Here is a 72,089-nt window from a genome sequence, read left to right as displayed (position 1 = left end):
TGCCTAATGACTTTTTTGCTTTCTAGCTTTTGGCCGTCTCCTATAACTTATAGTAGACTGAACTTTCCATACCTCATCGCAACGCACTACCACCCCCCAAAGAAAACAACGAAACTAGAGGTTTTAGTTTGTGTGTTAGTATAATATGTGTTTAGTGTATAATCAACTAATAATGATATATTTTCTTTTTCAGATAGATTTTCTTTTTAAGAATTGATATACATTTTAGTCGTCTGTGTGGAATTTTTTTATTAAAATATATAACTAAAGATACAAAAACTATAAGAACCCAATATTGTATATATGCTCAAGTTATGTGAACTATTTTTTTTAAAATTACGATAATTCTATTGATGAGTATTTTTAAGAACCCATCTTAGTTGGCGGGACGGACTGGTGCACTCCGTTTATAAGAAGACGTGGCGCATCGTTAAACACTGACCGTCTGGAACTAAATCGCTGAACATGAACCGTATATGGTGAACCCTAAACCGGAAGGAACTAAACCTAAACCACGGAGCCGTAAAACCATAATCCTATACTGTAAATCATTAACTATACGGATTGGACCATTAAGTACTAGACAGTACTGACTAAACCGTAAACCCTTAACCAGTATACGACAGAAAGTAAACTGGGAACCGTGAACCATAGAAGGTAAACCGTAAACAAAAAATCGTGAACTCTACACATTGAACAGGAAACAGCAAACCTTAAACTGCTGAACATGAACCGTAGATGGTGAACCCTAAACCGGAAGGAACTAGCCCTAAACCACGCAACCATAAAACCACAACCCTAAACCGTAAAGCGTAAACTATACGCACTGGACCGTTAAGTGCTATTCCGTACATACAAAACCGTAAACCCTAAACCAGTATACCATAGAAAGTAAACTGGATAACCGTGAATCGTAGAAGGTAAATCGTAAACAGAAAACCGTGAACCCTACTCATTGAACAGGAAACCGCATACCTTAAACCGCTGAACATGAATCGTAGATAGTGAATCCTAAACCGGAAGGAACTAGCCCTAAACCACGCAACCATAAAACCTCAACCATAAACTGTAAAGCGTAAACTATACGCACTGGACCGTTAAGTGCTATTTCGTATAGACTAAACCATAAAGCCTAAACCAATATACCATAGAAAGTAAACTGGATAACCGTGAATCGTAGAAGGTAAATCATGAACAGAAAACCGTGAACTCTACTCATTGAACAGGAAACTGCATACCTTAAATCGCTGAACATGAACCGTAGATGGTGAACCCTAAACCGGAAGGAACTAGCCCTAAACCACGTAACCATAAAACCTCAACCCTAAACCGTAAAGCGTAAACTATACGCACTGGATAGTTAAGTGCTATTTTGTACAGACTAAACCGTAAACCCTAAACCACTATACCATAGAAAGTAAACTGGGTAACTGTGAATCGTAGAAGGTAAATCGTAAACAGAAAATCGTGAACTCTACTCATTGAACAGGAAACCGCAAACCTTAAACCGCTAAACATGAACCGTAGATGGTGAACCCTAAACCGGAAGGAACTAGCCCTAAACCACGCAACCATAAAACCTCAACCCTAAACCGTAAAGCGTAAACTATACGCACTGGACTGTTAAGTGCTATTTCGTACAGACTAAACCGTAAACCCTAAACCAGTATACCATAGAAAGTAAACTGGATAACCATGAACCGTAGAAGGTAAACTGTAAACAAAAAATCGTGAACTCTACTCATTGAACAAGAAACCGCATACCTTAAACCGCTGAACATGAACCGTAGATGGTGAACCCTAAACCGGAAGGAACTAACCCTAAACCATGCAGCCCTAAAACCAAAACCCTAAACTGTAAATTGTAAACTTTACGCATTGGACCATTAAGTACTAGACAGTACTGACTAAACTGTAAGCCCTAAACCAGTATACCACAGAAAGTAAATTGGGAACCGTAAACCATATAAGGTAAACCGTAAATAGAAAATCGTGAACTCTACGCATTGAATCGAAAATTGCATACGTTAAACCGCTGAACATGGACCGTATATGGTGAACCCTAAACCGGAAGGAACTCACCCTAAACCACGCAGCCATAAAACCATAACCCTAAACCGTAAATCGTAAACTATACGCACTGAACCATTAAGTAATAGATCGTACATACAAAACCGTAAGCCCTAAACCAGTATACCACAAAAAGTAAACTGGGAACCGTGAACCGTATAAGGTAAACCGTAAATAAAAAACTGTGAACTCTACTCATTGAACAGGAAACCGCATACCTTAAACCGCTGAACATGAACAGTAGATCGTGAACCCTAAACCGGAACGAACTAACCCTAAACCATGCAGCCCTAAAACTAGAACCATAAACTTTAAATCGTAAACTATACGCACTGGACCATTAAGTACTAGACAATACTGACTAAACCGTAAGTCCTAAACCAATATACCACAGAAAGTAAACTGGGAACCGTGAAACATAGAAGGTAAACTGTAAACAGAAAACTGTGAACTCTACTCATTGAACAGGAAACCGCATACCTTAAACCGCTGAACATGAACCGTAGATCGTCAAATTTAAACCGGAACGAACTAACCCTAAACCACGCAGCCCTAAAACTAGAACCCTAAATCGTAAATCCTAAACTATACGCACTGGAACATTAAGTACTAGACAGTACTAACTAAACCGTAACCCCATAAACCAGTATACCACAGAAAGTGAACCGGGAACCATAAACCGTAGAAGGTAAACCGTAAACAGAAAACTGTGAACTCTACTCATTGAACCGAAAACTGTATACCTTAAACCGCTGAACATGAACCGTAGATGGTGAACCCTAAACCGGAAGGAACTAACCCTAAACCACGTAGCCCTAAAACTAGAACCCTAAACCGTAAATTGTAAACTATACGCACTGGACCATTAAGTACCAGACCGTACAGACTTAACCGTAAGAACTAGTCACTAAACCGTACAGATTGAACCATACGTATTGAACCGGTAACCACCAAAACATAAACCATAGGCACGAAACTATTCAATCTGAAACCTAGTCACAAGTCCGTTAACCCTAAACCGTACACATTGAATCATACACATTGAACATGAAACCGCCAAACCGTAAACCATAAGCACGAAACTATTCAAGAAGAAACTCTAAACCGCACCTAGTGGTATCCATAATACCATATACCACGTAATTAAGGCCATTAATTAATATTCCAAGGTAGGTGATGGTTAGTCTAGGACTACGAGCAACAACATGGTGCAATAAAGTGGAGACCATGCTACATGCGTACAAGAAGGAGGCTACGATTGGGTCGACTATGCACAAAAACTACAAACTATATGCCTACAAATTCTTCCCCATACAACATGGATAACAGAAGGAAGCCCTCAAGCATGGCAGTCGATTGTTTGGAAATGTTCTATAGAATTGATCGAACTACATTCAGGATGCTGACACAAGTTCTTTGCCGTGAAGTTACACAGTCCTTGATGGTCATCGCATTTCTACTGTCAATGGAGACCATGGGACTGAGCGGGATTCTGCAAACTGCAATTAAAAAGGAGTGCTGGTTTATAAATAGTCTTGCCGAGGATTGTCTCGTCTGTTTGCAATGCCTACTATCTCCCGAGTTCTCAGGGGTTGTGGACAAATCCAGAAAACTCGAAACCCTTGGACATGCGTTGAAAACTGAGCTCACCTTATACCAAGTTCATAGGATGAGATCCATGTAGCAACCCTCAATTAAAAAAAAAAAATATAAATATAAATAAGCTATAATTTATTTTATAAAATTAGAATTTCTTATTTTAAAAAAAAAATTATTTTTATTATTAGTAATTGAACTAATTTTATAATAATTTGAATTTAATCAAATCTATATTATTATTATTATTATTATTATTGTTATTATTATTATTATTATAAACATTGAATATAATTTTCATGAATATTATATGTATTATAAGTTTATATAATTTTACTCCCTAGTATTATAAATTTACTGTTTTATTATATTTATTACGTTACTATTATTATTACTATTATTACGTTTATTATTATTATTATTACATGATTATCATTATTATTACTAGTATTATTATTACTATTATTAATTATAAAACATGAAAGTGAAAGGCGGTTTATAATTTACATTAAGTTACATATATATTATTATCATCATTATATATGGGATTGTGTGTATATATATATATCATAAGGCTTGTATAATAATAAAGAAAGCCAATGCGGTGGCTTATAGGCTTCCTTAAGCCATATATATATATATATATATATATATATATATATATATATATATATATATATATATATATATATGGAAGAGCGTAAGAGAACGAGGAAAGAAAAAAAAAAGGAAGAGCGTAGCCGAGAGAGGAAAAAAGGAAACTTAAACCCCACCAAACTTCTGGCTTTGATTTCTTGAAATCCGTAACTCCAATCAAAAATCTAATCTGGTAAGAGTATTCGTAACCTTCTCCTCTACACGTTGGTACCATTTTTTTTATTAGTGGAAGTTGACAGTGACGTAACTCCTCTTTCTTTTGAATTTGGCCAACGGGAGTTTTAGGAGGCATAAACGATTCTGGACATTTTCTTCTGCAATAGCTCAGTCAAAAAGCTTCTCCGGAGCTTTGAATATTTTGATTCCGTACGAAGGTATGGTTTTGGTTTCTCGTAGTTAATATTTAATGTCACGTGAAAACTTAGGCTAGAAGACCTTAAGATAGGAATGAACTGAGTGAATAATTGATGGTTTGTGTATATGGTATAAAATGTGAGGTTTAGCTGTTGTCAATAATTTCCTGTTGAAGTTGGTCGGTTTGGAAAAAGATTTAATATTGGTATTTGTTTGATTATGAAATAATTTGTTACTGGAAATGATTTGAGTGACTGAGAGGTGTTTGGTTTGATAGTTGGGACCCTTTAAGGGTGGCAGAAATTTGAGTCTTAGAGGAGATAATGCCAAAATTTCTTTAAGAATTGGAGTTTGATTTGAGGTGGTATTTTAAAAAGAAAGAGATTATTATGTGGCTTGTGTATTTGAGACTATTTATTGACCCTCTGTCGCAAGATGTGACCGGACACTTTAACTCCCCGGATTCCCCCATGGGCATGCATATAAATATGAATATTGAATATTATTGAGCTTGGAGTTTAACTCCATGGAATACTATATTATTGAGCTTGGAGTTTAACTCCATGGAATACTATACTATTGAGCTTGGAGTGTGACTCCATGGAATATTATATTTGAGCTTGGAGTTTGACTCCATGGAATATTATTGAGCTTGGGGATGCGCGCACAGAGGGACTGTCCAATGGTTAACTACCAGGACTTGTCGGGTTGGCTGTATAACCGACAGATGAGACTCATCAGCCATAGGACAGGCATACATCATATGCATTTGTTTGTTTGCTTGAGTGTGCATTGTTTTGGTTTGCTTAACTGTTTAATTCTGCTTATCCGCTACTTGTTCTACTTGCTGTAAATGCTTCTCTACCTGTGTTTTTCTTGCTTGAACTATATGTGTATGTTTTCAGAGAAATCCTTCTTAGCGAAGGTGTGAGGAGAGAGGATTGTTCCGCCAATGATTCGGAGGATTAGAGGAAACAGAACGTGAATTATTAGGTTAAAGTTAGATTCAGAATTAGAATACCTTAGACAACTTACCCAATTTCTGGTTCAGTTGAATTCTTAAGCTGAAATCTGAGTGTCGAAGTTCTAGGAATACCTCTGGCTTTTCCGAGACCTTTTATATTAACTATGCGGGCACCTTTACCATACTGAGAACCTCCGGTTCTCATCCCATACTATGTTGTTGTTTTTCAGATGCAGGTCGAGAGACACCTCGTTGAGCGTTTGGGTATCCTCTTTACTAGCGAAGAACGGTCTTTTGGACTGTCATATTTTGTTTTAGGCTATGTATATATATTTATAGAATCTCCGCATGTATATTTTGTGTTTTGTCCCTCCTAGAGGTCGACTTGGAGATATAGGGGTTTATTTTGTGGTTTGAGTTTTATTTTGGGTTGTATATATACATAATTATATACTCTGGTCAGCCTTAGCTTCGCAGGTCGAGTCTGGAGCTTGCTATCTGAGTTTTGGAACTCTGATATGTATATATGTGTTCAGTTATCTTTCGATTTTACCTGTCCGTTTTACAATATCCATGCGAGTGTGTCACGATTTTCTGTTTATCGATTTTTTTTAGCTTGTTCTTCAAGGCTCCTAGATATGATTTCACCCAACTATATCTATGCAGATATCATTTTCTTTTAGAGGTCGTAATACCTTGCCACCTCTGCTTTACGACTTAAGCGTAAGGCCCTGTGTGGTAGGATGTTACATTATGGTATCAGAGCAGTTCGTTCCTGTAGAGCCTGAGGGATGGACTGATTATGCTTCTGGGCATACTCTAGATGTGTGTATGTGCTATTAGGATATCTGATTGATATATGTGGCATAAATATTCATGAGCATGCATTTGGAACTTGAAGCATTAAACTTGCGATATTGAGACTGATCAACTTAATATCCCTTGTTTGGTGTGAACAGGGACCAAATGTCGTCTCGTGGATCCGAACGAGGTATTCAGAGAGGAAATCCCGTGGTTGAACCAATGCAAGGACGTCGAGGTGGAAACCCTAGTGCTAGTACAAGTAACGTAAGTCGATACTATAGGTCTATGACCCTTACTGACTTCCTCAAGAGTGGTCCACCTCGGTTTAACGGGAACGCCAATGCCCTGGAGGCTGATCAGTAGTTCCGAGAAGTGGAGAGATTTTTGTACACTCAGCATGTTCCTGAAGTACAGTCAGTGGAGATAGTGACTCATATGTTGGAGGGAGATGCTCAGAATTGGTGGCAAGAGTTGTGTCATACCTTGCAGGTGGAGTTAACGGATGTCCCTTGGAATAGATTCAAGACAGAGTTTTATGGGAGATATTTCTTGCATGCGTTTCGCATTGCAAAGGAATTGGAGTTAATGCAGCTGAAGCAAAAGGATATGTCCGTTGCCGACTATACCCGTGAATTCGACAATCTGTGCCGTTTCTCAAAAAATTGTCAAGGAAATCCAGCCGATTATGAGGAGTGGAAGTGTGCTCAGTTTGAGAAAGGACTAAGGAGAGATATCTTTAATTACGTGTATCCACAAAAGCTAACAAATTTCACTGAGTTGGTTAAGAAGAGCCAGCTCGCTGAGGATTGCTCCATGAAGTGGACACTGCTACAGGAAGGCTTTGGTGAGACCACCCCAGAAGAGCCGCGCAAGTACGGACTGGGAATGTGTTTTCGATGTGGAGCACCGGGACATATGTCTAGGGATTGTTCACGTGGGAGAGCCGCAGATGCGGGTTGGCCACGACAAGATCGAGGTAAGTATGATACCGAATGCGTAGAATGGATTTGTTCTGTGTAGAGCTAGGACCCCGCTTTTATTTAGGTTACATAATCAAATTGAGAAGTTTAGGACTGAAAAGACTGGACGTAGTTTTGGACTTGGACACGGACTAGGAATTTAGGCCGATGGAAATATCTCTTTGATAACCAGTTAGGTGTCGAGAGAAAAAGTAAGTTGTGATAGATTTAGTGTCAGAGGCTGAACCAGTTTCGATAGTATTACGTATGATGGCACCATTAGAATCAGCAGAACTTATGAGCTAGATGAAGCGAGTATTAGAAGCGATAAACCTGTCGTTCTAATACCAACCTGCCTTATAACCTTTCTGCATCGAGTTTATCTTGTATATTCCGCTTTGCGTAGACTTTTAAGCCATAAGAATATCCTGAATTTGCAAACTAAACATGTCAAATCTTTCTGTTTTCTTTGACATGTTTAAGAAGGGAAGTTACGTTAGTATGAGTCTCTTCCATTTTATATCAATTTTCGAGGGCGAAAATTTTTATAAGGTGGATAGGATGTAGCAACCCTCAATTAAAAAAAAAATATAAATATAAATAAGCTATAATTTATTTTATAAAATTAGAATTTCTTATTTTAAAAAAAAAATTATTTTTATTATTAGTAATTGAACTAATTTTATAATAATTTGAATTTAATCAAATCTATATTATTATTATTATTATTATTGTTATTATTATTATTATTAAACATTGAATATAATTTTCATGAATATTATATGTATTATAAGTTTATATAATTTTACTCCCTAGTATTATAAATTTACTGTTTTATTATATTTATTACGTTACTATTATTATTACTATTATTACGTTTATTATTATTATTATTACATGATTATCATTATTATTACTAGTATTATTACTATTATTAATTATAAAACATGAAAGTGAAAGGCGGTTTATAATTTACATTAAGTTACATATATATTATTATCATCATTATATATGGGATTGTGTGTATATATATATCATAAGGCTTGTATAATAATAAAGAAAGCCAATGCGGTGGCTTATAGGCTTCCTTAAGCCATATATATATATATATATATATATATATATATATATATATATATATATATATATATGGAAGAGCGTAAGAGAACGAGGAAAGAAAAAAAAAAAGGAAGAGCGTAGCCGAGAGAGGAAAAAAGGAAACTTAAACCCCACCAAACTTCTGGCTTTGATTTCTTGAAATCCGTAACTCCAATCAAAAATCTAATCTGGTAAGAGTATTCGTAACCTTCTCCTCTACACGTTGGTACCATTTTTTTTATTAGTGGAAGTTGACAGTGACGTAACTCCTCTTTCTTTTGAATTTGGCCAACGGGAGTTTTAGGAGGCATAAACGATTCTGGACATTTTCTTCTGCAATAGCTCAGTCAAAAAGCTTCTCCGGAGCTTTGAATATTTTGATTCCGTACGAAGGTATGGTTTTGGTTTCTCGTAGTTAATATTTAATGTCACGTGAAAACTTAGGCTAGAAGACCTTAAGATAGGAATGAACTGAGTGAATAATTGATGGTTTGTGTATATGGTATAAAATGTGAGGTTTAGCTGTTGTCAATAATTTCCTGTTGAAGTTGGTCGGTTTGGAAAAAGATTTAATATTGGTATTTGTTTGATTATGAAATAATTTGTTACTGGAAATGATTTGAGTGACTGAGAGGTGTTTGGTTTGATAGTTGGGACCCTTTAAGGGTGGCAGAAATTTGAGTCTTAGAGGAGATAATGCCAAATTTCTTTAAGAATTGGAGTTTGATTTGAGGTGGTATTTTAAAAAGAAAGAGATTATTATGTGGCTTGTGTATTTGAGACTATTTATTGACCCTCTGTCGCAAGATGTGACCGGACACTTTAACTCCCCGGATTCCCCCATGGGCATGCATATAAATATGAATATTGAATATTATTGAGCTTGGAGTTTAACTCCATGGAATACTATATTATTGAGCTTGGAGTTTAACTCCATGGAATACTATACTATTGAGCTTGGAGTGTGACTCCATGGAATATTATATTTGAGCTTGGAGTTTGACTCCATGGAATATTATTGAGCTTGGGGATGCGCGCACAGAGGGACTGTCCAATGGTTAACTACCAGGACTTGTCGGTTGGCTGTATAACCGACAGATGAGACTCATCAGCCATAGGACAGGCATACATCATATGCATTTGTTTGTTTGCTTGAGTGTGCATTGTTTTGGTTTGCTTAACTGTTTAATTCTGCTTATCCGCTACTTGTTCTACTTGCTGTAAATGCTTCTCTACCTGTGTTTTTCTTGCTTGAACTATATGTGTATGTTTTCAGAGAAATCCTTCTTAGCGAAGGTGTGAGGAGAGAGGATTGTTCCGCCAATGATTCGGAGGATTAGAGGAAACAGAACGTGAATTATTAGGTTAAAGTTAGATTCAGAATTAGAATACCTTAGACAACTTACCCAATTTCTGGTTCAGTTGAATTCTTAAGCTGAAATCTGAGTGTCGAAGTTCTAGGAATACCTCTGGCTTTTCCGAGACCTTTTATATTAACTATGCGGGCACCTTTACCATACTGAGAACCTCCGGTTCTCATCCCATACTATGTTGTTGTTTTTCAGATGCAGGTCGAGAGACACCTCGTTGAGCGTTTGGGTATCCTCTTTACTAGCGAAGAACGGTCTTTTGGACTGTCATATTTTGTTTTAGGCTATGTATATATATTTATAGAATCTCCGCATGTATATTTTGTGTTTTGTCCCTCCTAGAGGTCGACTTGGAGATATAGGGGTTTATTTTGTGGTTTGAGTTTTATTTTGGGTTGTATATATACATAATTATATACTCTGGTCAGCCTTAGCTTCGCAGGTCGAGTCTGGAGCTTGCTATCTGAGTTTTGGAACTCTGATATGTATATATATGTGTTCAGTTATCTTTCGATTTTACCTGTCCGTTTTACAAATATCCATGCGAGTGTGTCACGATTTTCTGTTTATCGATTTTTTTTAGCTTGTTCTTCAAGGCTCCTAGATATGATTTCACCCAACTATATCTATGCAGATATCATTTTCTTTTAGAGGTCGTAATACCTTGCCACCTCTGCTTTACGACTTAAGCGTAAGGCCCTGTGTGGTAGGATGTTACACGTTCTACTAACGATAATTCCCGATACCCTCTCAAATATTTACTCTAGAATTCTAGGCGATGTAACAATGGAAGCCGTGTGGTTGGAGTATCAGAGGAATCCCGCAAGATTATTCGGCTTCAACACACAGGAAAAGGGAATATCAGCTGCACCAGAGGAGTTGCATAGACATAACAATGGCCGACGAATGCATATGCAACAAGGAGGAAGGCAAACTGAGCAAGATAAGGGAAAGGAGAAGTACGTCTGCAAGGAGCTGGACGAAGCGGAACGTCCGAAGACACTAACCGTATGCTTCGGTCGAGAGTCTTTGCCCACTGCGGATGGCATTGCTGAGTTTTTCTGCAACTTGTTTGGTCATGTGGTTCAAAAGGTGACAGTTATGCTGCGGAGGGAAAAAGACTCCGGTGATTTAGCTTTTGTTCTTTTCAACGACGCCTCAGTCCCGCGTATTATCATGGGGGACAAAAATGTTGTTCATCATACCATACAAGGAATGAAGAGTTGGATTAGATGGTGGACAGGAACACATTATCGCTGTGTGGATTAGTCAACAATACACGATGAAGGTTAGTGTCATTTTTTCAAATTAATTTAGTTACACTAGAATGTTTACTTGTTAAGGGAGCTGATTTATACGTTATATGGATTTTAAAACACCATGCGATATACCACAAAAGCAAAAATGTTCATTTTTTATATACAATTATCGTTCCATTATATGTTACCGAATTTTATTGATAAAATCTTTATCAATCTGGTTCCTTGTTCGACTGTGATCATCAAGTTTAAATTGGAAATTAGAAACCCTATGACCAGTAATTAAGTTCATGTCGTTTGGAGTCCTTCACCATCCACCTCCCAAAGATAAGATATTATGATGTAGTTGAACTTGTTGGGACTAACGTAGGGGACATACCAGGAATGTTTTTTGGAACTATAGTTGGACATTTTGTCATCGGACTGGTCTATGTTGCAGACACATTGTGTATAAACTTTAAAATTTTTTTTGTGGACCCTAAAGCTGCTGTGAGTAAAAAAAAAAGAATCTTTCTAAAACATAAAAGATTATACAGTATGTCCAAAAATTCCAATTGAAATTTAAATGGGCCAGTGACAATATACTTGTTTGGAATTCCAATACGTTTCGTTTTTTTTAAACCCAAAACCAGGAGAGTACCCCAATTAACAATTAACAAAGTGAAGAAATCATATAAACCCAACATTCATGACGGTAACAATATTATGACAATGATGTTGTTATGGCCAGAAACAATTCTTGCATAAAAAGAATAGCTAAACCTCTAAAATTCTTGTCATCGCCAAACTTATTGTTTAACAATTAACATGACTTTTGTTTTTCACTTAAATGCTTAACCTAATCGAATCTGTTCCCGATAGATTATTGTTATCATTTATGATATGTGCATCCAGTATCATTTGCATTCATTAGCATTGCATTTGAATTTAGTAGCAGTCACTATTAGGTGGATACACTACTTATAACATAACCAAATGTAGTCGCAATAAAATAGAATGTAGGATATATGCAACATACATACAAATCAAAAAATATCACAAATGTTCACCAAATGTCAATCACAGCACATCACATACAAAATAACTCATTCAGAATAACATTTTGATTAATTACAGTTCAGATGAACTTTTAGAGGTCTACATAAATCTGCTAAGTTGACCCCTAGTTGACGGACGAGTCAGGGGAGGTCGTCGGACGCTGTCGCTTACTAGGACCTGCCTCAGCCTCCCCACCATGTTGCCTCTTGTTGACACTGTAGTTGAGTTAAAAAAATTTAGGCATAAAAATTGAAAATGTTAGAAATTAGAGCAGATAACAGTGCTCAGATGTTGCTCACCCTGACTGCTGAATTTCCACATGATGCTATTGTTGGCTCCGACGGTGATTCCTAAGGAACATCTCAGTCTGATAGACTCTAAGTTGGGCTTCTTTGTTGAAGTAAGCACCACACACCGATGATAAGCGTTGTATAATTTGTTCAGGTAAAACCTTCGACGCATATAGTTCGTCAACGACACACGGAGGTTCTTCTTTCCGGTTAATGTCCCTGACGATCATGTAGAATACTCCCCAGCCAACGTACCTAAGCTCCACACTCAGCAAAGAAGATCGTCTATACATGTGTCGTATCCTCCCTAAATCAGCTCCCTTAATCCAGAACCTGTCACCGTTTCTCTTGGGCGTGATGTGGAGGCAATTGTCTTGAGTGTCTATTAAATAAAGATCCGTGGTACTGTACCATTTGAATAGATTCACGATATTACGTGGGAATTCAATATCATCCTGTGGTGGAACAAGACAAAACCATGGCAACTTAGTGTTCCAAATGTTTTTTAACAGTAGCAAAACAACGAAACAAGGAAAAGTTGTGGATTAACGTACATCTGTTGCGAATAGCCCGAAGACATAAAACTGGTTGTGGCTCTGTTGTATGTTCCTTAATGCATTAACATACCTAACCAACATGAAAAAATAATAATAAATAAAAAACAGAGGAGCGCAACCTAAAATAAGGGATGATTTATAGCCAAACATTTCTTGACTCTTTATTTACTTGTTCTCTGCATGCAGTTATTTAAAAATGCTCGATTTAATAATTTACAGATACGGCTGCTAGCAAGGAAGGTAGTAAAAGATTGAAGAAGATGCTTACCGGAATCCAGATTCCATTCTTGTTCAATTACTGCAAAGATGGCTGTGGTTGAAGGAAGGGAGATGCGAAGGAAGTGTTCCGACGAAGAATAGTTGATTAATGAGCGTTACTTTTTTCTTTAGAGTTTTTTTGCTATGTTACTATGTTAGTTGAGAATTTATTAAACCTTTTAATGTGAAATTAATCCAAACGTCGAATCAGTGGTAGAGGTTACTTATTATTAGCTAACTTTTTGTGTTATCCTAATGTTTGGAAAACGTAAAATACCCCTTAATTGATTTATTATCAAAATGTTTTGGAAATGTGTCGTTTATAAATGTGCAGAGATCCCCTTTAATTGAATCACAAATGTTTTCAAAATTGTTATCCCTTGCTAATACATGTTGTTGATAAAGAAAATGTTGTAACTAATTTATTTTTAAATATGAATTGAATTGCAAACTAGTTTATTTGTTAAATACTATTCGGTATCAAGAAAGTAAGTAATCAAATGATTTCAAAATTTTAATTTACCCAATAAATTTTGCCTGAAACATGAAAGATTTTTTTAGTTTTAATTAGGTTAATAATTAATATAGAAGAATTTAAATTTAAACACTAATAGTTATCAAAATAGGTAGTCATAGGCATTAAAAAAAATAAACGATACCCACTAATCAAATGATTTAAAAAATTTTATTTAAATTTTAAAAAATAAAAAAGTTTGTTTCGACATTCAACCGGTTATATTTTAATTTAGCATTAATTTTGCTAGTAACAAATGTTGAAGAATTTAATTTTAAAAGGAAATAGTAGTAGTTACATAGAAACCGATTAATTAAACTAATTCTTTTATTTAAGTCATAAAATGTGCTTCAACAACTTTGCTAACATTAATTGGGTTAATAGCATACAATTAATAATTTCATTTTCCTAGGATTTTTTTTGGAAGTCAAATTAAATATTATTTATTTTTTCGTTAACAACGGGCATTGATGGAGAGGGATTTACGGAGAGTTATTGGGATAAAACGGAATATTTGTTGGAGATTATCAAAAAACGCAAGGTTTTAATAGCAAAATTAAAATTTCAATTTTTTTTGTTAAATGCCGCGGTTTAATACCTCATTTTTACTTTATTTTTTTCCCTTCAAAAGCGTGTAACATAAGTATCCTTCACTATTCACTTTCCATCTTCCTTCACAAAACACTCCCCCTAGTAACCCCAACCTAACACAAAAATTGCTGCTGAAGGTATCGACTCCAACATCTTCTTCTCCGAGAAAATGTCAACCAAGGTAAAACTCTATCCTAACTCTTCTCTTGATAGTGATCGGTTGTTATTCATCATCTGCATGTAGTGTCAATGTAATAAAAATTTAATTATCGTAAAATCAAAATAAGCCAGTTAACGTTTTTTAAATGAATGGGTGACTGATTTGGGTTTCTCATTTGTTCATCTAAAAAAGATTTTATGCTTTTTAGTTTGATTAAGATTGTTCTGTTAAAGATTCAATAGTTGACGACAGTAACCTATTTCAACAAAATAAAGTTGCATTGCATGTGGAAAAGTTGTACCACTTTCTTTCCAATTCCAAAAACATGCATGTCTGTAGATTTTGAATCAAAAGATTCAACTGTATGAGTTTTTTTAAATGAACTCTGATTTCGTTCGTTTTTCAATATGATCTCTGTGTGACACTTGCCATAGATGACGTCTTCGAAGAACAAGGGTAAGAGAGTGCAAGCGATGGATCACGGTACCACACAGAACTACAAGTTGAGGTTTCTAAAGCCAGTAATAAGGCCATCAATGTTCAAACTGGTAATTAACATCCCTTGACTACACACCTTTTAAATTTCAAGTTTTTGCAATGCTATCGATGTTTTGGCCGAACTTGACCTATGTGTAACAGTCATTACCTATAACTCCTGATGAGCTACCAAACCGTACCCCCTACCTGGACCTGGTTGTGCCTGACAGAAGGAATAACCCCTGTCGGTGCTTTTGGTCACAATCCAAAGTGGCAAAATTGCATTGACTCGTGGCTGGCAAGAGTTCTACCAGATGTACAAAATCAATCTGGACTCCATGCTATATTTCACACACAAAGAAAACTCCAATTTCCAAGTCCGGATTTTTTATTTTGGTGGCATTGAGAATTCATAGCAACTCCGTGATCCTGAAGAACCACCATATGTAAGGATTGGTCATTATAAAATTGCAAAGTGTATCAACATCTCTCCTTCAGCCAGTGCTAAAGCCGTTGCCGCTAAGGTCAAAAGCAAGTGGCCTTTTTTTGTGATGGACCTAACTGCTCGCATGATGTCGTTACGATTGTTGGTAAGCGTTAACTTGTTGCAACCTGTTGGTTGAAATATTTTTTTACTGAAGAAAGCATTAAATTAGCTTATACTAACTGAAATATCTTGTGTTATAATCAGCCGAACGTCCCTCATCTCAATCACTTCACTGGTCAGAGGCACCCTATCATCCTTACACACGGCCACATACAGGTGGAAGCTACATATACAAGGTACAGTGGAAAAAGGCATGGTAGCTTCGGCGTTATTTCTGGAGGATGGGAGAACTTTGCTTCATTGTGCAACTTCAAGCCAGGTGGTGTGGGGGTCTTCGAGGTGATATCAACTGAGCCAGTGACGATCATCCAGGTTCGATGCACATAGGATGCATAAGGATGAGGAACTGAACGCGTAATGCGCATGTGTTTGACATCTTTGTCCATATATCATGATAAAAATTTTCCCGTAGTTTTAGGAAGTATGAAACTAGATTATCTATTTTTTGGTTGTTGAACAATTATATTGCCTTTTTTTGTGTGTTATTAAGTTGAAAACAAATTTGGGTATTAACTAAACCAGAATCGCATTCGCAAATAATATAGGTTTTTGCACGTTTTTTATTGACTTTACCATTTTAACTTGATTGGACAAAAATTAGTTTTCCAAGTACAAATGGCAGAGTTGCCTTTTTTTTCTGAAGTCATGCCAGAATGAATTTATTACTTTGTTGGCCTTTGCAAAAACTTTCAAAAAAAAAAATCTGGCCCAATCGGTGAGGAAGACAACAAAACCTTATGTTTTTGTAAATTAAACTATTTTAATATGTTGGGAATTAAATTGGCCATTTTAAGGGGGGGGGTTTAAATTGGTTTTCTTGGAACTTGAAATGTTAAAGAAAAAATGGTGACTCGAGAAAGATTCACACACCAGTAATGTTTGAAGGAAGCCATATGTCACCAGTAATTTTTTTTTTGTTGAACTTGGTTTAATGAAAAATGTTTTTCTTTTTGGTACTTGAACAAAATATTAAAAAATTAATCCGGCCCAATCAATGAGTAAAATAGCCCAACTGCAGTTTCTTTTAATGACTCAAGGCTGGGTAATTTATTGTAGTTGGGCTTAGATCTCAGCTGGGTTCCAGGTCCAGCGTGGAGTGTGTATCTTTTTTTTATTTCTTAAGGTCCTTAAGCACATGTAATTAGAGGGTGATCCATAATCATAAACAAAGTAGGTAACCGCATACTTTGATATCATCATCCTATCACCTCAGTTCTATCATGTTTGTGGTGGCTTCTACCTTTAAGGCATTCAAGACTATATCTTCATCGTAAGAACTCATTCGTTTCCCCTTCGATTAACATGTTTGACTTTGTACATTATAAGTTATAAGGATTTGTGTGTTTCTCATTTGCTTGATTTTTTAATCACTTTGAAATCAGATGGACAGCGGTTGAAACATTGGAAACAACACGGAGTAGGTTGTGTCCAGTGCAAAAGAAAATTGATGAAGAACCTAATACCCAAAGACAACAGGATTAGTAGCAGTTTGGTGGATCTCTTTATTTTCGGGTATGTGAATATATGATTTCTTTGCTTCAATGAATGTAAATTTCTATATATGTTATTTTTGGCATCGTTGTTTGTGCAACCAGGTTGGTACTTAGGTCAAAGTTCAGGCCACCTAATATCCAGAAACACTAACGGATGAGGTACATGCGAACAATAGTGAAGATGATGGTCAATAACCTTTGCTGCTGCATGAAGGATGTATGAAGTCTCGATATACCCATACTGGAACACATGTAAGCTTAAGATCCAGCTATTATACAGTGCCCGAACCCATTTTTCTTTCGCCCACTACTAATGAATCGGTACGTAATATTGTATTTAGCTTTGTCTATGCCGTTAGAAAATAAGCTGTTAAAATTTTGTCTGACGCAAACCTAATAAAAGGGGTTCTGTTTTATACTATGAAATTTGAATTCGTTGGAATTACCAAGCGAAAATGAAATAAACGCAAAGGAGAGTAAGAATGAAGAGGTTAGCGTTTGGTTGAATTAATGTTTGGTATAGAGTTCTCAAGTTACAGGGACTAAAGTCTGAGTATTTTTGTGGTATGTACGTGTTAAGGTCAATCCTAAGTTAAAATTCGTGTGTGATCCATTAATGTGACTCAGAGGTCGATTATTCTAGTTTGTCAGATTTTCGTCACGATCACTGCCGTGTGGGAAATGATTTTCCGATTTGCACGGTTGCGATCGTTACAAAAGATTTCTCAAACTAAAATAATCGATCTCTGAGATACTCGATTGAATCACAATGGATTTGTATTTGGATTAACTTGTACTCTTAAAAACCACAAAATATCCATGCTTTAATCCTAGTAACTCATTAATTTTGTGCCAACCTTCATTTAACTAAACATTGATATCTTCTTTCATGCTCCATTTTCCTTTTATTTTATTTCCGGTTGGTGGTTCCAACGATATCAGATTTTACGGTTGTCTATGACCTGCGTTACAAAGCACGAACTAGCAACTGATTTTGTTTTACTAGTAGTTGCTTAATATTAATTAATGCAGAATGTCATATTGGAAATTATTCTAACACATTCTCAACTACATGCATGAGGAGGAGCCGTAGATGGAGGTATGCGTTATGTATGTCACATTGATGCGACGACGCCGTGTCACAAATCGGTTAGTATCGGAATAGATAAATTTTATGTGTTTAGTTCAAATCCAAATGAATACTTGTTAGGTTTTCAAAATCGATAAAAAAATTGTTGGACAACTAAATTTTCAATCGTCTTCTATGGGATAAACGTAACATGGGGAAGGAGGGAGATGGTAGTATTTGGTTGTGTGAATGTTGGTCTAGAGTTGTTTAGTTATTGGAATTAAAGCTTGGGTATTTCGTGGTTGTTGGATATGAAGGAGAATCTATGTTTAGGATCTTAGTGAGTCGTTCGAGTGAATCGGAGATTGAATATTCGAGTTTGACCAATTTCCATGATGACGATCATGACCATGTGGGAAATAATTTTCCGATTCATATGGTAGTGAGCATTATGGAAACTTGTCAAACTTGAGTAATCTATCTCCGAGGCACTCAAACAGATCACCACGAAATTAAATCTAGCTTCTCCTTTGTATTCAAGAATCACGAGATACACATGCTTTTATTCGAATAACTCAACAAGTCCGTTTCAGAGTGCATTCAACCACACACTATCATCTTCTTTCTTGCTATATTTTACATTGATTCCATTCCCGTTGGAACTTCCAAGACCATCGGTTTTCATAGCCCTTCACAATTTCTGTTTAAGACAATACAATAATAAAGAATGAATTAGGCACAACCGACCCGAAACATTTAATAACACAAGCTTGTTGTTATAGTGTGCCCGTGAATTAACTATATTCCTTAATGACCTTCATATGCTTAATATAAATTTAAAAACTAGGTTGTTGTTGTTGTACTGTCCTTGTAAATGCACTATATCTGATGCTTCTATAACTGCTTAATGAGATTCCTATGCGTTACCAAAATTGATCACATCTTTATTTTTTTTTGGCAATAGGCGACTGAGGGTTTTGGTTGACTACATCGTTGAGTTGCTAGTTCAAATGGCTGCATGAATCAAGTAATTATAATGTTGCAGTCTTTGCTTTCTTGAACTGTCTTCACATATAGTTTTCTTACAGTCATTGTTAATTAATTTTTAATATCAGGTCATAATAGTCTACAATGTTACGGATGCCAGAAGAAAACATTATGGAAATATTAAGGCAGAAATCACAGGAAGCAAAATCCTGCCTATCAAAGTCATGCTGTAGTCAAATAGCTGATAACATAGAAAGATTCGCTATTGTTCAACTTAAAGGAAATGTCCGCAATGATTCAAACATTTATTGTTCCTAATGTTAAATTCTGTCAGTATCTAAGACCAACAACTTCAAAATGTTATCGTTCCTAATAATCAAAACTATGATATGCGCAAATATAAATGTGTTTGTGTTTACGTTTTTCTGCTTCATATATAATAGATTCATGACACATATATATTTGAAACTGCTTTCAAACACAGGGTGCCATTTCCCCTTAAAAAAATTTCCAATGAATATAGAAAATCCATAATAACAAAATAGATTCACAACCTCAGAGTAATAAAAGAGATTTACATCCATAGATGAACAATTCAAGCCTGGAGACTACAACCTATTCAATCTAATAATTTGGTTGGTAAATGCACTAAGAATGGAAAAAAATCCATTAACACAGCTCTAATTTTTCAACTCTATTGCATAACCACGATGGTAGGAAGTCCTTACCCCAAATGCAACCACAATTAACTGCAACTAAAATACAGCAATGTAAGCAAAAGACATACATATTGTTGAACATGATAATCATCGTAATGGACTAAGTTGGGAAAAAAATCAATTAACACAAATCAAATTGATCAACTGAATTGCATAATCACAATGGTAGAAATTTCTTACCCGAAAGTCAACCACAATTAACTGCAACTAGAATACAGCAATGTAAGCAAATCACATACATATTATCGAACATATTTATCATCCTATGCATATTATTGCACTAAATTCAAAAGACTAATTCCTTCAAATGGTCAAAGTGTCCTATGCATCGACTCGAACAATGCCATGTACGATCCTTGTTTGTTGCCACAAGGCAGTGACGATGGTAACGGATCTCGGACATCAATCTGCACATGTGGTGTGTCACATTTCTCATCAATGACATCATTAACGCATTCATAGTTTGTGAATGAATGTCTCTTGTCCTGCTGTGACTCCTTCACCTGGTTATGACATCATAATCCCCAATCAGAAACCATAATCATGCATAAAAGCATAATGGTCATTCATCGCAAAGTGGTTAAGAGGAGTTTTATGCATCGCACCTGTGTTACCGAGTAGAGATTTTTATTGAAAAAACCATTCATGGACGCGATGTCAATGGATTCACTGCTTTCATGGAGGCTCCGCTGTTTTATAAATTTTTTTTAAACAAGAAGAACGAGATTTTCATTAATTTACCCAGTTCATGACACGGAAATTAGAGGTTTACATTCAAAAAAATTACCTCATCAAAAGTGTTGTCTTTACCCTTCCGGTTCCTCATACCCGTCGCCGTAAACTTCCTTGTTCCACCCTTTTTAAAAGGCTGGGCAAACAGAGGAACATTCACATAGTTTAATGGTTCTTAAAGGGACATACACCGAAAAAGATTTTCACAGCAGGAGCCTAGTTAGAATAAACAAATTGTACCTTGGTCTTAGGTCCTGAGTGGTGTTCGGACTTAACTGAGAACGACCTGGAAGAATTAGCAAACCTTTCTAGACTAAAACCTGAGTCCTTGGCTGATGCATGGCCGTCTGATCGATCGCGAGGGTTGCCTTCCACACTATGATGCATCAGATCTGGACAGCGCTTGTAGTAATGACCGTACTTATGGCATTAGAGCATGCTCTCTTCTTCCTCCAAGAAGACCTCTTGGAAGGGGCTCCTTTGCTTTTCACAACAAAGGGATCATTGATGCCTTCCACGTTAACATTAGGAGTTGACTTGCCTTGTTTGCGTGACTGCAGGCGGATAACTAAATTGACAAGTTCAGACTGGACTTCATCAAAGTCTGCAAGATCCTTGCAAGCAATATCACACAGCTTGTTGCAATTCGATGCCAATGCACCAACTCAAAACTTTAAGACCCTTTCGACGTCATCATTAACAGACATTTATGTGTTAATAAATTCGTTCTTTGCATTCTTTGTCCACCTTTTGTAGATCAACGAATCAGGAAACTCAAGTATGTTTTCGAACTTCATGGCACAGAAGACATGACTACAAGGAATACCACGTGATTCAAACAGCTTGCACGAGCACGAGAAAAGATTTATACTTCTATCGACTTCCACCCTTCGATCTTTGGCCGGATCTCCGAGAGCAGTCACACTGAACTCGACCTTGTCCAAGGTTGTGCTTAGTACCTTGATATTCAAAGCCCCTGCCCTCTGAATCTCATTACGAATTTCCTTGAAAATGTTTCGAGTGAAATAACATGATGCAGATCTTTCATATACCTCCAACGAGGTAATCATCACTGGCTCTGAGCACTGAGACTTAAAGTCAGCGATTAATTCATTGTTTCTATACTCCTTTAAGGCCCTGTCCAGGTTATGCATGAAGTCAATGAGGGTGTTCTTGCGATTAACATAAAATCTAATGAGAGAATTTATACCTTCGCAATGTGATGTCGTCCTTATGTAACCAAAAAACTTATCCCGGAGGAAACAATGAGACCACATCAAACGAGTTTCGTACGTCTTTTCCATCCATGTACTCCCAACAAGGTTGTGCTTATCGAAAATGGCTGCCCATATCCGATCAAAGTTTCTTTGGTCGTTGTTGTCGTATATAAGACTCTTAAAATCGCGCAGGAAATTAGGATTCTTTATATTTTCACATGCATTTCTCTGCAGATGCCATTCGCATAACCGATGGGTCGCATCAGAAAGAACATTCTTGATTGCATCTCGCATGGCAAGGTCTCTGTCAGTTATTACTGCTTTAGGACGTTTCCCACCCATCGCTTCAACAAAGGTTTCCAACAACCACTTATACGTCTCTGTTGTTTCGTCGGATAGTAGGCCGGAGCCTAAGATAACAGTCTGCCCGTGATGATTGCATCCGAAGAAAATAACCAAAGGGTATTTATTCTTCTTGTAGGTTGAATAAAAGGCAACAATATCTCCAAAGCAGTGATAGTCGACAATTGATTGCCCATCTGCCCAAAAAATATGCTCGAGCCTTTCGTCACTAGTAAACGTATACTTTCCAAAGAACAGCGGATCATTGTTTGACTTGCCAATCAAATAGTTTATTGCCGCATTGGCATCCCCGTTTTTAACTTTCGACCGACGATAACGATCAATGTGGTTGTACAAATCTTTGCGTGTGAAGCCAGCATGACGATATCCACCCTTCTGGAACGCAATATACCCCATAATATGGCATGTCTTGACACCAAAATTATGGAGATTTTTCACTTGGACTTTATCAGTGACAGTGAGATGACGATTGGCCGGAACCAGATGCGCAAATTGGGGTGGCGTCAGATTGCGGTTGTGAGATTCCACAAAAGATGATACCTTCCATCTACTGCATCCATAGTCAAGCTTTACCCTAAGCTGAGCTGGACACTTGGTTCGCATTAGTGACCTTGCCTCCCTTGATCTATCATCCTGATCAAGATACCTCACATTCCTCCACCTGTCTTTGTTGCAAACAAGTTGCCTGCTAATGATTCTACCTTGATTATCCCTAACCACGTCGTCCTTCCTCGTTACAAATCCATGCCAACAAGAATAAGCGTTATAAAACTGGCAGACCTCATCTTCTGTCCTAAACTCCAGGTTCCAAATATCCTCCACCATTAAATCTGCTATTCTTTTTACACCACAAACTTCTTCACTCTTGCTAGTAGAATCCAACGAATCCACATCGTCGTCTTCAGCATCGTCTTCTGCATTTGGTTGATAATCGAAATCATCACCCAAATCATTATCAGAATCATTCTTCACATCATCCTCGTTTATGGACATAATTTAACCCCTGCCATAATCTTACCCAAAATATCAATAAACAGAGCCAATGGCAGCAACAAAGGAAAGTTAAACTAAGCTGCATGTAAAATTAAATGAACCAAATCCAATTAAACTAATCCAATTGTTTACGACCCCAGTATTAGGTTTTAATTTCAATTCTCCAAACCTAGCAACAGCATAGAACTGGACAATGTTACTTTATTTCCAATTTCCAAAATAGCAACCCAACACCCTAAACAGAGGACCGTTGAAAAGGCATAGACTATCATCAAAATTAAATTAATCTGGGTTAAGAAAAAAACTTAATCGGACATACCTTGATGACAACCATAGGTTGAGCTTGAACGGATAAAAAATACACTCCCGAATGGAGGTGACCTTACCTAATCCAACTCACCTAATTCGAAGTCAGCCAAAAAATGGGGATGGTAACCCAGCTTCCACCAGCCACAGTTTCGTCAAAAGTAGAAGTTCAGTAACAAATTTTGAATACTGGAGTCACATCAGTTTAGCATTCGCCCTCTCCTCAGTTGACATCCAAGCCTAGCCGACGGAACCAGATTACCAGTTCTGGCTCCTGTTACTCGAAGGAGATCAATCTTGCTAAATGGACGCTGGGTGGATTACTCTTTGGTGTAACACTGAACGAAAGCGAAAAAATCAAACACGGTTGGGTAGTGGGTACTAGGATAAGAAATTTAACTGCTGGAGGCTGTGTGTTTTTCAAGTTCTGAGAGATGAATGTTGAATTTCAGGAAGAGATGGAGGGTACTTTTTAGAATGAAAAATAAGTTAGATAGTAGAAATTATAATTGCAAATGTTTCCCAATACACTATACAGTATGTATATACTCTAATTAATGTAGTTTTATGGTATATGTTCATTAAAAGCTTTTGCTATAATCAATGAAGGCATTAATGAGAAATTGAAAATTTTTTTGATCAATGGCTGAGATAATGACACATATGCAAGGGTAATTTACCCACAAAATTAACATGGGTTTGAAAGAAATCACCAATAATTTAATATTATGATTGGATTGAAATTTAGGAATTTACTTAAATGTTAGATATCCTTAATTATAAAGATAGAGATGGATAGTATTCAACACTCAAAAGAAATTAGTATGACTAACCTTATAATTACTTCTAATTTAAAGTTGGCATTTAACAACTTTCTAAATTTAAGGATAAATATAAATCGAATAATATCTATAAATTTAATCTCATTAGTTGAATGCGAATCGAATTGAAATGATCATATTCAATTTTATGAATTGGTATGTAACTTTATCTTATTCAATATATTTAATTGAAAGAATTTTAAGTGTACTAAGAATATCGGTGTTTCAATTATTTTAATCGTTGATTTTAATTAATATATATTATATATATTTTTTATAATTCAAATCAACGATTAAAACAACTGCAGTATTAGTGTTTTCAATACATTTAAAATTTTTTCTATTTAATTAAGTATAATTAACCAAAGTCTTAATGTTGCGGTGCACATGCCAGCCATGCCTACAGGCTACAACACTTTTCTTTTATTTTTTAGAGTAATACCCCAAATAGGTCCCCAAGAAATTTACCATCCGACAGTTTTGTCCCCCACAAAATTTAACTAAGATTTTGACCCTGAGGTTCTCAGATATCCCCCAAATACGTCCCCAAAACCGTTTGATCCGGTTAAAGTGGTGACGTGTCAGGTTAATTGTGACATGTCACCTTTAGGACATTTTGGTCCCCATCCACGCTGGACAAAACGACATCGTATTGGAACCAGTGGCAAAATGACGTCGTTTCGGGGAGGACAAATTCGTCCCCACTTAGACAGAGAATGCAAACGGCATCGTTTTCATGTTGGGGACCTATTTGTCTTATAATAGTATCTTAGGGGACCTATTTGACCTATAATTTGTGATGTTAAAAGAAGCTATATTTACTTCAACGCAAACTTTAAAAACACATTGACATTGGTCTGTTCATTTATCAAAATGATAACATAAACCTGAGAACTCAAACATTTAACCACACAAATATTTGGCTTCAATAGCAACACAAACCAAATCAAGTCAAAGAAGGTTTATTTTCTTTAACACAAACTAAACGAAACCATTCTAAATAACATAACGTCTTCTTCCTCCAACATAACAAAAGGTGGTAACATAACTAAGACAACAACTTTCACACTAATTCTTAGAAGCATCATTTCTTGAAAGACTGGTTCAACCCTCGTGTGCAACAAGTGGCACAGTATCTAAGTTGTTCAAATTCATTCCAATACGAGGGTTGAACCAGTCTTTCAAGAAATGATGCTTGTAACAGCCCAGACCACCCGCTAGCACGATATTGTCCGCTTTGGCACACAAAGCCTCACGATTTTACCTTTGACGATAGGGATGCTAGTCGAAACCCCCCACACTCACTCGTCAAAACGCGTCATGCTAGGGAGAGGTATCCGCATCCTTATAAGGCATGCTTCATTCCTCTCCCCAACCGATGTGAGACCTTACAATCCACCCCCTAAGGGAGCCCAGCGCCCTCGCTGGCACATCGATTTGGGCTTTGGCTCTGATACCATTTGTAACAGCCCAAACCACTCGCTAGCACGATATTGTCCGCTTTGGCACACAAGGCCTCACGGTTTTGCCTTTGACGATAGGGATGCTAGCCGAAGGCTCCCACACTCACTCGTCAAAACACGTCATGCTAGGGAGAGGTATCCACACCCTTATAAGGCATGCTTCGTTCCCCTCCCCAACCGACATGGGACCTTACAATGCTTCTAAGAATTAGTGTGAAAGTTGTTGTCTTAGTTATGTTACCACCTTTTGTTATGTTGGAGGAAAAAGACGTTATGTTATTTAAAATGGTTTCGTTTAGTTTGTGTTGAAGAAAATAAACCTTCTTTTAACTTGATTTGGTTTGTGTTGCTATTGAAGCCAAATATTTGTGTGGTTAACATGTTTGAGTTCTCAGGTTTATGTTACTATTTTGATAAATGATCAGACCAATGTCAATGTGTTTTTAAGGGGTTTGCGTTGAAGTAAATATAACTTTTTTTAACATCACGAATTATAGGTCAAATAGGTCCCCTAAGATACTATTATAAGGCAAATAGGTCCCCAATATGAAAACGGCGCCGTTTGCATTCTCTATCTAAGTGGGGACGAATTTGTCCTTCCCGAAACGACGTCGTTTTGCCCTTGGTTCCAATACGACGTCGTTTTGTCCAGCGTGGATAGGGACCAAAATGTCCTAAAGGTGACATGTCACAATTAACCTGACACGTCACCACTTTAACCGGATCAAACGGTTTTGGGGACGTATTTGGGGGATATTTGAGAACCTCAGGGTCAAAATCTTAGTTAAATTTTGTGGGGGACAAAACTGTCGGATGGTAAATTTCTTGGGGACCTATTTAGGGTATTACTCTATTTTTTATTAGCTTTCTTATAAGTCGTTATTTTATTTACCAATCAAATCATTATTTAATTTCAAACTCCTTATCCATTTTGGGGGTGGGTATCAAACTCAAATATATTAAACCGTTGATTATTTGTGACTTGTGAGTTTGCTCATGCAATTATTACTTTTCCTACAATTATATACGGATTTGAGGAGCTGCACTATTTGTAACTACCAGAAGTGGAAGATTAATTTTTGAAAGAATTATTGAAATGATGTGCCACCTTTTCTATACAATGAGTCAATGACACTTCCATTGTAACTGTCACTCACTTTAAACTATTGTAAATTAATAAATCATGAATCAAGCTACGGTATTCTTATTTTTAGTTTTTCAAAAGAATCTTCTCTTTATTTATTTTTTTCACTAGTTTTGTTTGGGAATTTCATTATTATACATTGTTGTTGGTCCTTAGTGATTCTCTATTGTATTTCAAACTTAATGTTCAATAAATGAATTTTACATTTGGAGAAACAAAATAAAAGGGTCTACGATAAGTTGACTATTAAAAAATTCACACAATTAATTATAAATGTTATATTTTACCAATAACCAAGAATGCCATCTTAGATACTAATAGTGTGTATAGATATATTTTAAAATAATAAGTAATAAGTAAATACTAGATTAAAAAATATACCATTATTGTGAAATGGAATAATAAGGATGAAATTATTGAAATGGAATAATAAGGATGAAATTATTTTAATATATTAATTATATTATGCTTGTTATAATAATTTTACATAATCTTTTTACGAACATCAATAGATGATACTGAAATTTAGATTTAGAATGATATATTTACTGTTGAACTTTATAGACTAATTATAGTGATTTTTCAGCTTTAATAAAAATGAGAATCAAATAATCTTAAATTAAAATATTAAGTTTGACAGTGGAAAGAGATGTCAACAAACAAAGATAACAGATAGATGTAATGGTAATAATATTTTCAAATTAAATTTACATTCATTATTAAAATAGAATAGAATTAAAAAAAATTATAGTACTGGTTAATTTTTAATAGTTTTGAATATTTTGATTATTCTATAACAAAAAGTTAATACTAATTTTATTATGAAAAAATTATTTAGAACATATGTAAATATAGGTAGATATATGATGACTAATTTTTTCTATGGGTCATTATAAATTTATTATTAGTAGAAAATTTTAAATTTTTTTATTTATGATAATTTTTTTAAAGAATTATGAAGTTTTCAAAAAAAAAAATCCATTTCGGTCCCTGATAATTAACTTCGCGAGATTGATGAATTTTTTTGTTAATGATCTCTCTCAACAACATGCTTATGTGACTCATTAATCATTAATATATCTTCCATTCAAATTTTATAAGTAAAAATAATTTAAAATTACAAATATTTCTTAGTTTTACAACAGTAAATTTAATCTATGTATTTAAAAAAGATAACAAAAAAATTAACCATTATCCTTAAAAGATAACGAAATTTTCAACAAAAAAATTATCAATCCTAGTTGACTCTTAACGAATAAATTAACAGTTTAATATGTTATATATAGACTTATTTTATTAATACACAGAGAAAATATTGACAGAAAGACTAATAAATTTCACACAAATAAAGTTTAAGGGTCGAAATGTTTAGGATTTTATTGTCTTTTGAGATAATTGTTATGGACCATTTAAAACTTTTTTTCTAAAATAAATGCATTTAAAATTTAAATCTTTTTGTATTTTTAATAAAAAAATTTCAATTTGTAGTATTAACATATAGTATATGTGTTTAAGGTACAAAATAGATAAATTTTTCTTCTATTTATAAAACATTTTTATTTAACATTTAATAATGAGAAAAATAATAATTTTCTAAATATCAAAGAAAAAGATCTTCGCAGCAACCAAGAATTAATATGGGCCGCAACCCACTTTATTACATTGAGTGATACAGGGAAGTAGGGGTGTTTATGGGTCGGGTGAAATCGAATTTGATGTGATTTAGATTTGACTTAAAATATATACCGGACCTATTTATTAGATTCAAACTCGGTCTTAAATTTGATGAAATCTATACACTTTTAGGCCACAATTATATCGGGTAAAAACTGGGCGGTTAATATTATATTACCTTGATACCTTCTTATAAGCTAGCATGTGAAAATATCCAAATTTTTAAAACTCCAACCATTATTTGACTTAGATAAATTCACTTAGAAAAATATAATAAGAACAAACTCTTCTCTGAAATTAAAGCATAACCATAATAAATACTAAAATTATCTAATAACACCAAATATTTAAATCAATACAAATAACACAATATTATGCATTAGTCTAAAATTTTATGCATTTTAAATATAAAATATTAACTTATAGTCTTATAATAACTAATAACACAAAATATTAACGTTTACAATACTTAAATTTCACATAAGAATAGTCATCGTCCATCACTAATAACACAAAATATTAATTGTGTATAATGACCGGATCATCGAGCTGAGTTCGGTGACCCAAACTATGACTCGGACCCAATCTAAAATTAGGGGTGCACATGGGCCGGGTGAAGCCGGGTTTGATGTGACCTAGACCCGACCCGAAATATACACCGGGTCTATTTATTAGACCCGAACCCGACCCTAGACCCGATGAAACCAATACACTTTCGGGCCACAATTATACCGGGTGAAAACCGGGCCGTTAACATTACATTACGTTGATATCTTCTTGTAAGCTAGCATGTAAAAATATCCAAATTTCCAAGACTCCAACCATTATTTAACATGGTAAAATTCACTTAGAAAAATATAACAAGAACCAACCCTTCTTCAAAATTAAAGCATAACCACAATCAATACTAAAGTATAACCACAATCAATACTAATATTGTCTAATAATACCAAATATTTAAATCAATACAAATAACACAATATTATGCATTAGTCTAAAGACTTATGCATTCTAAACATAAAACATTAATTTATAGTCTTATAATGACTAACACAAAATATTAAGATTTACAATACTTAAATTCCACATAAGAATAGTCATGATCCATCACTAATAACACAAAATATTAATTGTGTATGATGACCGGGCCACCGGGCCGACTTCGGGTGACCCGAGCTATGGCCCGGACCCGACCCGAAATAATGACCGGGTCTATTTTTGAGACCCTTACCCGACCCTAAACCCGATGAAATCACACCAAATTAGCCCCAAAAGTGTTCGGGACCGGACCGGACTTTTGGACCGGGCCGGATCTGTGCACCCCTATTTAAAATAATGACCAAGTCTATTTATGAGATTCTTACCCAATTCTAAACCTAATAAAATCACACTAAATTAATTCTAAAATATTTAAGATCGGACCGAATATTTGAGACGGATTGGGCTATGCACACCCCTACAGGAAGGTCTCCAAATAAGCCTTCCCTACAATCGCGCTTGCATAGCGCCACGTCACCATGGTCAGTTTATTGTCACTCTCTTTTTCACCCCACGCAGCTACCTATGTCATCCTCCGTGGCATACAAAATGACACTTTTACCCCTACTCCTTTGACTACTATATATAAATATAAACCCCTATACTTTTTCTTCCCTCATCCTACATTTCCAAATAGCCAACACACTCTCATACAGTCCCATTTTACCCCTCGCCGGAAAGTCACAAACCTCAACATTTCTCCGACCTAACCCTCCGATGCCGGCAATACTCAGCCTATCCACCGTTCTCGCTGTCAACTTCTCCTTCTTTAGCAACAACCGAGCTTCCAACGAAAGATTCCGCCGCCGTAGTCCGATCCGCGCCGTCGCTTCTCCGGTGCCGGCCACATCGGCTAGCCTCTACGAGGTTTTGCGAGTCGAGCAGGATGCGTCGCTGATGGAGATCAAGTCTGCCTTCCGGAGCCTGGCGAAGCTCTACCACCCCGACGTTGCGGCGTGAGGCGGTTGCCGGATTCTGACGGCGGTTCCGGCACGGACGACGGCGACTTCATCGTGATACGGAACGCATACGAGACGCTATCGGATTCTTCAGCGAGAGCTATGTACGATCTGCCTCTGGCCTCCCGGCGGCGGAGGTTTCCGGAGCCATTGAGCGTGAAACGGAATTCCGATCAATACTCGACCCGAAGATGGGAAACGGACCAATGCTGGTAGATAGAGTTAAAAAAATAAAAAAAAAAAGAAAAAAAAGATATTAAGTAACAGTTCAGCCGTTCAGGGGAAAAAGGGGGGGGGGGGGGATTGTCTTGTTATGGAATCCAAACTGTCTTTTTTTTTTCTTTTGGAGGGGAAAAACTTGGCTTTACTTCTGCTATGAACGAAAGAGAAGTAGTGGATTTGTTAAGGACAAAGAGAAGGTGTTCGTTGCTTTGAGACAGTGATGGTGGTGGTAATGGATGTAGCTAACGTTGTAAAAAGTTAAAAAGAAAAAATGGAATATAAATATTGTTTTGCCAATTTTGGTTTGCTTTTGTTTTCTTCCTCTGTGTGTCACGAGGAGTGTTAGGGGCCAATAATTTTTGTGACTTATAGCTAGGGGTGGTAAGCAGGAAAGTCTGTCCCGCCCCGTCCCGTCCCGCCTAATGAGGCGGTCCTAGAATCCCAGCCCGTCCAGTTTAACTGCGGGTTGGCGGGTTAAATCCGCCAAAGTTCCTCTCTTTTTTTTTTTACTATTAATTACTAAATAATATATATAATTTTACAACCATATTAATAAATTTATAATTTCTAATGGCATAAAAAATTATATTTTTTATATTCACAAATATTAAAATCTTTGTAATTATAAATATCTAATAAATATAATTATAAACCAAGTTTTCATCCAAAAAATAAGTATAAATATTCTCTCCAAAGTAAAATAAACATAATCCAAAACATAATTATAAATATTTTCTTCAAAGTAATATAAACATAATCCAAAACACTCAATTTTTATCTTCATGCTTTTGTAAGTTAGGTTCATGAAAGTTTGGTTTTGGCTAAAAAATTACAAAAATACCCCCTCACTAAGAAAAACCTTAGTCCGGCGGGGAAGCCCGCCCCGCCCCACCAAAGCCCGCGGTTTAAGCGGTGCGGGTTAGGCGGACTTTTGTTATTCGGCGGTTCCGATTTTCCAGTTCGACCCGCCTTTTTTGACGGGTTACGCGGGTCGGCTCGACGGGTTTATACCCGTTTGCCACCCCTACTTATAGCTATCAAATAGTCATTAATAACAATTTTAATAGTGTGAGATTGGTATGAGATTTCATCCAATGACTCACTTTTTTTTGCTGGTTACATGCTGATTAAAATTTAATAAAGTTGCTGCCCTAAACTTTTCGCGTGATATCTGCTGCTGTTTTGCATAAACCAACAAAATGGTACAACGAATCTGAAGCATAAAAGAAATTTTACAGTCACAAAAAAAAAAAGAAATGAAATTTTACCCGATATTAAAAAATTAAAATAATGAATTATTTATTGGGCTTTTTTCACTCCCAACTCTATGATTCTAATTCATAATTTTTTTGGATGGAGTAAGGTGAGCCTCTACTGCTCCCTGTCACGGTCTTGGACACACTCCAACGCTACCGTGCCGGTACTCGAACTTACTCAACCTCTTGAGCTAAGGCTAAGTCAGCCTAACCTCAATACTTAGCAAGAAAGCTAAGAATACAAGAGAACACACGAGAAAGGAAGCTTTGGTGGAAGAACACTTTATTGCTCAAGTGTTTGTTACAAATGATTCACACACCTAACTCTAACTCTCACCCCTATTTATAGCCATCCACCTCCTCAATGGATGGTTAGGATTAAATCTAATCAACGGTCTAGATTAATCATCTAGATCCTTCTTTACTACTATCCATCATACCACAACTTTCTAAATACTTCTAGATCCTTCCAAACTGCTCTTCATACTCCTATATACATCCACACTCTTCTAGAATACTCTATGACCTTCCAGAGTCTTCTAGAACCTTCTAGAGTATTTCGGGACCTTCTAAGACATTCTAGAACGTTCCGGAACCATTTAGAGCATTTTCAAACACTCCAAAAAATTCTACAAATACTATTAAATTTAACCTTCTAAAATTTACCGTGACATTCTCCCCCACCTAATGCGCAGACGTCCTCATCGCGTTCTGTTCATGATAGCGCTGTAGGTGTTCTTGGAATTGCCACAGATCTTCACGAGCTTCTCAGCTAGCTTCGGTTATCGGAAGTCCTTTTCCACTTGATCAAGTATTGGATACTTGGTGGTACTCCTCTTCGTCACACGACGCGATTAGCTAAGATCTCTTCGATTTCTTTATCAAAGGATCTAATCACCACAGGCGGAGTACGACTCGAGTCACCTCTACTCGGTTCATCTTTGTCTTCGTGATATGGTTTAAGCATACTCACATGGAAGATCGGGTGGATCTTCATAGAGGGAGGGAGTTGTACTTTGTACGCAACCTCCCCAACATGTCCAATGATCTCAAATGGCCCTTCGTATTTGCGGATTAAGCCCTTATGAACCTTGCGAAAGGCTTTGAATTGTTGTGGAAAAAGTTTAATCATTACCTTGTCTCCCACTTGATATCTTGCATGATTCCTCTTCTTATCTGCCCATTTTTTATCCTCTTTGCAGCTTTGTCGTGGTAAGACCGAGTGACATCTGCTTGTTCTTCCCATGACTTAATCATATGATAAGCTCCAGGGCTCTTCCTTGAGTAAGAGGAAGAAAGAGTGTGAGGTGTAAGTGGCTGTTGTCCAGTCACAATCTCGAATGGACTCTTCCCTGTAGACTCACTCCTTTGCAAATTATATGAGAATTGAGCAATGTCGAGGAGTTTTGTCCAATCTTTCTGATTAGTGCTTACAAAATGCCTCAAGTAACACTCAAGTAAGGCATTTACTCTCTCAGTCTGCCCATCGATTTGTGGATGCAAGCTTGTTGAGAAATGAAGCTCCGACCTAAGGAGTTTGAACAGCTCTGTCCATAGTCGTCCTGTGAAGCGTGGATCTCGATCACTAATGATGCTCTTAGGCAATCCCCAGTATTTCACCACATTCTTGAAGAATAGTTGTGATGCCTCCTCTGCAGTGCAGTCAGTAGGGGCGGGTATAAAGGTGGCATACTTCAAAAATCGATCCACTACCACGAGAATAGATCCAAATCCCTCAGACTTCGTTAAGGCAGAGATGAAATATAGAGAGACACTTTTTCACGGTCGCTCTGATGAAGGCAGAGGTTCCAACAACTCACTTGGTGTCTTGTTTTCAATCTTATCTTGTTGACACACAAGACAAGTCTTCACATAGCTCTCCACTTCATCTCTCATTTGAGGTCAATAATAAGAAGATTCAATGAATGCCAAGGTCCTTCGCGAACCTTGGTGACCAGCCCACTTGGTGTCGTGGCATTCTCTGACTAATTTTCTTCTTAGATTTTCCCATTTAGGGACGTATAGTCTTCTCCCTTTAGTGTAGAGAAGGTCATTTTCTAACCAAAATATTTTGGTCTTACCTTCTCTAGCCAACTCCACCAACTTCTTCGCTAATGGATCGTGATGCAACCCTTCCTTGATGGTATGCACAATATCTCCTTTAACCATAGAAATTGTCACCAACTCAACCTTGCGACTCAGCGCATCTGCTACCACATTAGTCTTGCCTGACTTGTATTCAAATTCGAAATCAAACTCAGCTAAGAAATCTCGCCACCTAGTTTGTTTGGGGCTTAACTTCTTCTGAGTTTGGAAGTAGCTTGTAGCTACATTGTCTGTCTTGACGATGAAGTGTGAACTAAGCAAGTAGTGATGCCAAGTTCTCAGACAATACACTACCGCGATCATCTCCTTCTCTTGGACGGTGTATCGCCTCTCTGTATCATTCAACTTGTGACTCTTAAAGGAGATCGGATGTCCTTCTTGCATCAGAATCCCTCCAATAGCGTAGTCAGAAGCATCAGTGTGGACTTCAAATACCTTTGAGTAGTCATGTAATGCTAGTACTGGTCCTTCTGTGATAGCAGCCTTCAACTCATCAAAGGCCTTTTGATACTCCTTTGACCAATCCCAAGAGTGATTCTTCTTGAGAAGATCAGTTAATGGTGCAGCCTTGGCAGAGTATCCCTTCATAAACCTCCGATAGTAATTAGCCAACCGAAGGAATGACCTCAATTCAAATACCTTGTTTAGCGGCTCCCACTCTTTGATAGCCTTCACCTTTCCTTGATCCATGCAGAGAGTTCCACCTTTAATGATGTGTCCCAAGAAGTGGACTTCATCTCTTGCAAAAGAACACTTTTCCTTTTTCACATATAGGTTATTCTCTCGCAAGATCTTGAACACGGTTCGTAAGTGTTCTACATGTTCCTCCAAAGTATTGCTATAGACAACAATGTCATTCAAGTAGATCACTACAAACCGATCAAGGTAAGGTCGAAATATCTCGTTCATCAAGGTACAGAAGGTCGCAGGAGCATTGATCAAGCCAAAAGGCATCACCAACCACTCATACGATCCATACCTCGTGACACACGTGGTCTTAGGCTCATCACCATCAGTTTTGAGAACCACTTGGTGATATCCTGACCTCAAATCCAATTTTGAGAACCACTTGGCTCTACCAAGTTGATCAAACAAATCGGCTATCAAAGGAATAGGGTATTTGTTCTTGATGGTTACCTTGTTAAGTGCTCGATAGTCGATGCATAGTCTCAACGAACCATCATGCTTCTTTTGAAACAAGACTGGTGCGCCATAAGGTGCCTTCGATGGACGAATGAATCCAACATCTAGCAAATCCTTGAGTTGCTTCTTCAACTCCTCAAGTTCTGGCGGTGCCATCCTATAAGGTGTTGAGGCAGGTGGCTTTGCCCCTGACTCCAATTCAATCTTGTGGTCCACCTTCCTCCTAGGTGGAAGTTGTTTTGGCAACTCGGGAGGCATCACATCTTTATTTTCTTCAAGGACTTCCTTGATTTTGGGAGGAACGTCTTCTCTTTCAGATGTTGACTCCTCTTGTAATAGAGCCAAGTATGTAATCTCTCCTTTCTTGATCCCTTTCTTGAGTTGCATAGCAGAGAGTATCGGTGGTCCTCCAACTTTAGAGATTGTAGGGACCATGCACGGAGATCCTTTCTCCATGACGCATACTACATCGTAGTATGGCATAGGTATTATATTTGCCTTCCTTTGCAAATCAAGTCCGATGACTATTTTAAAATTGTCCATGGGTGCTACTGAGAAATCCACAAGGCCCTTCCAAGAACCAAGAGTCATCTCAACCCCTTTTGCTACTCCCTTAAGAGGTTCACCCTTGGTATTCACGGGTTTGAACCAACCGTTCTTTTCGGTGATCTTCAACCCAAGCATACTTGCTTCATCAGGCGTGATGAAGTTATGTGTAGCACCAGTGTCGATCATAGCTATGATGGGTTTTCTATTGATAAAGGCCTTGACATACATCAAGCCTTTCTTTTCTGCGATGCTTGCCTCTTTATCCTTCACAGTATTCATGAGTTGGATAGATCCAACTCACTCATTTACTTGAGTTTGGGCCTCTCGTTCCTCGATGATAGATGCCAGAGTCCCTAACTTGGGACAGTCCTTCATTGGGTGTGGTCCCTTGCAGACGAAGCATCCTCCTTTGGGCACGAAAGCCTTTTTCTTTTCTTCGTACTCTTTCTTTAAAGAGTATTTTCCTTCCTTCTTGGTTGAGAAACTCTTTGCCTTGTCTCCCCCACCTTTAGCAGAACTAGGCTTGGAGGAAGACTTGGGTTTAGAGTCTCTCCTATGATACTCAGTGAGTGATTCGGCCACCACGATGGCCTCATCGACATCCTTAACATACCTTTTTTGTAGTTCTTGCTTTGCCCAAGGTTGGAGTCCATCAATGAAGAAGAACAATGCATCCTCTGATGCTAAGTTGGGAATTTGAAGCGTGAGAGTAGTGGACTCCTTTACGTAGTACTCTTGTGCTTCATAAACCACGTTCTCGGGGAAGAACTGTCTTTTCAACTCTCTTTTGAAATCTTCCCATGTGGCTATGTTACAAGTACCCTTTTCCATATCTACGCACTTTCTCCTCCACCACAAAGTAGCAATATCAAAAAGGTAGAGAGCTGCAGTGCGTACCTTTATCGCTTCTTCGACCATCCCTTGGCCTTCAAAGTACCTCTCCATTTGCCATAGGAAGTTCTCCACCTCTCGAGCGTCCCTTACGCCCTTGAACTCCTTTGGCTTTGGGAGATCAATCTTTGTCGTCTCCCTTAATGGTTGGTCGAGATTTTGCCTCCTCGAACCAAACTCGAACTTCCTAAAATAGCTTCAAGGAATTCTCAAGCTTCTCTTTGATTTGGAGCATGCTTTCTTTGAAAGAGAAAGCATCTAGTTCTCCCAACATGTGAGCCTTGAGGGTCTCTTTGTCATGTTTTATCCTTTGGAAGCACTCATCCATAGAGGATAGAACATTTTCTAACATAGAAACTCTTTCTTCTAAGAAGTTAGAGTCCTTACCTCTAGGCTCACTTGAAGAACGGACCTTCTTGCCTCCCCATTGAGAGGGAATAGCATCTTTTCCCCTTTGAGACTCAACATGCTCCATGGTGATATTAGAAGCCATACCCACAAACCATTTGTGCTCCCTCTCGAACCTTGCTCTGATGCCAAATTTGTCACGGCTTTGGACACACTCCAACGCTATCGTGCCGGTATTCGGACTTACTCAACCTCTTGAGCTAAAACCAAGTCAGCCTAACCCTCAATACTTAGCAAGAAAGCTAAGAATACAAGAGAACACACGAGAAAGGAAGCTTTGGTGGAAGAACACTTTATTGCTCAAGTGTTTGTTACAAATGATTCACACACCCAACTCTAACTCTCACCCCTATTTATAGCCATCCACCTGCTCAATGGATGGTTAGGATTAAATCTAATCAACGGTCTAGATTAATCATCTAGATCATTCTTTACTACTATCCATCATACCACAACTTTCTAAATACTTCTAGATTCTTCCAAACTACTTTTCATACTCCTATATACATCCACACTCTTCTAGAATACTCTATGACCTTCCAGAGTCTTCTAGAACCTTCTAGAGTATTTCGGGACCTTCTAAGACATTCTAGAACGTTCCGGAACCATCTAGAGCATTCTTAAACACTTCAGAAAATTCTACGAACACTATTAAATTTAACCTTCTAAAATTTACCGTAACATTCCGCTACTCCATTGATACCTTTGTTGATGGATTTTATGTTTGTTTAATTTAATCAGCTGCTGAAAACTTCTCAAAAAACATGAGATTTTTAGTTATATGATGGCTAAAATAGTTTTGATAACTTATAAACAAATAACTATACCCAATGAAACCAGAGATAAATCATAATAATAAGTTGAAACTCTAGAAACTAATTCTTTATGCAATCAATCAGCCAATTTTTTAAAAGATCTTATTTTAAAATTTTGAAAGCTAGTTTTATGGTGAAAAACATGAGAGGATGCTCAATTTTAAGATGCGGGTTTTTTTAGCATAAAAATAATTTTTCAAATTTTTATATTTTTTGAACGTAAAACTGGTTTTTAAAATTTTAATATCATAATTTTTTAAAAAGTTGACTACTTAGTTAGATATAAAGTTGATTTCCTAAATTTTCTTTTTTTTTTTTATCATCGACATGATTTTAATAGGTCCCTCTAAAGTGTATATCGTTAATTTATAGTTACAGTTAGTATAAATATACCTTGATTGTTTCCCCTAAATAAATTTAGGGCTTGAATGGTGTATGTTTTTATGTTTAGATAAAAAATTCAAACCAAATATGGCCTCTTTTTTTTTCTCGTTACAAATAAGAGTTGTTAGAAGCTTAGGATATATCCCTAAACCTTAATAGAACATTTCAGTTTTTGCGTGAACTACAAGGTAAAACGTACAATTGTAAAAAATAACATTTTAATCTACTGTTTAGAATCCAATATTTCCGTGGGCACTCCAAAATCTAAAGGATACATAAAATACTCTTCATGTAAAATTCGTGACACGATCATGTTCCGAACATTTTTACATTGGAAAAGGCACATACAATGTAACTAATGAACCCCCTATTTGAGAAATCTCACTGCTTTCTAGGTGCTGGTTCATACCCGATTTTGGCCTGATAAAAGGAGTAAATCTTTTGAAATACAATATATAAGACGGAAGATGCATTGCCATTTTTTTACCTGTATATACATAATGAAGATTGAATTTTGCAACCATCATTTTGCTTGTTTTCTTAGTTTATTTTTATATAACTGACTATTTTATAGATTTATCATTTATACATATATCTACTATACTAATAATTTCGAAATGGCTATTATGGATAATGAACTTGGTGCTTTCGAACTGTAGAACTTACGCAACTCTTAAGGCGTTAACCATTAGATTTTGTATCATAAAATATATATCTATATCTAAATATGCAACTTGATGGAGACACTATGCTCAACAAGGTGCTTCTATTATATATATAATAATGATGCTTCTCTCTAATAGCAAAAAATATCGGAATTCTTTTATAAAGGAAGAAAATCGCGTCTTTAATGTAATTAATTATTCATGGATGCATTCAAAACAAATCCTAAAACGAGGATTAAAACTACCCTTGTCTGTCAGATCATTATGAAGTTAATAACAAAAGGTACAGTACATATAGTATATACACTCCTCTATTTTGAGCCCAAAAACAATTTCGTTGCTACAGAAATTTTGATCGAAGAATCACCTCTTCAACACTAACTTGATTCATAGTCAACTACCTACCAATATGGATCCTTTAATGAAACTCACTGAGCTTTGTACAAAATTGTTGTAATATCTGAAAGTTCAAAAAGGCTAATTGCACACTTCCAGAAATGAGGAAAATCATTTACATGTCGTGAGCATAGAGTTGATGACATGCAATAAAAGACGGATGCTTGAAAGATCAGGTCCAGTCATTGTAGGCAAGCTGCGTTGATGAATCAGTATCTGATAAACTTGCTCAAATATGGGTCGCACATGCATTGCAATCATGGGGTCTGACGGATTAATGGCTAATTGCAAATCCGTCATCCATGCAATCTTTCGTGAGGTATCATTGTTAATATCACATGCCAGTCGCTGCAGAAGTGAAAGCACCACTCCTTGGGTCAAAGGAAGAGGAACCATTGACAAAAGTCCATGTAAATCAACCTGCTTCGCAGAAATGGTGTGGTACTGTTAATGCTCAATATTTTAATCCCCGACATCAACAGAAAGGAACTTTAGTTTAAGGCTAAAAATTTAGAATCTGGACATAAGGTCCAATAAAACAACTTCGTGACAAGATATTCAAACGACCAATTCTAATGTTAGATTGAGCATCAGTGTAGAATTAAAGGGTTAAGGTGACTCTAATGATTCTGATGACAACTAGTCAACTAAGATAATATGCCCCTTTCTAATTCATACCATGGTATCAATCACAAAGATCGATAGTCGGGTTCATAAAGTAAGCATAGTGTCTGGCATACCATATAGGAAATCCATTTCAACATTGCACCAGCTGAACTACAACTTTTTTAGTTATACTTTTGAAGATATTTATAGAAATGTTTTTGGCATACCTGAGAACATAACCAAGATACAATTGACGCATCACTTCTTTGTAGAGCCCCGGTGAAAGCTTCCTCAAACTTCCGTTCAGCTATCAAACTTGCTAGCTCTTGTTCAACCTTATATGCGACACAAATTGTAAGAAATTATTACGGTGCAAACTCAAATATGAAAGTCAACCGTCCTACGTTAATAGGACTTTTACCCCACCTTTTCACGAAGCAGAGGTCCATTGTTCAGCTGAATGAGCAAAGGATTTAGTGTGCCGGAGTTAGCTCCTGCAGTTGCATATGCCATTAGCTTTCTCTGGCCCTCTAGCACTTCTCTACTCAAAGTTTGAGTAACTGATGAAGCTGAATTAATGGATTCCTGCAAATTGCATAAAAGGGAACATCAACACTGGGATACAAAGAGAGTGGGCAAAGCTAAATTAAGAGTAAAATATGGCATATCTGTAAATTTTCTTTTGAACTCACTACCAGTATGAATTAAGCAACAAAGATTTTTATCTCTGGTAAATATATTATCTACATTGACATAACATAAAAGCATACAGAATTACAATCGAGAAAAATACAAAAGTTTACAAGCTTCCTGCAGTAGGTTTGATGGTATGACCAAACTAGCGGACAGCAAGTGCGAGGTCCACACGGAGAACTTTAACTAGTATGTTAGGATCCAATTGCAAGGTAGATATTAATTGCTACAGGAAAACTCATCTACCCTGAACCGTACACAATTTCAGTTTGGAAGAGGTACGAGTGGTCTATTTGGGTATTGGGTATAAAAATGATAATCATTAACCAAATATATCACACAAACCCATTTTGTTTGGATACCCCGTGTTTTGCACCATTCAACCTCACGACTTACCAGCGAAATCCCCATCACTGCCTATATTTGCACTCACTTCCCTAATTGATTGGGTTGGTTCTTATTTTACTCCATACCTAATCCAAACCAAAGGGCAAACACCACTCACATCAGATGTATGGGATTCCAATGTGGGTTTATATGCAACGTGAACAATGGCTAGCTTTTGTTGTAGGGTTGTCCTAAGGTTTGTATCATACTATACTATCATAATACAACCATTGAAATCGTCCACAGCCAAAATTTTAGAATAAATTATAAATAGCCATTTAAAAACTTGAGCTCATAAAATTAGAAAGCATTTTAGTAAGTGGATTCAGATCCTCTCCTAAGCATGACACATCCAAACAGGAGCCGATACAATTCCACTTAAAAGTAATTTAACTTCTTCGGGAAATCACAGGTATAGACAGAATGCATTTATGCAAAGAAGGTCAACCCTAGATCTCTTTGAACAAACATGCTCTTTGTTTTAAAAATATCAAAATGTTTAGTGATCCAAGTTAACTCTGTTTTCTCATACCATTAATCTCACTGATCCTAGATTCTTCAACTCTATATCAATAACTTTCTTGAATACTGCTGAACCTGAACTTTTTTCCTTTTAAGAGAGTAGCAACACAATTTCGTCCCAAATGCAAATGAGAATGTTGCTACAGAAGACCAAAGGAACAAGAGAATATCAATGAGTACACTTACCCTTAGAGTCATTGCCAGTGAAGTGTGCCCAGAATCAAGGCGTTGTTGCACAGCAGTTGATTGTTCAACCATGCCCTTTTGAAATGTAGAATAAACTTCGTCAAACATTGCTTTGCATGATTTCTCAAATGCGGGAACCACTGATATTTCAAAACTGGATTTGAGTGCATCCTACAGAAGAAATTATTTTACAATGGTGAACATGATGAAATTTTTTTACAAAGAAAAATGCCAGATTGACCCAGATTGAATGAATATACAACATAGTTCAAGTGAAAGCAAATGAGGCACCTGAAGCACTTGTTTTCCAGTCGTCTGAAACTGTGCTTGAATTTGCCTGGCAACAGTGGCTTCAAGTTTTGCATTGACTGATTTATCAAGTTGATTTACTGCCTCATCACCTACTCCTCTCTGGTAAAAAGTGTCTATTAGATCCACAATACAACTTCATTGAGTTCAATCTAACACCCAACATATATATATATATAAACAATTCACTAACCTGGAAAGACTCTACAATGGCTGAAGATATTATTTTCTCAATAGTGGGGGTCATTGCACGGACTGCAGCTGGACCCACTGAAGCTATTTCCTTCTTTAGTATTTCCTCCAATATTGCTGGTAGATCCTTATTCATAAAGTTACTATTTCTATCAATTATATTTGTCTCAGGGGGAGAACCGGCCTTAATGATTTCAGAAGGAGTAACCAGGTGAGTTGGTAGCTTAAGCATAACAGAGGGATTAACTACGCTCGAAATATCATCCTGTTTGACTTTCTCATCATTCTTCAAATCATTATTCATCAGTGGTGCATCAGACAAGTTCCTATGAATAGTAGGCATTTGTCTGTCAACTGAATAATCAATTAATGGATTGGCCCCCAACATGGTCACCCAAATTAGATTGTGAACTCCTAAAATCAGACAGTTTCCTAGACAACCTTGGGCTCAAAGGAAGAGGTGGAGATGGAACACAAACAATATCAGCATCACTACTGGATTAGGGGTGTAATCGGTTCGGTTTGGTTCGGTTTTGGACCGAAAACCAACCAAACCGACCTGATCGGTTCTACTATGAGACCAACCATTCGGTTGGCTGCTGTTTGAACAACCGAACCGAACCAACAGCATTTTGGTTCGGTCGGTTTTTTCGGTTTTTTTACACCTAATAATCAGAATTTAAAATACCATAAAATGAGGTTTAAAACCTTCAATAAACTAGAATAACAAGAGTATATCACATCCAAATCCAATACAAATTCAACTTAATTAAACATAAAACAAAGACAATTAAAAATGTCTAGCAAAACAACAGAAATAAACACACTTTAAACCGAAACAGTCACTTTAAAACAAATAAAAACCAAACAGCCTCTGAACAATGAAAAATTAGGCGTCGGTTCGTTGGGCACCTCATGCTTGTTGGCTGCATATATATAAACAGAACAATGAAAAATTAGCATTTTAACTCATCAACAGCACCAAAAGTATTGTTTCCAGCAACAAATTTAGCATTCAAACTTGTGAAACATATTAATTATATGCAGCCATATATATGCAGACATATAAAACCATATTACACAACCTTTACAATTCATTTTTAAACAGCTCATTAACAAAACCAAAGCAGCTCATAAACAGAATCATAAGTAATTCATTTTTAAAGCCAATCAACAGAATTTAATTGACCATAAACAATCAGACACAACTACACATATATATTCAAAAAGACACTAAACAATTATTCAGATTAAATCAAGTACAAATATCACTAAAAATCCCACTAAAGTTATATGTAGTGTTGAAAAAATATTGCAAACTAGGATTTTGAGATTACTTAGACATAAAAGAATACGTACATAAAAGAATCTAGCATTTTGAAACAAGATTTAGATTAAAATTTTAATACGTCGCACTTCTCAAATATATTGTATCTAAAGGCAAAACCATTTTATTCAAAGTTTCTAACAAAGTAAACCTTTTCTTTCTCAAGCATTTCTATCCAATCAAACTACACATTTCAGAATACAAGCACATGCCCTTAATAGAATATACAAACTTCCAGTTACAATTCCAATTCCAATTCCCACTCACACCTAATTCCACTACTCATTTTGATCCTGTTCTTTTCCACCACCTTCCATCTCTCAGAGCAGTTACAATTTTCTCAGACCCAAACACTTCAAAACTTCCAGAACCTTCTCGGCTACCCCCAAGAACTTTTAACCCTCAACACCAACACAGACTTCTGCAACATTGAACCAACCCCACACTTCACACTCGTTTGCTATGAAGAAAATCTCACACAGCTGCATGTTGTTGGCAACGGTTTCAGTCCCAACGCATTGCCACAGAACTTCTCATCACAAACACTATTCGCCACACTCGCCCCACTCTCAAGCTTAAAAGTCCTCACTCTCGTTTCTCTTGGTCTCTGGGGTCCAATACCTCAAACCATTTCTCAGTTATATCTTCTCTTGAAATACTCAACATAAGTTCAAACCATTTCACTGGTGTTGTTCCGTCACAGATTTCACTTCTCAAAAACCTTCAATCACTGGTTCTTGATAACAACCTTTTAGAAGGCGTTATTCCAAGCGAAATAGGGACTCTTCAAGGCTTGGCTGTGCTTAGTATGAAGAACAATTCGCTCAGTGGAAAGGGATGGCAACGGGTCCCCATGGGGACGGGGACATGCCCCCCACCCCCCGCCCCGTGGCCCCAAAAAGCCCCCGTTCCCGCCCCGTATCCGTGACGGGTTGCGGATACCCGATATCCGCCGGATATCCCCGCGGATTTTCCTTAAAAAAAATTAAAAAATTCAAAGAACCCAGATTTCAGAAACAATGCACATTAACAATACAGCATTCATAACAATGGAGATTAACAACTTTGATTTCAGAACAATTTCAAAGAACTCAGATCTGTACAATGCAAATTTTAAAACAATGAAGATTAACGATACATATTTTAGAACAATTTAAAAAATCCCAGATCTATATAATGCAGATTTTATAACAATGCAAATTAACAATAGATTTTAAAAAAAAATTAAAACACACAGATCTGTAAATGACGAGGCAGTTGCAATCAACAGTGGCGAGAAGCAGACCCAAAGATGGAGTAGACGGCGACAGAAAATCGGCGATGCGCTGATGGCGACGCGCAGATCTGTGGCGGAGACGGCGATGGGCAGATCCGTGGCGTTGATGATCTGACGAGGAGGAGGAGGGATGGCACGCGAAGAGGAGATCTGATGAGAAAAGGGGGAAAGGAAGGGGGAAGGGGAGGCGACCAGCGACCTCGCCGAAGGAGGAGAAGCTTGCGGTGAGTGGGAAGTGAGCGAGGGAGGTGGCGGCAGTGATGAGGAGAGGATCTGAGAGTGAGGTTCGGGCAGAGAGAATGAGTGAAATGGGAAAGTGGGAATAGGATTTGTTAAAAATATATATATATTAGGGATATTTTGGTAAATTCATATTTATGGGTATTAAACGGGTATCCACGGGGCGGGTATCTCTATCTCCGCCCCCGCCCCGTTTACTAAACGGATACCCGTTCCCCGCCCCCGCAGGGAGAAATTGGCCTCCAAACCTGTCCCCCGGCGGGTAAATCCCCGCGGATACCCGCCCCGCCGGGGAAAATTGCCATCACCGTTCCAGATTCAGTTAGAACGTTACAAACTCTGCGAGTTTTGGATTTGTCAAATAACAAAATCTCAGGGGATTTACCTAGCCTTCGCCATCTGTCGAACCTTCAAGATCTTAACCTTGAGAACAACAAATTCGGGCCTCATTTTCCATCTCTTCCAACTAAATTGGTTTCGCTTGTTCTAAAGAATAACAGCTTTAAGCTTGGTCTTCCTTCGGGTTTATCCACTTTCTACCAGCTTCAGAAACTCGACGTTTCGCTTAACGGTTTCGTTGGGCCGTTCTTGCCTGCATTGTTATCTCTTCCTTCTCTTAGTTACCTTGATGCTTCCTCAAACAAGTTCACCGGAATGCTGTTCAAGAACGACACGTGTAATGATGAGCTTGTTTTCGTGAACTTGTCTTCGAATCTGTTGAGAGGTGAACTTCCCACATGTTTGAAACCAGTGGCCAATAAGCCGGTCGCTCTATACGCCGGGAATTGTTTATCGAACGATGACGGCCGGAATCAGAACCCTACCAGCTTCTGCAGCAACGAGGCTATTGCTGTTAAAATCGTGCCTCCTCAAGAGAATCACAAGAGGACAACCGGAAAAACGGTTCTCGTGTCCAATATGGGAGGGATAGTTGGTGGAGCATTGATTGTTGGAGTGGTTATTTTGGTAGTTAGCCGGGTTCATAAGAAGGGTAGTGTTGTAAAAACACCTGTGAAACCGACCTTGGAGATTGTTATCAGCCAGGCGAAAAAGGAAGAGGAAGACGAAGACAAAGAGGAAGAAGAAAAGGAAAAGGAAAAGGAAAGCATGGTAGCTGCTTCTTCAAGATCCTTGTCCATATCCGTGTTGCAGCGGATCATGAAAAGGGTGCCGGATAAGGGCGCTGTGGAGTCGTTTACAAGGTCCATGAAGGAGCATGTCATGAACAGAATGCATAACAAAAATGGTGTGAGGACAAGTACAAGGTCTATAATAGAACATGCATCTTCAGTGAACACTGCAAAGCTGCTCACAGATGCAAGTAAATCCACAAATCCTTTCAATTCTTTCTTGCTGTATAAGTTTAACACTCAACAAAATAGGATTATTAATTATTTATATTTTTTATTTTTTTTTAACATTTGGTTGATTAGAGAAGGAGTAAACCACAAGTTTAGCCCCACAAAAAGCAATGAATCTGACAATTTGGCTCTCAAAAGAAAGCTCTTGGTCCCTAGAGATCAATAATGTTTGACAAAATCCCAAAAATGCCTCTGTTTTTGCCTAAATTTTGGGAAATTTTATCGAACATTATCGTCTTTTGAAGATCAAATGAGTATTTATTTGTTTTAAGGGTTAAATTGTTAGTGGCATAATCTTTCGGGAGCTTAGTGTTTTATTCTTAGAGAAGAATAAAAGGGTCTTTTGAGAGTGTGTTTGTCTATCAGGTTGTAGTTGCTGAAGAAGATTCAAATAAGTGACAAACATTGTGCTGAAATGCATATAACATATCTAATAAACAAGAAAATTATGAAATTTCATTAAGAATTTCGTATTGTATTGTTCCTTGTTAACAGGGTATATATCAGAAACATTGAAGATGGGAGCCAGCTTTCCAGCTTACAGAACCTTTGCTTTGGATGAACTGAAGGAAGCTACAAATAATTTTGATGCATCAAGTTTCGTTAGTGAGGGTCCACATGGCCAGGTATGCAATTGTATGTTATTACATATGAGAACATCATTTATTCCAGAATTCTTTCTCGATGTTTCTTTTCTGCTGTTACGGGATAAATTTCTCTATTTAAAATACTAGTTTTGTTGATGAAGTTTGTGACATCAAACAAAATTTTAATTAACTTTGAATATGATGCTCAGATATACAAGGGGGTGCTCTCCGATGGAATGCCTATTACAATCAGAGGATTGAAAATGCGAAAGAGACATAGCCCTCAAAATTACATGCACCACATTGAGTTGATTTCGAAACTTCGGTATTCACACTTGATCAGTGCTCTTGGTCATTCATTTGAATGCAACCAGGATGATTCAAGCGTCAGCACTATATTCCTCATATTTGAGTTTGTCCCAAACAAGAGTTTAAGTAGTTATGTGTCTGGTAAGTTTATTTTTCAAGCTAAGAAACTCTGACATACCAACCTACTAAGGGGTGTCCGACAACACATCCGAGTATTTAATCGATGATTATTGTTATTATTATTATAACTATTATTATTCATTCAAATTTATTAGTTGTCTATGTGTTGCTATTTTCAAATATTTGGTGTCTCTGTATCCAAATCCGTTTCTGTATCTCGTCAAGATTAATTGTCTGAGTTTCACAGAAGTAAAGTACTTTTGAAACTCGTGTAACATGAATTAGTGTCAGCAGGATCTCCTAGTGAAAAGCTTTCTTGGACGCAGAGGATATTAGCCGCGATTGGAGTGGTAAAAGGCATTCAATTCCTGGACTATATTCCAATAATCTGAAGATAACTGATGTTCTTTTGGATAACAATCTTAATGTTAAAATAAGCAGTTATAATCTACCACTCTCTGCAGAAACTAGAAGACCGGTAAGTGGATGAAATCTGTTTATATGCTTCTAATCGGAAGTATTTACTCTTTGCTCGTTCTGATTTTCTAAGAAAAACTGTTTGCTTCTGAACTTTCAGGTCAGCAGTGGACCTTACCCTGGATTAAAAGGAAACTTCCAAGAAAGGTAAAAGAAAATATTAGTTCTGATATCCTTATAGCATAATCCTTCTGTCTACAAAGAAAATATTAGTAATTCATCTAAACTGTCTAATTGCTAAGTAGAATACTGAAACTTGTCTTGTGTTATATGGTAAATTGAAACGGCAGTTATTGTGAACAAGAAGTAGTAGGATCATTTGATATTCAGTAATTCAGTCTTACATAAGGGACCCCTTGATGATTGTCTAATGTCTATAAATGTTTTAGATTTTTTTTTTCTTGCCAACATAGTTGAGGGTGAACACTGAATAAGTGATTTCCTTTTGCAGGATAATGGATGCAGACAAGAATGATGTCTATGATATTGGGGTAATCTTGCTTGAAACCATTTTGGGTCGACCATTGATGTTCCACAATGAAGTTGGCACTCTCAAAGATCTTGTGAGTCAATAAGAAATTACATATAATTTTGTCAGTAATCATTGAACAGTAAGAAACATAGTGCAACTTAGTTATTACTCATTCTTCAGTTTATTACTTACTCTCACTCTTATATTTATATATTGATCCAATAATGTATCAAAGGTTAACAGTGAGAGATAAAAAGGAAATGGGAAGTGTAGAACATACAATAGGACTAACAAACACCAAGGTAAACTACCATTTTCACTCCCAAAATATTTCAACTCAGACAAAATAGCCTCTAAAATTAAAGAGGCACCCGTTGACTGTGGTCCTCCAAAGATCAAGAAAACTTAAGAAACATCACTAAACCTGGTATATATAGCAATTAACAGTAGCATTTTCTGTCATGAAAATACTCTCAAAAGTTTAAGTTTATGGAAAAGGCACATGAACGGTTATATCTCTAACACGCCTTCCTCAAGTAAGAGCTTCTTTTTTGGGTTTGTTTGAATTTTTGCATAGGCCTTCTTTTCTTTTTTGTTTATATGCTTTATGCTAACCTTTTTCTTTTTTTTTTTCATTTTTTGGATTCACCAAATATTGAACTCTTAGATCTTTAGGTCATAGAAGCTCTCATCTTTTCATTAAACTTCACATATGTAGTAATTAAACAGTAGATTCTTAATTCAGGGCCGTTTCTTCTAACTTGAATCTATCTAGTGCCAAAATGAGAGTTTATCCATACCATATAATTCTGACATGACACGTGGTTTTTATGCAGTTACAAGTAAGCATAAAAACTGATGATATAGCAAGGAGGAGTATTGTTGACCCAGCAGTTCACAAGGAATGCTCAAATGAATCATTAATGACAATGATGGAGATTTGTGTAAGGTGCCTCTCCAATGATCCTACTGAAAGGCCTTCTGTGGATGATGTTCTCTGGAATCTGCATTTCGCTGTGCAAGTTCAGAATTCTTGGAGGAGAGACTCTAATGATCAGAGAGGCTCACCTGCATCATCATCCTCCCATGAGACAAGAGTTGTATGAATATGAAGAAGTCCTCCATGGAACTTATAGAGGAATGTGTTTGCTACCATGTATGTACAAAAGTTTGATCATATACAGATTGGATGAGCTTGATTATCAGTTTTTAAATTATGGTCAGTTCAACTTTCATTGTCAGATTTCACTCAACTCGTGATCCTAAGATCTTTTTTTGCCTCCTTTTATTCATTTATTCTACCATTTTTGTTTTGTTACCGGATCATTCTCTCAATGCAGAAAGCCAAGTCAAATTTGATTTGGGTTTATCTTTTTTGGGGATTTCAACCGTTTTTATGAACACATTCTAAGTAGATATATAAATAACAAGTCAACAAACTCTTACTTCTCTTACCCCAAAAGGGAATAACCCAACCTACTTGAGGGACTTTCGATCTATTAGTTTATGCAATGTTTATAAGGTTATTTCCAAGATTTTAGTTAATAAATTGAGACCATTTCAATTTGGGACCATTGGTCCGCTTAGAAACAAGAGAGTAATATAAAGAATGTATTATTGAGTGTGGCGAGAATGGTACAATGTACAAGGGTATATATAGGTGATAAAAGAACAAAACAATGAAAGTACAAAATTTTACAGCAAATATACAGATATATTATATAAATATAAATGATATTAATTGATCTAAATTGATCTTAATTATTCTAATTATACTCTAACATCTCTCTCAAACTCAAGTGGGAGCTAAAGATACTATCTTGAGTTTGGATACTAGAGTCCGAAAACGAGTAGGATGATGAGCTTTCGTGAAGATATCAGCAGTCTGATCCAGAATCCCAACAGCTATGAGACAAACATCATCAATAAGGAGACGTTACCGGACAAAATGACAATCAATCTCCATGTGTTTGGTGCGTTCATGTAAGACATCATTATAAGCAATTTGAATAGCACTTGTCACAATAAACATCTGTTAGGGACAATTGAGGGACATCCAAGTCATCGAGAAGCTAACGAATCGAGACAATCTCAGCAGTAGTGTCAGAAAGAGTATAGTATTCAGCTTCAATGCTTGATCGAGCAGTGAACGTTTATTTCTTGACTCGCCAGGAAATGAGAGAGTCACCAAGAAACATACAATAACCAGTAGTAGAACGACGATAAGTGAGATCACCAGCCCAATCAGCATCTGAGTACGCCTGAAGGGATAAGGATGAGTGGATAGAAAAATGAAGAACATGAAACAGAGTACATTTGATGTAACGAAGAATGCGAAGAACGGAAGCATAGTGAGTAGTATAGGGAGCTAACAAAAACTGGCTAAGAACATGAATTGGATAGGCGATGTCTAGTCGTGTGATAGTCAGGCAGACAAGACCTCTAACTAACTATTGATAAAGAGTAGAATTATCCAAAATAGTGCCATCCATAGGAATAAACCGAACATTAGGCTCAAGAGGAGTAGACTCAGTGCGACTATCTGTAATTCTTGTTCGAGCAAGAAAATTAGAAGCATACTTAGCTTGAGAGAGATAGATGCCGTCATTTGAGGAAACGACTTCAAGGCCAATGAAATAACTGAGAGAAGTAAGATATTTCATCTCAAAAGTGTGGTGAAGGGATGCTTTAAGATCAGAGATACCATCAACATTGTCTCCAATAATGATCATGTCATCAACATATAAAAGTAGAAGAACAAACCCACGCTCATTTTTATGAATAAAGAGAGCATTCTCATGAGGACAACAAGTGTAACTAAGATTGCATAGGGTGGTGTTGAACTTTTCAAACCATTCACGAGGAGCTTGCTTAAGATCATAAAGTGCTTTGCGAAGGAGACAAACTTTACTAGAAGGATAAGGATATCCTAAGGGTGGTTTCATATAGACCTTCTTTTTCAGATCCTCATTAAGAAATGCATTCTTTATATCCATTTGACTAAAAGACCATTCTCTGGCTGCAACAATGGCAAAAAGAGCGTGAACAGATGTGAGACGAGCAACAGGAGTAAAAGTCTCTTCATAATCAATACCATACTCTTGCGTACATCCTTGAGCAACCAATCGTGCCTTATAACGGTCAATAGAACCATCAGCGTGAGTCTTAATCTTGTATACCCATCTATTATCCACAATTTCATTATCAGGAGGATCCACCAAGTCCTAAATGTGTGCTTTTTCAAGTACCTGGATTTCTTCCTGCATTGCTTGTTGCCAATTTGGATTTGTGAGGGCCTCTCAGAAAGACTTAGGTTCATGATGATGAAAAATAGTAGAAAAAAATGATAATCAAGATAATGAGGAGGTAGATTTCTTACCCTAGAAGAACGAATGGAGGGAGGAGGCAGGACAGGAGGAGCCGGAACATTGTCCGGTCTGGAATCATCAGAAAATGGAGATGAAGAGGGTGAAAAAGTAGGAGGCTCGAGAGGTTGACTTGAGATAGAACCTGTAGAATCATCACTAAAAAAAGATCAACATGGGGGTTAGTGAAAAACAGTGACTGAGTAGAAGGAATGGACTCAAATGAGGAGAACGTAGAAAACATGTGATACTCCAAGAATACAACATGATGAGCTATACGAATACATCTAGAAAGAGGATCCCAACAACAATAACCCTTGTGTTTAGTGCCATAACCAAGGAAACAACACATGCGAGCCCGAGGTTCAAGTTTATTATGTTCATAAGGTTGAAGAAGAACAAAATAAACACAACAAAAAACTCGAAGAGAATTGTAATCTGGAGAAGTATGATAAAGACGCTCAAAGGGAGTAATGTTACTACGGACAGAAGAAGGGAGTCTATTGATAACATGGGTAGCAATAAGAACAACCTCACCCCAAGTATGCTCAGGACACGAAAAAGAAATAAGCATTGTAAAATAGAGTCAAGAATGTGACAGTGTTTACGTTCAACCCGTCCATTTTGTTGAGACGTACCATGACAAGAAAATTCAGACAAAGTACCATGTTCATCAAGAAAAGTTAAAAGTTTGGAGTCACGGTATTCCATAGCATTATTGTGTCAAAAAACTTTAATGACCTTGGAAAACTGAATTTTAATTATAGTGGCAAAGTTAATATAAATCTGAGGTAGCTCATGGCGATTAGACATCAAATAAACCCAAGTAAAGCGGGAATAATCATCAATGAAAACTACAAAGTATCGAGTCCCTCCCATGGAAGTGGTGGAAGCGGGCCCCAAACATAAGAGTGGATGAGATCAAAAGGAGATCAATTAAGAGATAAATTATTGTGAAAAGATAAAGCAGGTTGTTTTGCAATTTGACAAGAAATGCAATCAAAAGATCCATTGTTAACCTGACCCAAAACACCCTTAGACACAAGCTGTGGGCAAGACGATGATGCCACAAATGTAGGTCGCATATAAAACCTGGGCCAACTTCAAATGCTCAAACCGCATCCCAACTCTTGATATTTCATCTTCAGCAAGGCAACTGTGATCTGATAACTGCAAATCAGTTCAAAACAGACATCATTCAATGAACATGAGGATTAATGATTGATTCAAACATACGGTTCACGAAAAAATAGCAATATACTAGAGTCCAAACCCCATAAACAAGATCTGTGTCATCACTTCCAAACTCAGTAATGTCCGTACATTCTATGGCCTACAATCAAACATACACAAACAAACACAGACAAACAAACTAATTAGATACCGTACTATTAAACAAATTTCAACTAAAAATATTTTATTAATACTTTTTCTAAGAATATCATTAAAAATTTATTATTATACATGAATTAAAAGAAATCATAACAATGAGACGTATGCTCATAAAAAGTCCCACCTAACTAGTTAGGCTTATATTAATTATTTATATAGAGCTGCATAGGTCCACCACATCTGAAGCATACATACACAACCTAAAACCAAGTCCTCTTCTATGCTTTGAAAAGTCAAAAAGCTCATTATTAGCTACTGTATTTTCTTTACATATGCAGCCATATTTGTTTGTGCATGCATGGCAATGGGAGCATAGGGATGGAGATTCTAAACAATCTAATGGCAACCATGTGCAATATTTTCTCAGTTAACACTAAACATATACTGAACCAAATTCAGTATAACATATTAGAAAGGTAACATAATAGTTTATCGGATCAAGTAAATAAATGTTCATCATCATCTTCTTTAGAACTTGATCTATGATTTATTACCCTTTAACTAATTACTATATTGATGGACAAGAACACCATAAAAAAAGTTTTTGAATGAATATCATCAAAGTTTAATAATGTTAGGATTAGAACAACCATCTCATTCATATGAAAATAAATATACGTCCCAATGCACCAACATACATTGCTTACCTTGTTAGACTTTTCACTTTCCACGTCGCAAGAATTGAGAAGATTGTCACTTGAATGCGTGGTACTGTCAACAAAATTGGACTCCATTGAAGTGGCTGTGAGAGGTCACGTACGTATGAAACGGCAGCTGCAACTCTCCCCTGTATTTGGGCAGATCAGTCGGAGACGAAGAGGCGGTGATGGTGGACGCGGTGGGCTGCATGGTGCGCGGGTTTGTGGACTAGGGGAAAAAATTCAGGGGACGGCGGGCTGCTCAGAGGTTGGCGTCGAGGGAGGTGAGGTCGGCTGTGGATGTGCTACGATGGCTGACGTCCAGCCCGAGGGAGAGGGTCCAGCGAGAGGAAGAGAAGATCAGAGGCTAGTTGCAGAGCCTTAATTCACCAATGAAGCACGCGTCATTAGAGGTGATAAAACGTGTAACTGCACAATGTGAAAATCCTGATTTTTTTAAATTTGAAATTTAGTTATTATTAGATATTAATTACTCATGCCACTAATTAAATTTAGGATTAATTTTCTTTTTTAACTCCATTATTCATGTAACACTCCGTTACCCTAAGCCTTATCTCTAGTCGTAAAGTAAATGATAACAAAGTGTCACGATAGTTCTAAAGTTCATACATTACTAAATATAGGAAGAAGTAATAATACTAAGAGCCCGATGAAGGAATAAAGTTTAAAATCGCATAAAGCGGATTTACAAAATGCGAAGCGTACACACATGATAATTAAGAGCGTAAGACATAAGATACAACATGAAACTTAATAATAATAGTCAAGATAGATATATATACAAGTATGATAACCATAGAGTACTAGTCACAGCTTGCAGAGTTTAGGCCGACTAGTCATAATACATACAAAATAGAGTTTTGAAGTTGAAATAGCTTATACAACTTATCTCTTAAAGTAAGCCTCTAGGACAAGAGAGTATAATAACAAAAGTGAGAGAGCTACATCATCATAACCAAAATACAAGATAACAAAAGATCATCCGCTCTGTCACCACTCGCAAACTCACCGAGGTGGGTTGCGACCTACATCTGAAAAACAACAACATATGGTATGAGAACCGGAGGTTCTCAGTATGGTAACAGTGCCTAATATGTAAGATATAAGGTTCTGAGATGCCAGAGGCAATCCTAGAACTTCACATCAAAAACAGATATTCAAGCTTAATGAAAATAAATAATTTAAACCATAAACCATAAATAGGGTTATCTAATCTTAGGAGATTTCTAACTAAAACTAGTCACACTGTTGTATCCCACAGCCTCCACCAACCTAACCTCCTTGCAATCCCATCGTCGCCGCCTACCTGACCTGCTCAGCACCAAACAATCACATATATATGCAAACAAGTAATATACAGGTAATATTCATGTATAGCAAGTAATTCAAGAAGCAAGTAGACATATTATACATTTAGGCAAACTGCAAGTAATCAAAGCAAACAAGTACATAAGTGATGCACATGATGAATGACTGTCTTATTGGCTCGTTATATCACTTGTCGATCCATGAATGCCAACCCGACACATCCTTTCGGATGTTGCCTTTCTGCCACGTCCCAGGATATAGCGCCTGACACGCTTTTGTATCGTTCCGAGGATATTATGTCTGGCACAGTTGCATGCTCTAAGGATATAGTGTCTAGCACACTCTTGCGGCAGAGAAGGAAAACAACAACATATATTTTTATCATAAATCGTTCCAGGGATATAGTGCCCGGTACACTATCATTCCAAGGATATAGTGTCTGACACACTGTCCACATCCAACAAGTCTATCAACCTCAAATCATCATCAGTCATCACCATTTCTCATCTCAATCCACTTTCAATTCTCAAGTCTCACATTCCAAGAATATAGTGTTTGGCACACTCTCCTTCAATATCCATCAAGCACATCATAACCTTCATCAGTTCTTAATTCCACAAGTTACCATCCACTCACAAGTTCTCAAGCCATTGCCAATACAACACTTCGCTAGTTCACCCACAACTTCAGAAAGCTAAGTCTTCGTCTTCTAAACTCATACAGAAAATTACCAATTTAGCCCACTAACCCATCTCTATTATTCTTAAGGTATAATTACTAGTTATCAATCTTAAAATAGTAGATAAAGAAGTTTGAAAAGTTAGAGAACCCTTGAAAAACAAAGAAAAATCATTTTTCAACAAAACAGGAGCTATGCATACGCACACCCCTGCCATGTGTACGCATAAGGTTAAAAAAGTACGTCCGCGTACGCACACAAGAATATTGGACCATTTCGCGTACGCATACCTGGGCCGCATACGCAGGAGTACTGGACAGAGGCCACCATCCGCGTATGGGGTGCCCGCGTACGCATACACACCTCAATTTTCAGAAAAATGTCAAGTTGCAGAATTTTCAGTTTTAAACACCAAACTTTAAACGTTCATAACTTCTTCTGCAAAAAATCATTTTCATCAAACTTTATATCAATTTAAATATCTTTAATTGAACTTTAATTTAAGACAAATTTCAACCAATTTCAAAAACTGAGGCTCAAGTTATGATCCGTCAAAGTTTTCCAAAAACTAATTTTTACCAAAATTAACTAGGTTCTCAAACTTCTAAAATTCACAACCAAACCAAACCAAGGTATACCCAATTCATCATAAAGCACTACCACATACTACACTTTACCATTTCATAGCTCTTCAAACAACTCAATACGCATTTCACTCAATCTTTTCTACCATAAATTCTTATAATTATCATTATTCAATCTCAATCTCAATAATTAATACCATTCACCAATAACAACATCATAATTCATCAATATCCTTCACCAATCATCATAATCACAAACAACAACAATACTCATCATATTATCATCATAATTCATATATCACACATTCCAACACTCCATATCATCCTCTTCATCATCAAACATAAATTCACATATAATTAATCATACACCAACATCATTCAATCCTATCTTAAGGTCAACTAGTCTAAGTGTCCAGAAATATTACATATTATAAAAAGAAAATCGAAACCATACCTTGCCCAATTCCCACGCAACTCAAAACACCAAGCTCAAGCTTAAAGCTCCAAAACCATCAAGCTCACTCCAATAAACATCAAACCTCAATCTAGCATCATATAACATACCAACAGCAAACTTAGAGTTCAGAAAAACAACTAAACACAAGGGTTTAGTGAGACTTTACCTTACCCAACGAGATTAGGGGCGAAACCCAACAATATTTCAATGCTAGATCACCCCTAAACAAACAAAATCACAAAATCTACTCAAAAACCAAATGTAAAATCGTAGATTTCATTAGGACAGAAATTGGAGCGTGAGTTTTGAATTCTTACCAGATTTTCTTAGATAAAAACGAAGAGTTCGATGAGAGCTTTACGTGGCTGTAAACGGCTCGTCAATCAGAGCTCTGTAACTCAAGTTATGGCCAAAAGAAGGAGGAGATAAATAGTAAAAATGATTTTCTTCTTCTCTTCACAAGTTCAGCGCCCCTTTCTTTGTTTCTTGGTGAAAATGAGCTGAATGCTCGCTAGTTAGGGTATTTATATGTTGGACTTATGCCCAACTTGATCTCAGTCCAACCCGCTAAGTGTTATTGGTTCGTTTGGCCCACTTTAGACCAAAATCTTTAAGATTAGTATCCAGTTTTAATTCTAAATTATTTTTGCCCTTTTAAAACAATAAATTCAATTTTTAAAATTTTATTTTTTTCAATGTGATTACAATCAGACTAGACCGATACTGCCAGCTTAAACACTAATACGCATTTTTACAAAAAAATTTCATAAAAGATAATTTTCCCACTCAAAAAAATTCATTAAATTCAAATTTCACCTTTTTTATTTCAAAATATCATTTCTATATTTTCGAACCTATTCTAGACAGTATAAAATTATTATTTTATTAAAACAGTTATTCCTATTATTACAGTATAACAATTCACATTGTTCAGCAATATTATCTACCTATACTTTTTCTATTTTTTTAGAAAACGGTCTTTTGCATCTCTCAAGGTTATCTTTATTAGCGTCAATCTTTGGAGTGTCAATTTAATTGTTTACCTTAAAGAAAAGTCATAAAATAAATATAAACTTTTTTTCTAACTTTCTCAATGGAGTTTTAATGCTCCAAAGTCCAAACGTATACGGAGCATTGTATCCCTTGCCAAAATAGAGCGTGAGGAAGTAGATTGTTTACTTTTGCAGTGGCAAAAAATAAATAAATGAAACAAGCTCTTAAAAGGTTACCAGGGAAAAGGCCGAACAGAAAGGGGAATAGTGGCAAAAAATAAATAACAGAAAAAAAAAATAAATAAATGGCATAAGTCCCCTCTCCCCGTCTAGAAATCTCGGGTTATAAAAAAAAAAACAATTCTTGCACTGTTGCCCGAGGATTATAGGTCCAGTAAATACTAAACACCCACTGATGTATTCCAGAAGATCATAAACGACCAGAATATTATCTACAGTTAGAAATTGCCTGGCACCATTTTTAATTCTGTTCATTCTTCAAGAATATACCTGTTCCTTCTTGCCCCAAATGCTAGTCTCTGTATGGCAACACAAAATAGAAGCATTCGGTTATGTTCCTGGTACCTTGTAAAATTTGAAGGTATCCTACCCTTAAGAGTGCATTGGATTGACTTCCAGTTCCAGGCCACAAATTTTTTTAGGTGTTTGCATTGATTTTATATATATAAAAAAATTATCTGATTAAAAAACAGATTTATTCTAAACACCCTTTAGTCAATTTTCTAATATTTTTATTCCAAACTTAACATGAGGTACCGATACTCTTGTGAAATCAAGGGTACCATGGTATAAGAATACCGAGAATTTTGATTAAATGCATGCAACTTGCAAGTAGTGATCATTATCGCTTTCTTAACTGAAAATATTTGGGAATACGCTTTCAAACCAGTGAGGAACCGGATGTATTTTGGCTTCATTGATCCATTGGTAGGTATATATCTAATGTTTGGAACCAAGTATTCAGCAACCTGCAAAACCATTTGATAAAAAGTAAAATGAAGAATTGACAGTGAATGAATTTGAGAAAAGAGAAAAGCAAAAAATGTAACTGAGATACAAAAGCCATACACATTAATGACAAATCTATCTATATTCATCATATTAGAAAGTATATTGGAAAATAAAAAATAAATTAAAAAAATCTCCCTAAACATGCTTGGACACATCTAAATATCGTCACATGTGATATGTTCAACCTTATCTCAACTAAAAAGCCAGATAAGAATGTTGAAACACCTCAAACACTGTCAATAACTTTTTTTTTGTTAAATAAACATATTTCATACAAAAAGTATTCTGAATTTTAGGTTAAGTTTCAAAATTGTATCCTTGGTGAATAATTACTCTTTACTTATTTCATTCATGTGTATGAATTTCTACATAGATAATTAAATAAGTGTTCCAGTGATGAACCTAATCATGAGGGGTTTATTTAAAATATTTTCACATCCATATCATTCTTTTTATTCACAAATATAAAAATCTTACCACTTCGGCCGGTTCAGCCAAGACATTGATGAAAAACTTTGCCTGTAAAAAACAAATGTCAGTGCGTCAAACGAGCTAAAAACATAAAATAGATGACTTAGTTTCATATGTACCTGCTTTGTATTAGCACCAGACATGAGAAGATCCGTTGTGACCATTCCTGGCTATAGTACCAAACAAGGGAAAACAAAATTAAGAGTAAGCCATAACTGTTCACGTGGAATACTTAGCAGTAGTAGCATTGTGAGTTGGTGAGGTAACATAAACACTGGAGCCATGATGCATAATTTTGTAGAGTCCTACTACATGAATCGAGAGACAAACTGATAGAGAAGCTAGCACAACAAAACGGACTTTGGAGATATGACTTTTGTATGTGCATACGTAAGACAAAATATTGGAATGTAAGTTTAGCAAAAACATGCACAACAGGGAAGCATATAGCCGACACCCTTTTAGTAGGACAAGCCTTACACATCGAATTTGTTGATTTTTCTCATCAATTGATTATTAGGTCAACAATAACAACGACCCCAAATTGGAAGAATTTAGATAAATAAATTTTCTTTCAAACATACAAGTACTCATACTCACAAAGGATTTATAAACACAACTTACGGAAAGGTTATGCACCATTACATTTTTTACATCTTGCATCTGCAATTCGGCCTGTGAAACATGAAGACATCCACAACTGTAATTCTTATTTTATGAAATATATTGAGAGAAGCAAAAGACTACAACGAATGAAGAAACCTTTTTATAATGGAGAATTTTAACTTTGCAACTTACACCTACAACAAAATTTTCTTAACTTTTTTGTGTTATAATTATTGTCAAACTGATTTCTCCTTTTCTCTACTAGTACAAAAAATTTGTAATATAATTTCTCATATTTTTTAGAACTTATGGCAATTAAAAAAGACAAGGAAAAACAAATGATCTAGCAACTTGACATGATTGCGAATAAGAATTATAAATAGTAAGAACTTTTAAGCATATAATACGCTTCCTAAGTATCACCAGAACAAGCATGGATAAGAAGTGACAATATATGTAGAAAGTCTCAACTTGTAAAGATTTTGTCAGATGCACCACACTTCTCTTGGTTGCTCCATATGCAGCAAACCTAAGAAAAGAGGAGAAAATTGAGAATTTTCATCATGGCATGCATAAAAGCACTAGTAACTTTGTAAGAACGTTCACTGCAACAACAATAGTAGAATTCAGGATGCAATTATTGGATTTCACAGAAGAAAGTCTTTTAATTTACACCACCCACAATTTGCTAGCCTTTGGTTTTGGAAGTGGTGGTATAGATTTTAAAAGATTAACATAATGAAAAAAGAATAAATCACCATAACTACCCATAAAAGATGAAAATCCCAACAAAACTATCCATGAAATATCAGCTAACTTTATACCCATAAAAGATGGGGTCCATTTGACAAAAGTACCGAAATGTTAAATTTCTGTTGACTCCGTTAAGAGACTACTTAAACTCCAAAATTACTCTTTCCATCGTCTTCGACCTCTCCAAATTCTCACCTCCATGGACATTGTCATTTCCCTTGGACCCCAACCACCACTACCACCCTCCCTTCCCCTGTTTCTTTTCCTTTCTACAATTCAAACCAGACCCCGCCGGCACCTGCAACCCTTTGTCGTTGTTGCCGTCGCTCTTCTCATAGTCGGAACTCGCCACAGAATCACTGCCCTAAACCTACCATATGCCCTCTTGAAATCTCCAAAAATCACAAATCAGCCATCATCCTCACAAATCATAAACAACTACAATGGATCTTCATTCTATTCACTCACATGAGACCTATATGACCACCCCCCTACCTAATCAACTAACCTTCCTGAGCTTGGGTATCTTGCAGGGCGATGGAGTGGACGACCGCAATGGAGCCAGAGAGGTACTAAGGTTGAGGGATAGGGTGACCTAGCCAAGGGAAGGGTTGCAGACGGTGGTTGGGTTGCAATTGCTTGGGGAGCATTGTTCAACATTTTGGAATGGAGAGGGAAGGGAAGAACAATTGCAAGGAAGGGAAGAGGAATATCATTAGCAATTTAACATTGTGGCTGAGAAGAACCCCAAGAATCTCATTTACCACAACATATTCTTCCATCCCCCTCTTGGAAAACAAAACAACAACAATAAAAGAAGATGAAGAAAGAGGTCGAAGATGATGATAGGGGTAGTTTGGTAATTTAATGTACTACACTGGCTAGTTTCTTTACGGAGTCAACACAAATTTAACATTTAAATACTTTTGTCTAGAATCTAGATACTAGGTAGGGTGCATAGGGGTGGCAACATGCACCCTACCTGCTGCAGCGGGTAGGGTACGGGTCGGGTCGAGTATAGGTTGAACCTCAACCCTACCCGACCAACCCACATCCTATATATGTATATGTTATATACTTATATAAAAATATGTTTTAAATAGATGTTGAACCAATGACCTCTCACTAAATGCAAAAGATCCTTAGCCACCGAAAAAAGATCATTAATTAATAATTTAATACTTTTTTTTTACATAAAAGTAAGTTCTATTTTAAATTATCATTAAATTATATAATAATATTGCATCTTTTTTATAACCCGTGGGTAGAATCGGGTACCCGTGGGTTAAGAACGGATATGGTTAGGGTTGAATTTATATAAAAATCTCAACCTGCAGGTAGGGTTAGGGTTGGTTTCGAACCCAACCTTACCTTACCCTACCCATTGCCACCCCTATTACTAGGTGACTTTAATTCTTTCATGGGTTGCTTTGTCACTATTTTCATTTTTCATGGATAGAAAATGATAGTTTATCATGAAGAAATAACTCATGGTTTATTGCTTTCCTTAAATATTCAATTTAGAACTAAATTAGTATCCCAATACTGACTGCCTTATAGCTTAGAAAATTATTTTGAGTTGTTAATAATCCCAATATTGAGTGCCTTATAGCTTAGCAACCTATTTTATGAGTTGTTAATAATCACATCATAGTAGTAGTACACTCGAAAACTTTCAGAAAAAAGGACCACCATATAAAGTCGATCATTCATATTCATAGAAACCATAGAAAGCCATCCCTCACAAGTTTGTTTATCCAAGAAACAACATCAACATATCGAAAAAAATGATAGACTGATTCTTCCTATCAGCAAAAGCATTTGAAAGTTGTTTCATGACATAGTATTAAAGAGGTCTAGAATCAATTCTTATTACCAAAAGAAAGGATAAAGAAATATCAGCATAAGACAAACAAAAAGAGAAAGAAAAAAAAGGGTGTATACAAAATTTAATGCAAACCCCCAAGAAAAAGAGGCTCTTGCATGAGAGTGTGATAGATATATGTGCCTCCTCCAATCAACTTGAACTTTTGGGATAAGTGATTTCATGACATAGACGTAAATAATGAATCATAATGAGCATTTCTAGTCACTAATTACCACGTCTTGGAAACAAGACGTGTGTGTTCCTAATGAGCATTTATGGTGAACTAGAGCATCCATGCTTAAGCACATAAGAACCCAAGTATTTTATAGTTGTTGCAAGTGCACTTCTGGCTTCTCTTTTATCTCTCAAAATGGCATAAAAGCGATATATTTGCAACTTGAGTTTCATTGTTCCATTGTTAAGTTTGCCATAACCCCCACCCCTGCCTGCCCCGCCCCGCCCCATCCCGCAATGGCCACAGTGTCCCACACGGCCCATCACCTAGGAACATATGCTGTGTTTTGCATATATAGTTTCATTTTCACTTTTCTTTTCTCTCTATTAACATATATAAGGACCAATAATCTCAAGTGGAGACAACCACAAATGGAACACTTCAATAAAGTTAAAAGGTACCTTGGAGTTGGTCTACCATCTGAGCCTGCACCATCAATATTGAAAATATGGCCTCCGCGAGGCTGGCTTGCCATCATCTTTATTGCCTAAATAGAAACTGAAGATCTATGCATAATAATGCACCAATATAACTCATAGTCCCTCTTAGATGAGAAATAGTTTACCTCTCGGCAACATATCATCAAACCGAGTGTGTTTGTTGTAACCACCTCACTGCATTCAAAAAATAAGAATTTAAATAATATAAACTATCATGTCCCCTAATAAAAGATGAAAATGTTGATAAAACTACCTATGAAAGAATGAAACTCAGTTTGTACCCATGAAAAATGAGCTCAGTTTCACAAAAATACTCATTAATTTGCATTGACTCTATTAAAAAACTAATTGTAATATGTTAAATTCCCAAACTACCCTTCTATCATCTTCAATATATTTCTTCTTCATCTTCTTTAACCCCACCATTATTATCACTATCATTACCCGGGAAAAAAAAAACATAAGAAAGAAATCAACATCAATAACAATTTATCTTTTTCTTTCGCTAATTAACAAATTAACAGGCTCAGTTTTTCTTTTAATAAATGAATAGGTTACCATGATTCTAGCTGTTTTAATGAGCTTCAAACAATGAACATGTTTATAGGATTCTCATGTAATCAATCATACGTAAGTACAAACATAAATTCTAGGTTGAGCAAATCATCTGGCATATAGAACTCATGTAAATCAAATCACAAGTACAAACACTAATTCCATTCCAGAAAATTAAACCATCTAGCATATAGAACAACACTAGAGCACAAAAAGGATGACCCAGGTACAGTATTAGCTCAGATGAAGATTATTGAAACACCCATCATAAAGCGACCTACAGATACCCACAGGCTTAATCACTTTCCAACTCTTGCTGCCTTCTGTTGATATTATATTCAGTAAAGTTTCTTTATGTATCAATTAGGATAAATTAGAATCAATTATAAATGATTATGTTCTTCTTTATTAGGTATTGTAATTATGAGTAATGATTAGTCAATGTATATAAATATACAAGCTGAAGAGTTCAGACCTCAAGCTTTCACATTATATTCACTGTCTAAACAGAGTATCAGAGCATAGGTTCTATCAAGGTCATTTTAGTTTGCAGCCACCACAGTCTGGCAAAGACCCATTCACACTGCTCTTTTTCTGGGAAAATGAAGTCTATAAAGTCAAGTTCAGAAGGTTCAAGTCAGTCACCAGGCAAAAACCCACCGTGAGAGCTCTCCACGTGCCATCTCTAAGTCCACGCGCCACCATCTGGAGCAACGATACCGACGAAACCATAGCCGTTCAACTCGTCGGGGTTCTGGGTTCCGTTGCCCTCACCAGTTGTCGCAGAACTAGGAAGTGCCAACACGTTGAACAACGTTGCTCGAGACGGAATCAGAGCTCTGGAAGGTGGCACATGGACTTCACATGCCGGTGGACTGTCCTGGCAAAGACGACATGTGGTGGACTCTTCGGTGGTGGGTTTTTTGCCAAGTAACTGATCTGAGCCTTCTGGATCTGATCTTGGACTATATAGACTTTGTTTTCTCAGATAAAGAGCAGCGGTTTATGGGTCTCCTCCGGATAGTGTTGGCTGGACATAAAAGGGACCTTAACAGAACCTATGCTCTAAATATCATGTTTACATAGTGATTATAATGTGAAAGTTTGAGGTCCTGAATTCCTCAGCTTATAGATTACATTAACTAATCATTACAATACCTATTAAAGAAGAACCTAATAATTCCTAACTGATACAAGAAGAAACTTTACATAATTCAGTAATTTATTCAAATTTAAAAGAACAACAGCTTTAAAAACGGAACACCTAGGATTAAAGGTGTAATTGTGTAAATAGCTCACATAAGATCTGCATCTGAGGCCTCAGCAAGCGGCTTATAGCTATATGCATTTGATCCAGAATTATTAATCTGCACAGTTCACAATAAAGGATCACAAAGAATTAGAATTTAGTATTAACATTGACATTCAGCAGAAATGGGGGAAATGTGTATCAATAGTAATCGTCAAATTATAATCAGCAGAAGGATATTTGATAGAGAAGGGAAATGGAAAGGGGAGGGGGAAGGGGTTTAAAGAAGTAGCTATGCATATAATCAAGACTTTTCCGTAGATGGATCAATGAGTTTATCCATTTCTATGAAAATTTGACATTGTTTTAGATTAGGCCTCAAGTGTCTATCATAGCATCCTCTTTCATAAGAGCTTAGGAAAAGGCAGCATATATTAAAAGTTTACAATAAAGCATCATATGGGCAGAGTTGTACAACAGAGCACACTAATTAACAAAGAATTAAACATGTTTCCATGTAGCTGGTGGTAAATCTAAGAGGTCCAAGGTTCAGGTTCCACTGAAAGGAGGTAATTGGTAAATAATGGTATGGCTTATGTTTATATAAACAAATATATGGATATAAAATGTAGAATCTGATTTGATTTTCAATATAAATATTGATATTATTGTTTTACATATAGCTCATTTTTAATGATTAATAATTATATTATATTATACATTTATAATATATGAAAAAGTTAATGTATATACGAAGTTTCAGAATGCCTCACTATACATTTAGTTAAAAGATTGCATGTATAGTACAAATTTTATTTTGAGATTAGAATGGTAACATATTACCAGCCAGGCCCATAGTAGATCTTTCATTTCCAAATTTTACTTAGTCATGATTGTTCTTGTGCAAAAAAGAAAATGAGAGGCAGTTTACCATAAAAATAACCGAGTAGAACATTTCATAATACTTTTAGCACATATTTTAATAAAATACACGGTATTGCACTACAACAATATTGAAAACCATATTGTGTTTAAAATAAGAAGCTTACTAATTTGTTTAGATAGTTCTTTTAACAGCTAGAACTAATAAAATCAAATCCAAAAACTTGTCTAATTGAATATGCAAAACAAACAATTACAAAATGAAAAAGAATCAGGCATTAATACCCATATGTCAATGTATCCCAGCTTTTCTTGAGAAAATGAAACTAAATTCTTGACATCTTCTGCATTTCTGACATCGCATTTAGATCCCTGAAAGAAACATAAATTGATGCTGAGAACAAATCAGACATCTATAATTTTTCACAGATGTTCTACTACTAAAAAGGAAGTTCAAGAGGAGGTACCCACACATGCTGTTCCCCAAATTCTACTTTCAGGCTCTTCACAGCAGTCTCAACCCTTTCATCTGCTAAATGAAAACCAAGAAATAAAGGAAGGTAAGACACAGAAATAAGATAAATAGAATTTTACAGTCACAGCTGATAATCAGCAGTAAGCTAAACTAAAACTCAAATCAGAGCAGAAATACCAAGGGCATGGACTAAGAATAAAAGAAATGAAACATATAACTGTAAGTCATTATCTGAATGAAAATGAACATGAAAAATTAATGTAATAAAATTACTGGATTATTCTGCTCCTCTAATGGCAAGAACTAAGTGGAACTTAACACTAATTATCATGCACCATCTTCCCCAAAAGGTTAAGCTATCAGAAAAAGGCACAAAAATAATATTATATCTTTACATGCCTCCTCATGCAAGCTTGTGCTGAAACATGAAAGTAATCTTATTTTATTAAGAATAGCAGCCAGTAAGTATTGAAATTTAGGTCACTTAGTCCTACACGATACAGGTCATGTTGTGAACCATCTCTTAAAGCTTAAGGTCTTCTTTTGGTAAAAGCTTAAGTCTTGAGTAAAAGACATGAATGATTTTATATCAACAATAAAATCATTTTCCAACACCAAAACAGGATCAAGACCTACATAAACTAATAAACAGCATATGACTAAAGCTCCTCAAAAGAATAGTCAAGAATAAAAGACAAATAAATCCAATAATTCTAAAAAAATAAAACAATTATTCAAATGTTGTTCAATATTTTTTTTTACTGCATCCACCAAACAATGATAAGAAAAGTTCAAATAAACTATTAGGAAACCAAGGATTACTAAGGTGCAATGCTGGAAGAAACAGAAAAGGCAATAGTAGAAATCAGGTAGGATATAACCACATAAAAGAGGACATGGAGAGTGGTCAGGCAGGAAAGAATGCTAATCTCATATATATATGCTTTTGTATGGAAATTATCACTTTTCAGTCATTGGTTATTACTGGATTTCTATCAGGACCAAACATTTTCACAATTATGAACAAAAAAAATGAAGGAATGAAAAAAACATGATTGTAGCTGATTAAATCATGTAAAGTTAACATAAGTAGTATTGTAGTAAGGGTATTGAGTCAAGTATTGAATCATGGAATAAGCTAACTGCAAAGTTGATACATATTAAAACACCAAGAGTTTCGCCACACATGATCTTGAGCAAATTATGACATTGTCTCCAGCTTTAAGAAATTCCTTTGCCAATGCATACCCTATTCCTGAATCATATGAATATATATACACAGTTAGAACTTTTTTTTTTTTGTGTTTTTTTTGGGGGGAGGGGGGATCTAACCCATGCCCTACATTATTGATTTCAAAACATTTGATACATGAATCAAGAAAGGAAAGATTCCCTTAAACAAGAAATTATTAATTTCAAAGCATTAGATAGAATACAAATTTAAAAGCAAAAAACCAAAGAAAATTTATTATGCTGTGTTTTTGTTTTTGCTTGTTTAGAATCACAAGCTACTTAATCAAAGCTTCTGTAGACCCATTTGAGAGTTGTTAGCTCAAGCACTGGTGCTTGATTTGAAGCTCAAATAGTTTAAAACATAGTTATGTTTCAGTGAGAAATTTAAGAAGGAAGTTATTCATTCTCTTCAAGCTATAATCAAGATTTGCAAGGATCTTCTTGAAAGAGACAAAATTGAAAATTCCCTCTCTACCAAACAGACTAACAATACAACAAACAAGAAGCAGCAAAAGGTGTTGGGTTCTCACCTAAAAGCTCCGAAGCCATGTTTAGAAGTACATTCTAAACTCTATTTCATAACTTCCTTCACCTCTATAAAGTTTTGTCCTTCCTTTGGCAAGAAAATTGATAGTAAGCATAGCTCACTCTAATACTAAAGAAGCTCGCAGTGTTTATTCTTCCCAAATTCTTTATCCTTACACGAAAGTTAAGAACCAACACTACAACTTGAAACCCAAAAGGCTAAATCTCCTCCCAATTTCTGAATAGCAAGATGGTAAGGTGATAGTAAAGTGCTATTACTATGTTATCCAAGAATCATACAGTTAGTACTTTAAAATGAGAAATAGGCTCCTAATTATGAATGAGTTCTTTTACTAAAGAAAGAAATCCACCCTTTTGACCAACATTATTTTCAGAATTTAGTTTTGATATACATGTGTATTCAATTACACTAGGTAAAAAATCTTTATTGGCCAAATGTTGGCCAAAAATAATAAATTTTGTTCATGTAGCATTGTCCTTTACTAAATTAAGTATCAAAACACAAATTCAAACATCAGCAATCAAATTACACATGCACTTTAGAAAGCAAGTAAACAGCAACATTTGAACCGTTTCAAAGTTGGTCGATAGATAAGTAGGTGTTTATATCTCACTAGGACTCAAACCATTAATTTTGTCATCAACAATTTAAATGGGTTAATGGTCAGTTTGGTTCAGAAAGTAATAGAAAAGAGGCAAAAACTGACCTTTCGTTGAGCCAGTTATCAAAACGTTGTAAGGAGGAACCATTGGTTCTCTATTGAGCGAGGCTGCTGCACTGAAGGCACGAGAGGTTGGATTTTTGAGAGCGCAGCGGAAGGTGCCACGTGACATGCAGGTGTTTTGGCGGGAAGCAACGGTTGGGTAACTGAAACCGTTAACTGAGAAGGGAGAGAACCGAAGTGGGTGATTATGGCGATGTGAAGAAAGGGTTGGAGATGGGAAGTTGAAGGATGAGGAAACGGTAGTGGAAGCCATTGAGGATGGGGGGAATCGGAAATGGAAAAGAAAACGGATAGTACTGTCTGTATTGCTCGAGTCTTCACATAGGTCCCGTCGGACTCGCACAGCTTTCCTGTTATCGCCACGCGCTTACCTTGACAGTACAAGCACATCACGTATAGGCCAAAAATTTTAATATGTGTATTTGTAATTTTTAAAGTCAGTAGTGTTTTTAAAAATATTTAAAGGTAAATTTTTAAAAGTTGATTTATATTTATTAAAATTAAAAAAATTAATATAATTTTATTTATTAATTAATATTTAAATTTAATTTTTATATTAATCTCTATTATAATTTTTTAAATTTTAAAAATTATTTTATCAAATATATTTGTTGTTTGTGTTTATTAAAAGTCATTTTTAATTTAATTTAACGAATATAGATACTATAATTTTTAAAAAATTATCATTTAAAAGTTAATTTTTATAAATTATTTTTAAAAAATAAAAATTTTACCAAATTAAACCTAACAATCATAAACAAATCACCATTTCTAACCACAAAAAATTTGAATACTGACAAAATTAATCACAAAAAAAATAAACTTATATTATATTTATGAAAGATAATTTTTCTTTCATAATATTATCTAACTGTTAAATTTAAAATTGACTCTATTAAATTATTTTAAAATTCCCAACTTTCCTTTTTTTTCATCTTTTCCATCTCATTTTTTAACCTCTTCATGCTTAGCTTTTAGCCATGAACTACCAAACATCATTAGTCTGTACAACGAACCAGAACAATTCCTACACCCAAAAAATGAAATAATAACTTGGCAGAAATTATAAAATTCGCATATACAAAAAGTTCAATTGTTCAAATTGTTAATTTAGATAAACCACTGTAATTTTAAAGGATATTTTTTTCCCAAATTATTTTCACTAATAAAACACTTCAAATATTATAAACGGAAAATAGAAATCTCAATAATATAACTAGAGTAGTGATGACTAAACATTGTTGTTGTTCTTGAATTCTCTAACTTCAAATCCTATTAGAAACGTGTGAGTTTTGTTTTTATCAAAAAAAAAAAAACAACTTGGTAACCCATCCCAATCCTAATCACAAGCAACAATAATAATTCAGCAAAATTTTAACATAAATCTAATTAAATTCAATCAATAATCAATCAAATTAACAATCATTTATCACATTAACATTTAATCAGTACAAAATTATCAAACCATACTTTTAGCTTATTGTCTTCACAATTGAAGTACTGGAAAAACTTTCTGATCGAAAAATTTGAGAAAAAAACGTCAAAAATCGGCTATTTCACCTTTGGGCTCACTTGGTCGAACATGAATGGGACAGCAGCTCTACCGTCGACTTCTCCCGAACAAAAATGGCGTCAATGTAAAGAGGAAGAAGATACGAACACTTTAATCAGTTTAGTTTTTTTTACGAAAGTTACGGATCTCAAGAAATCGAACGCCGAATGTAAAAATCTGGTTAATTAATAAATAATTAACTAATAAATTAATTATGGGTCAAATAAATTAGAAAATTAAATTTTATAATTTAGAATACGTATTAAAACACTAATTTTAAATATGTTAATCCAAAATCAAGCCGAAGGGCTAAATCGGTTAGACTAGACCCATATTAAACCCAAGGCCCAACATATATAAGCTCAACATGAGGCTTTTCAGCCTCATTCTCACCGCACTAAGAGAGGGACACGGTGAGTGGGGGAGAAGAGAAACCAAACCTAACTCACTATTCACTTTGACATTCAATCTCTCATAACTTTCAATCTGGAGCTCCGATCGTTGCACCGTTTGCAGCCATGCGTTCATCTCACTAAGCTCTTCAATTCTATTCGAACAAAATAGTAAGAAACTTTTATTTTCATGCCCGGTTATTCCTCTCACTTAGATTCACATTTTTGTCTTGAATATTGAGTGATTTTGGTAATTTTGACAGTTTAGGTGCAATCTAATATTGGGTTATTATTGGATTTTGCGCCAATCATCATTGGGTAAGGTAAGAAACCATTACCCCCTTTTGAATCTTCCAATATTATGAGATTAGAATTTTGAAATTTGTGAATGTGTATGAATTAAATGAAATTAGGTTGAATATATGTGAAGTTGATGTCAATTGGTGAAGTGGAGTGTTTAAATTGGAACTTTGGTAGTTGGAAGCTTGGCAAGTAGACTTTGGAGACTTAAAAACTTGTGGAAGCGAGGTCTTGCGGTGTTTTGTGGCTTGGCAAGAAATCGTCCAAGGTATGGTTTTGGTTTTCTGTAGTTAATCTTTAATGTTGCATGAAAACTTAGGCTAATTGTCCGTAGGATAAGTTGAATTATGTGAATTGTTAATGATTAATGATTAATGGTGACATATGTTAAGTTTGGTGAAAAATTATACATGGAATTGTTGAATAATTAAAGGGTTTGGATGTTGATATTTTATGGGATGATTGAGAGATATGAAAAAGTGGTTAGAGGTCATTGGTATTGAAAATTGTGGTGGTTTGATTGAGTATGAATTGAAAACTTTGGCAAAACTAGAAGTTTTGTGTTTTGGATAAAAACTGAATTTTTGACTAATTTTGACGGGTCATAACTTAGCTTTTAGACTTCCAAAATTTGTGAAACTTGTTTTGAATGAAAATTGAATCCGTGAAGTATATAACATTTAAAGAATGGACGAAAAATTATTTTTAACAAAAAAGTTATGTGCGTTTAAAGTTTGGGTTTCAAAACAAAATTTTAGAAAAAAACTGAAATTCTGGTACGTATACCCACACACACTATTGTGCACACGTACAGACCAGAGCGTTTGGTGAGACTCGTGT

At 36.1% G+C, this 72,089-nt stretch overlaps 4 protein-coding genes, 1 long non-coding RNA gene and 2 pseudogenes across 6 annotated transcripts; 2 read left to right on the top strand and 5 right to left on the bottom strand.

The window, feature by feature from the left end:
- Positions 1–21,330: 21,330 nt before the first annotated feature.
- LOC130974019 (protein FAR1-RELATED SEQUENCE 5-like) lies at positions 21,331–23,196 on the bottom strand. Its single transcript, XM_057898737.1, has one exon. It carries the CDS (start codon positions 23,194–23,196, stop codon positions 21,331–21,333), a length of 1,866 nt encoding a protein of 621 aa, XP_057754720.1.
- A 7,085-nt stretch (positions 23,197–30,281) lies between these two features.
- LOC130961692 (chaperone protein dnaJ 11, chloroplastic-like) lies at positions 30,282–30,877 on the top strand (annotated as a pseudogene).
- Positions 30,878–33,210: 2,333 nt separating this feature from the next.
- Positions 33,211–36,156, bottom strand: LOC130974013 (uncharacterized). Its single transcript, XM_057898728.1, has 2 exons — positions 34,161–36,156; positions 33,211–33,788 (listed from the first exon to the last, which is right to left on the bottom strand). Exons 1-2 carry the CDS (start codon positions 36,154–36,156, stop codon positions 33,211–33,213), a joined length of 2,574 nt encoding a protein of 857 aa, XP_057754711.1.
- A 3,063-nt stretch (positions 36,157–39,219) lies between these two features.
- On the bottom strand, positions 39,220–45,234 carry LOC130956965 (enhancer of mRNA-decapping protein 4-like). 2 transcript variants are annotated; one of them, XM_057883947.1, is made up of 7 exons: positions 44,944–45,234; positions 42,333–44,632; positions 42,122–42,241; positions 41,831–42,001; positions 40,469–40,627; positions 40,270–40,377; positions 39,220–39,856 (listed from the first exon to the last, which is right to left on the bottom strand). In XM_057883947.1, the coding sequence occupies exons 2-7, from the start codon at positions 42,717–42,719 to the stop codon at positions 39,548–39,550; spliced, it is 1,254 nt and encodes a 417-aa protein (XP_057739930.1). In that variant the 5' UTR covers positions 42,720–44,632; positions 44,944–45,234; the 3' UTR covers positions 39,220–39,547. The 2 variants fall into 2 exon arrangements, with proteins under 2 accessions (XP_057739930.1, XP_057739887.1); XM_057883904.1 differs by having other exon boundaries at positions 42,333–43,257.
- Positions 45,235–45,375: 141 nt separating this feature from the next.
- Positions 45,376–49,714, top strand: LOC130974012 (probable inactive leucine-rich repeat receptor-like protein kinase At3g03770; annotated as a pseudogene).
- Positions 49,715–54,911: 5,197 nt separating this feature from the next.
- On the bottom strand, positions 54,912–57,675 carry LOC130957903 (uncharacterized). Its single transcript, XR_009077303.1, has 3 exons — positions 57,111–57,675; positions 56,942–57,032; positions 54,912–55,227 (listed from the first exon to the last, which is right to left on the bottom strand). It is a non-coding gene; the product is annotated as an uncharacterized LOC130957903 (long non-coding RNA).
- A 466-nt stretch (positions 57,676–58,141) lies between these two features.
- On the bottom strand, positions 58,142–69,313 carry LOC130957101 (chlorophyll(ide) b reductase NOL, chloroplastic-like). The gene is made up of 13 exons (XM_057884017.1): positions 68,988–69,313; positions 67,688–67,756; positions 66,494–66,555; positions 66,312–66,398; positions 65,195–65,262; positions 63,466–63,514; positions 63,302–63,387; positions 60,517–60,574; positions 60,064–60,114; positions 59,559–59,609; positions 59,446–59,487; positions 58,815–58,925; positions 58,142–58,475 (listed from the first exon to the last, which is right to left on the bottom strand). The coding sequence occupies exons 1-13, from the start codon at positions 69,256–69,258 to the stop codon at positions 58,428–58,430; spliced, it is 1,053 nt and encodes a 350-aa protein (XP_057740000.1). The 5' UTR covers positions 69,259–69,313; the 3' UTR covers positions 58,142–58,427.
- Positions 69,314–72,089: the final 2,776 nt, after the last annotated feature.

Source organism: Arachis stenosperma, chromosome 1, assembly GCF_014773155.1.
Source record: "Arachis stenosperma cultivar V10309 chromosome 1, arast.V10309.gnm1.PFL2, whole genome shotgun sequence".
In the NCBI taxonomy this organism is placed as follows: domain Eukaryota; kingdom Viridiplantae; phylum Streptophyta; class Magnoliopsida; order Fabales; family Fabaceae; genus Arachis; species Arachis stenosperma.
This window is presented reverse-complemented; position numbering and strand designations above follow the sequence as displayed.

What these genes read in the sequence shown, in the direction of transcription:
- LOC130974019 (XM_057898737.1), bottom strand. Translation starts at nt 23,196, where the DNA reads ATGTCCATAAACGAGGATGATGTGAAGAATGATTCTGATAATGATTTG.
- LOC130974013 (XM_057898728.1), bottom strand. Translation starts at nt 36,156, where the DNA reads ATGAATACTGTGAAGGATAAAGAGGCAAGCATCGCAGAAAAGAAAGGC. An exon ending in GGTGGAGTTGGCTAGAGAAG is followed by an intron (nt 33,789 to 34,160) that starts GTAAGACCAAAA and finishes TTCTCGTGGTAG; the next exon opens with TGGATCGATTTTTGAAGTAT.
- LOC130956965 (XM_057883947.1), bottom strand. Translation starts at nt 42,719, where the DNA reads ATGTTGGGGGCCAATCCATTAATTGATTATTCAGTTGACAGACAAATG. An exon ending in CACTGGCAATGACTCTAAGG is followed by an intron (nt 40,628 to 41,830) that starts GTAAGTGTACTC and finishes TGCAATTTGCAG; the next exon opens with GAATCCATTAATTCAGCTTC. An exon ending in TATCTTGGTTATGTTCTCAG is followed by an intron (nt 39,857 to 40,269) that starts GTATGCCAAAAA and finishes TCTGCGAAGCAG; the next exon opens with GTTGATTTACATGGACTTTT.
- LOC130957101 (XM_057884017.1), bottom strand. Translation starts at nt 69,258, where the DNA reads ATGGCTTCCACTACCGTTTCCTCATCCTTCAACTTCCCATCTCCAACC. An exon ending in CTGGTGCTAATACAAAGCAG is followed by an intron (nt 59,488 to 59,558) that starts GTACATATGAAA and finishes TGTTTTTTACAG; the next exon opens with GCAAAGTTTTTCATCAATGT. An exon ending in TGGCTGAACCGGCCGAAGTG is followed by an intron (nt 58,926 to 59,445) that starts GTAAGATTTTTA and finishes ATGGTTTTGCAG; the next exon opens with GTTGCTGAATACTTGGTTCC.